The sequence below is a fragment of the Zingiber officinale genome, unplaced genomic scaffold (assembly GCF_018446385.1).
Source record: "Zingiber officinale cultivar Zhangliang unplaced genomic scaffold, Zo_v1.1 ctg30, whole genome shotgun sequence".
Taxonomy (NCBI): domain Eukaryota; kingdom Viridiplantae; phylum Streptophyta; class Magnoliopsida; order Zingiberales; family Zingiberaceae; genus Zingiber; species Zingiber officinale.
The window spans coordinates 1-71,063 of NW_024589931.1; the positions used below are offsets into that span (position 1 = coordinate 1).

The 71,063-nt window shown below is 43.3% G+C and overlaps 5 protein-coding genes and 1 pseudogene across 5 annotated transcripts; 1 reads left to right on the forward strand and 5 right to left on the reverse strand.

Annotated features, from left to right (window-relative positions):
• Positions 1-17: 17 nt before the first annotated feature.
• On the forward strand, positions 18-4,867 carry LOC122037375 (transcription initiation factor TFIID subunit 4b-like; the record flags this gene model as incomplete). Its single annotated transcript, XM_042596826.1, has 9 exons — positions 18-142; positions 224-311; positions 423-558; positions 674-729; positions 803-859; positions 933-1,076; positions 3,574-3,636; positions 3,708-3,963; positions 4,417-4,867. Coding segments are annotated over 9 exons (1,095 nt in total), but the record flags the coding sequence as incomplete, so codon positions are not given.
• Positions 4,868-6,868: 2,001 nt separating this feature from the next.
• LOC122037357 lies at positions 6,869-9,278 on the reverse strand. The gene is made up of 2 exons (XM_042596802.1): positions 7,304-9,278; positions 6,869-7,158 (listed from the first exon to the last, which is right to left on the reverse strand). The coding sequence occupies exons 1-2, from the start codon at positions 9,105-9,107 to the stop codon at positions 7,001-7,003; spliced, it is 1,962 nt and encodes a 653-aa protein (XP_042452736.1). The 5' UTR covers positions 9,108-9,278; the 3' UTR covers positions 6,869-7,000.
• A 6,559-nt stretch (positions 9,279-15,837) lies between these two features.
• On the reverse strand, positions 15,838-17,545 carry LOC122037358 (annotated as a pseudogene).
• A 959-nt stretch (positions 17,546-18,504) lies between these two features.
• On the reverse strand, positions 18,505-26,499 carry LOC122037368 (aspartic proteinase nepenthesin-2-like). Its single transcript, XM_042596815.1, has 12 exons — positions 26,165-26,499; positions 25,864-25,984; positions 23,875-24,302; positions 23,615-23,771; positions 21,505-21,587; positions 21,313-21,409; positions 21,070-21,142; positions 20,742-20,927; positions 20,404-20,528; positions 20,099-20,200; positions 19,927-20,024; positions 18,505-19,075 (listed from the first exon to the last, which is right to left on the reverse strand). Exons 1-12 carry the CDS (start codon positions 26,416-26,418, stop codon positions 18,907-18,909), a joined length of 1,893 nt encoding a protein of 630 aa, XP_042452749.1. The 5' UTR covers positions 26,419-26,499; the 3' UTR covers positions 18,505-18,906.
• Positions 26,500-26,748: 249 nt separating this feature from the next.
• Positions 26,749-29,246, reverse strand: LOC122037379 (indole-3-acetic acid-amido synthetase GH3.8-like). Its single transcript, XM_042596831.1, has 3 exons — positions 28,571-29,246; positions 28,396-28,497; positions 26,749-28,308 (listed from the first exon to the last, which is right to left on the reverse strand). The coding sequence occupies exons 1-3, from the start codon at positions 29,011-29,013 to the stop codon at positions 26,931-26,933; spliced, it is 1,923 nt and encodes a 640-aa protein (XP_042452765.1). The 5' UTR covers positions 29,014-29,246; the 3' UTR covers positions 26,749-26,930.
• A 1,635-nt stretch (positions 29,247-30,881) lies between these two features.
• LOC122037381 lies at positions 30,882-34,244 on the reverse strand. Its single transcript, XM_042596832.1, has 2 exons — positions 33,362-34,244; positions 30,882-31,181 (listed from the first exon to the last, which is right to left on the reverse strand). Exons 1-2 carry the CDS (start codon positions 34,193-34,195, stop codon positions 31,098-31,100), a joined length of 918 nt encoding a protein of 305 aa, XP_042452766.1. The 5' UTR covers positions 34,196-34,244; the 3' UTR covers positions 30,882-31,097.
• Positions 34,245-71,063: the final 36,819 nt, after the last annotated feature.

Sequence of the window (71,063 nt, forward strand, 5' to 3'; positions counted from 1 at the left end):
TGTAAATGTAAATTCACTTGCAACAGGTGACTTCTGCAATTCCACCCCAATCTGGAGCAACCACAAAAACTCCCTTAAAGAAACCATCTGCTGGCCAGAAGAAACCACTTGATGCACTAGGTTCATCTCCACCCATGTCCAGGTTAACCTCGTACTCTTTTAAATGAGACATGGAGCGTGCCTAGAACTATATAAGTTGTAAATTCTTTGATTATGCCCTCAGCAAAAAACAGAAGACTGCTGGTGCTTTTCTTGATCAAAGCATCGAACAGCTAAATGATGTTACTGCTGTTAGTGGAGTTAATTTAAGGGTATGGACCTGGTTTTGTGCTTAATTTATGGATAGATAGTAGCTTTTGAAAAGTTTATAATGATATGATGCCACCAAATTTATATTTAGAGTATTTCTGATTATTCAATAGGAAGAGGAAGAGCAGTTATTATCAGGTCTGAAAGAGGATAGTCGAGCTTCAGAAGCAACTCGAAGGGTTGTACAAGAAGAAGAAGACAGGTTGATATTGCAGAAGGCCCCCCTTCAGAAAAAGCTATCAGATATCAGTTACTACCCTCTTCTACCTGATGAAATAAATGTTTCTTTCCCTTTATTTATTTATTTTTAAACCTTAGGAAGACATTTTGGTCTGACACTTCTAATCTGTGGTGTTTGTTGCAGTGTTGAAATGTGGTTTGAAGACTATTGGTGGTGATGTGGAGCGTTGTCTATCAATGGTAATATATATTTATATCATGTGCTTCATCTTGTCGGTAATTTATTTACTTAATAATCCACAATATTTGTCAGTGTGTCGAGGAGCGTTTGAAAGGTTTGATATCTTATCTGATAAGACTGTCAAAACAGGTTAGTATAATAATGGGCGTGTATGGTTTTATTTACAATTCCCACTACCCTTTGATTGTTATCCCTCTCCCAGAGGGTTGATATTGAAAAATCTAGGCATCAATTTGTCATCACATCGGATGTTCGACGCCAGATTTTTTCAATGAATCAGAAAGCCAAGGAAGAGTGGGACAAGAAGCAGGCTGAAGAGACTGAAAAACATAGGAAAGTAACTGAAGTGAGTATATAAATGGTTCCTCTTTGCTAGTAAATTATCGGTTTGCTTCTCAATTGTTGATACTATGTTATTGGTATATATCACCTCTAATTTAATGTACATGATTTCACTGCTCTGTTAATTCTTGTGTGTAGTGCTTGAAGGCTAAATTAGAATGAAATTTGATATAAGAATCAAGTTCACAACCACATGGTTAAAATGTGAGTTCATATGTAGGTTAGAATAGAACATACCGAAAGGGGTGCCAATTCATGTTTATTAGGCTGATAAAGCTTGTGAGATGTACAATACCAAGATTAGTAAGAGTTTACGAAGTGACTGAAAAGTGAGTGGGCAATTGTGATGAACTTGTGCTAGTGCCTGCTAGTGTCATATATGCTCTTTTTCGGGGGAAATGGCATTTGTGCTCTTTGAATATATCATTATGTATATTTGTCCTTCTTCATCGCATTTTGAAAAATTAAATAAAATAAAACAAGAATTTTCTCCTTCATTACTCATTCAAGACATCAAGGCAATTATATCCATCATTTATCATCGAAAGAAAAAAGACAATAGCACTCCTATTCATGATTTTTCATCCAAATTTTAAAATGTTGAGCTATTCTTCTTATTCAAAGCATCATCCTAAAACTTGAATTAAATAGAATAATATTACAATTTTACATAAAAGATACAAAATTTCAAGATACCTGAAAATGGTGAGTTTGTATGTTGCAAGAAATTGAAATGTCAATTCATAAGTAGTAAGAGTAGAAGATACTTTTATTTATTAGGTGTACCAAGTAATAACAAGCCTAAAGATTATGCCACATGGCATTTTGAGAAAGGAAAAAAAAATCATAAATTGCAAGTTTAGATTAATTTGAAGATGATGAATGGATGGGCGTTTATTTTAGTATATAAAAGGACAATCACTTTCACGTAGATTGAAATGATGATCAGATGGTAATAGTTTGTGATATTCATTATTGTATCTCATCAAATTGTTAAAATGTTAGTAATCTTGAAAACATATTGGTATGCTTATGCACAATATTCACATGAACTTATGTACATATGCTAATCATCATGAAAACATTTGAGTAAATAAATTCAAGCTATTTGGGTTACTTATTCTACTAGTATGCTCATCATAATGGAAACAATTTCTCTATGATTCCTTTAGTTTCTTATATAAGTTATATAAGGCTATGTTTGTCCATCTGTTGTGGTATGAATTTTGTTCATTTGCATTCTTTTTAGTATTGAAATTTGATAATATTCATTTATTAGGATATAGTCCATAGTTGTGAAAAGCACGAGCTTGGCTGCGCCTAGGCGCAAAGGCACAGCCAAGTGTGCCATTTGCGCCTAACCTCAAGCACAATACTTGAATGAAGCACACTTAAGCATGCACCTTTTGAGAGGTTAAGGCACACTTAAGGCACGATTTTCCTCGCTTTATTGAAGTTTTAATTTTTTTTTTAAAAAAAAGTCTAACTCATACCTTTAAATACCTTTTAAATTAATTAGGATGCATTAACTTGCATGCGTGCAACACATTTTTCTTACTAGACTCTTCCTTTCCCCTAGAAAATGAACATCAAGCTCTCTTGCAAACTTATTTCATTGATTTTTTCTTGCATGATTCTTCCTCTCCCCTAAAAAATCAGCATCAACCTCCCCTCCATTCCCTTCTCAAACGTGAACTCTTCTCTCGCCTACAACATGAACATCGGTCTTCTAGATTTGGCTACACTTTCTTGTTTTTCTCCTTTTGTTTCGTCATAACGGTATTTTTTTTTCTCACAGATTGAAGTTCATAAGTTTTTTATCGGTTTTGTTTTTTTTCTGTCACATAATCAAATTGTAAATTAGTTTAGAATTTACATTCTAATGATTTTGTTTTTCCGTTCCTCATAAATTTAAATTGTAAATTAGTTTAAAATTTTCATTCATTTGGATTTTTCTTTAATTTGAAATTTGATTTTGATTATGAAGATAAATTATTTTAATATTTGAATGTTAGTGAATTTTATATTTACATTATTGTTTAATAGTTTGTGAAATATTTGAATTTTGTTATATATGTTTGAATTATTAAAAATTTATTTCCAAAGTGTAAGGCGTGTGTCTCATCTTGCACCTCAGGCCCCACAGCACCTATGTCCTTTTGAGCGCCTCATGCCTAAAAGAACTATGATATAGTCTGATTATTTGACCTAAAATTTATTCGTTAAGCTTTCTTGTATCCTATTAGATAGGGCTATCACATGCAGCCATCTCAGCTATTTACAGGTTGAAATATGTGAATCAAGCACTGCTACATGTATATAGCTATTGGCATCTGACTTTCTTCCTCAATTGTTTGGCCTGAGATGTAAATCTAAAGAGATTTCCTTAATCAATTTTCTGTTTGATTTGTTGAATTATCCGTTTAGCATATTTTGACATGATGCATGACTTGAGATGGAGACTACAAGTGTACAATAATTTCTAATATATGTAACTGCAGATGGATGGAAACACAGAAGCTGATGCAGACAAGGACAAAGGGGATCGTTCTAAAGCCACGAAGGTATCGTCAATCTTTTGTGGAATTATTGTCTTCTTTTCTTTTTCCCTGTAATTACTTTGTTGTATTGGCAGGTTAACAAAGAAGAAGATGATAAAATGAGAACCACAGCTGCAAATGTTGCAGCTCGAGCCGCTGTTGGTGGAGATGATATGCTGTCAAAGTGGCAGCTCATGGCTGAGCGAGCTCGTCAAAAACATGATGGTCCTGATGGGGCTTCTGCTTCCCAGCTAGGTAAAAGTGCAAACAGTAAATCTTCACTGAACTCTGGAAGAGGTCCCAGAGAAAAGCATGAATCAGATAAGAAAGGCTCTTCCTTGTCAACATCTGGTAAGTCTGTTACCAACATATGACGCTTGATATCTCTGTGTGTGTTCAATCCCAAGTATAAAAATGGTATTAGCAAGTGAGTATGATCTTGTTAGGAACAAAAATGGTCACTTCTTATTCAGATGATTTAAATGTTTCATAAGGTGTCACTCTATGTTGCCCTTGGATTATATTTGAGTGAATTTGTCTGATTCGATCTATTATCTGACTTGCGGAGTATTGAGACTTTTCGTGTCTGCTATCAACTAACCATTATAGTGATGCAGTTTACATATTAGATTCAGTCCGATCCTTTGGTACTCTCCTTATCTGCTTTTGATCTAACACATAAAACAAGAATTACTAGTAAAATTCATTGCAGTTCACTGCATCATATGCAAGAGTTAATATTATATTGAAGCCTGAAATAGCATGATTCATCCTGATCCTTTACTTAAAAATCTGATGTTGCAGGTGGTGCGAGGAGATTTGGGAGGAACAATGCCCTGGCCCATCCAAAAGTTGCACGTAACATCTCTGTTAAAGATGTGATAGCGGCCCTTGAGAGGGAGCCACAGATGTCGAAATCATCTTTGATTTACCGCCTGTATGAGAGATCGCCCAGCGATTCTCCGGCAGAATAGTTAAGGGTGAACTTCATCTCTATTAAACATGTGATCAGCCGTCCTTGAGAGGAAACCAGGATACCGAAATCATCGCCTGTACGATAGATCATCCAGTGATTCTGCAACCGAACAGTCTAGGGAGAGCTTGATCTCTGTTCAATGATGTTTTAATGTATTTTCTGAGTACAAAAGTTTCTGCAACAATTAATTGTGGTTATTTAAATTATCGAACTCTGGACGATACACTGACACTGAAGGCCTGTATTTAATGGAAAATGAAGAGCAATTCTGCATTACAAGTGTAGTTAGAATTTGTATTGATGATTAAATTCTGTAATCTGCGGTTTTGTTGTATAGGTGCTCTACCAAACTTCTAGGAAACGTCGTTAATTATTTCAGGGAGTAAATTTAAAAATGAGATATTAAATTTATTACAAAAGTAATTCTTGGATAGCTACTAGGCTCAATTAAAGACATTATTATCTCATAATTTAGTCAAAACAAGGATCCAATCAACAAAACTTAATACTTTACTATCAACAATATAAAATTATAGATTTTGAAGTATGAACCATTGTGGTAAAAAAAGATGAATATGTTCGTCCCCAGTATTTCCATTAATCTATCTCAGGACCAATACGGAGGAGGTAAATCACGGACGGCTACTAGCCTTTGGAATAGTGACTAATACATAAGGGAGGTATTTATCTCAACTTTGTCAAAATTTGAACTCCAGACCTCATTGTGATAACACCATATCTCATGCGCTAGTCACTAGACCCATTCGAGGGGACAATATAAAACTTATTCCTTTACTATCAACGATATAAAATTATAGATTTTGAAGTACGAACCATGAACCATGTTCAAGAACTTATCTTGCCACATCGTGGCTGCAAAGTTCCTTTCCACAATGGCACAAAAGTCCAAAGTGAGCACTACAGGCATGATGAAGAAAAGCTACATTTTCTTATAATTAATGCCTCCATCTAGATTTCTAATCAACAATAAACAAAATAAAAATAATCATACATTCATATAATATTATAACGCCTCCATCTCTAATCAACAAAGGTCAAAAAAAAAAGATTCATACATAAATATAATATAATATATATACATGCCTATGGCCATCCATTTCATATTTAAGAGAAAATTAATGATGGAAGGTACGTGATATATTTTAATTTAATCTTATTACAGTAGAAAAAGAGATGCCTTAAGTTAAGTGGCATTAATACGACAAAATATTACAGGCTTTTCTTTCTGAGCATGAATTCATTTCAGGTGGCCTCTCTTCAAGAAGATCATTTTATACCTTTAAGCATCCAACTGCAATAATATATATGTTAGATTTGAAAAAGATCGATCAAATCTATACTTTCTAATTGAAATTATATATTTTTTTTGTAATGTTGGTTGATTAATTATATTTAGTCTTTTTTCTCTAAAGTTAGGCAGGAGGCTGAAGATTAAATCTTTAGTGCTTAATTTTATCTTTATAGAACACTATATATAATTTTAAATGTATGTAGTGAACCACAATTGATCTCAATAATTGTTCAAACTTTACAACACTTCATAGTACAAAGACACAAATAGTAGGATATTTACATATATATACATGGATACTACAATAAAAAAACAATCATTTTTTTTGTCATTATTACTTATTTTTCGATCCTTTTATGAGTGTCCTTAAAATGGTGCTAAAAGGAGTTATTGAAGTGGCATCATGAATATGTTTTAAGTATTGAGATATAGTTGAAATGTAATAATAGATAGATAATGAATGATAGGACATCATATTTGTCATTAATATCAATGATATTAGATTATGAATAATATCATGTCCTATAATTAATTGAGGCTCTTAGATTATTAAAATATTGATTTCCGCGATTTGTACAATGAGATATGAATGAGATTCAAGTGTGGCAAAATTGAATGAGTAATTCATGGTAAATCTTTTGGAGACAAGCAACAAAGACTCATCTTCTTTCTATTCTTTCATGAGTTCATTAGAATTGAAGATTGGATTTTTTTTTTCTTTCAAAACATAGCCCAATTTCAATACATTTCAACTAAATGTATTCTTAATTTGATGATATTTCAATTGGTGTCATCTAATTTTCCACTGAAATTTTAATTATTTCTAATTAATCTCTAAAACTCTAATCTTGTTAAACTTCTAATCAATTCAACCTATCTAAAAGATATTACAAATCGGTTAAAAATCTATTATTTAATTCAGATCTTCTCTCCACATCTACACTCTAAGAGTCATGAATTCAATCATGAGAAACTCAATAAGACAACCAACTCTTCTTAACTTAATTCTTCATTGACAAGAAGCCATTTGACTGTATGATTAAACCCTAGATGCAAATATTAAGATCAGTTTCATTAATACGCCAAAATGTTACATGCATTCAACTATATATTAATAAGTTGTCAATGCACTCATCTCCTTTACCCTTAATGCTTCCTCTCCTGCCAAGCCATGCTTCCTCTTCAATCGCGAGCAAGCCTCCACAACCTACAAGTTTGTTATTGACATCTGTATATCTGCATATACTTCCCTCTATATCTGTGGAGTCGACACTAAGAAACCGTTAATATAGCGGATCTACATTTTATTATTGCAGCCTTTTAACTAAATTAATTAAATCCAATATATTTCATTGATTAATTAACGTGATTATAGTTGTAAATTAATGGAATTATTATTGTACCTGATGTAGAGGAAGAAGGAGAAGGGCAGTTCATCGTCTTCTTCTTCTTGTTCGTGTCGTCGGCTAATCCAGCAAAGAGACCGGCAGCGTTCATCTGCTTGTTGATCATGCGAGCTGCGTAGTAAGGGATCGTAATGGCGTTGCAGTCGTAATTCGATCTCCATTGCTGTTGTTGTTGTTGTTTTTTCTTCTTCTTCTCCGTCATCAGCACATTGACGAACATGATGGTGTCCAACAAGCTCTCCTTCGCCATGCGCTTCATGTCGTACGCCTGCGCCCTCCGCCATAGGCTCCTCGCGTGCCGGTTCGCCGGCCGAGCGAGCGCCAGCGCCCGAGTGGCGTCGCTGATGGCGGCGTCCGCCTCCCGCATCAGCACCCAGCACTGCGCCCTGTTGCTGTACAGCACCACCCTCTCCTTCCTGCTCCTCACCGGGCACACCTCCAGCGCTTCGCCGTACCGGACGACGGCCGCCTCCACGCTCCCGGAGCGGAATTCCTTGTTGCCTCGGCGCTTCTTCGATGAGCTCAGCAGCGACCGCGCTGCGATCTCTTCTTCCGACATGCGCGATTCTCTGTTTTTCCTCTCCACTTTTAGCTCCCACAGGAACTTGATGGCGCGCTCGGCCGCCGTTTCTCCGGCCATCTTCGTCGCGTCGTAATCCAGAAGCAGCGTCGTCGTTATGGCGTCTCCGATTCGTTTCCTGGCGCCCAAGGTTTCCAGCTCCGCCAAATCGACGAGACAGGGGGCGGCGATCTCCAAGGCCACGCGTCGAGTCTTCCGGTCGTCCAGCAGCAAGAGGAGGCAATCGACGCCCATGTACTGCCAGTCGTCGGAGGATCTCGCGAGGTTGCACAAGCTCTCCATCGCTTCCGCGCTTCGCGCCACCGCCGCCCGCCCCTCTGCACTGCGGCAGAGTATTCTCATCAGCCCGACTCCGGCAGGGGAGTCGCCGTTGGCCAGACCTCCCCACATCCCGCTCAACTCCCTCACGAATCCGGCTTCCCGGCGGAGGATCAAACGCCTGCACGGCGTGTCCCTGTGCGCCAAGCAGCAGAGCAAATAGAGCGACCAGCACTGGAGCTGGCTCGCCCACTCCTCCGCTCGCCGGACCTCCGCCTCCGGCCCCCCGAGCCCCCGCGTCAGCAGATCGCGGTGGTACTCCACCCGGTCCCCAGGCTCCGCCGCCACTAACTCGCTGTGCACCCTCGCGAGGCAGGTGGAGGCGGCGCGCATGGCCAGCTCCACCACCTCCTCGCGGCGGCGCGCCACGGCCGGGAAGGTGACGTCGTAGCTGGCCAGGTGACCGAGTGCCCGGACGGCGACGCGCTGCTCCACCCAGGTGATGCTCCCGCGGAGGAGGTCTAGGAGCGGCTGCACGGCGCCGGCGTCGACGGCGAGGGCAGCGAGCTCAGGGAGGCGGATGGTGTAGGAGCCGAGGACGTGGGCGGCGTAGTAAGGGATGTAGACGTTCTGGTGGCAGCGGAGCCACGCGGGGTCCGCGACCGCCTTGGCGATGAGGAGCGACATGCAGCGGAGGGCCCCGAGGGACGGCAGCTCGGGGTCGTCGGGCCGGGTCATGGCGATGTTCCACAAAGCACTGAGTACAAGAACGTCAGCCTCGTCGTCGCGGCGCGGCATGTTATCGAAGAAGCCGGCGAGAGCCGATCGCCGGCGGCAAGGATTGCGATCTTTCATGGCACAAAAAAAGCAGCAAATCGTACCCGAGACCTCCGCCGTCTCCTCCTCCTCCTCCTCCTTCATCAGCTTGTTGTTACTCCTACTGCTACCTGTCATGATCTCCATGACAATCGATCGATCGAATTATATTGAGAGGGAAGATTAATCGAGATGCGATCGATCGTACTAGATATAGAAATCAATCGACTGCAGGACGGTGAATTATATTGGAACTAGGTCAAGCGGGGCGGCGCATGACAAAGGTGACATGATTAATTAACTCGGTTGCTGCTTTTGATGAGATTAAGCAAAGTTAATTAGTGGCTTCAGCTTTGAAGAGATTAACTCAATTACAGTTATAATTAATTAGTTACTCCGGTCCTTGAACAGATACAATTGCATGTATTAATTAGTTAATTAGTTCGCGTATGTATGTATGCATGGTTAATTGCAGAGTGCAGGAAGAGGAGTCTAAAGTTGCGGCGGGTAATTACCGATGAAAACTGGCGTTAACTCTGAGTTATTAAGCTCCATCTGCATGGATTGTTTGTTTAATTAACGGTCGACATGAAGAGTAATTACTTTTGGTGATCTCATCGGGAATTAATGGCTGGAACAGGTGCAGGAGCTCCCATCACGGCATTAAAGTTGAGGTTTAAGTAGTGATTATCATTAATTATATATTTTTGACTGAAAAAGGCATGAACTAATTATGCCGGCCGGCAAAAAGGAGGTGGTCCTTGCTCCTTCCAGATGCCTATATATGCTCGCTTTGTCTTCCATCATCTATATCGCGCATTGGGTGTTCTAGAGCATATATCCATATTAATTTTTTTTATTTAAAATACATAATTTAAAGTAAAAAAAATATTTTATTAAATTTAAATATCTATTTTCATTATACCACCTATCAATTTTCTATTTATTCTCTCTCGTAGAATGAAATTCATTCCCTAAATTTATAGAAGTGTTATTTATAAATATTGATGCGGTGATAAAGGAGACCCACTAAGTGTGGGTCAAAGGAGGAAGATAACAATCCACGTAGAGGTCAAAGTCAAGGAGGCCAACGCCAGAGGACCGACGAACCCACCAAAAGGTGGTCGAACGGAGCCTTGCATCAGGGGTCAACCGGCATATGTTGCCCGACCGACAAAGAGGTGGGCCATGCGAAGCGTCCGTGCAACCAAGATCACCAGAAGTTCGTCATGGAGCAAAGAAACCTGGAGATAACCGAAACGTTATTCAGGTCGGGTAAGAACGTGCTATCGAAACTCGTCACCATATGAAAGAGCAGCCAAGTCCTTCCAAGCAGAGGAGTATTTGGCCAATCAGAGGAGTACTTAGCCGAACGGCTATCCCACTCGATTGATCAGCAGGAACACTGACATGTTTTTATATATACTTTTGGGAGATAATGTCGCCAACATGAGATATGGTCAACAGGCGAATCATACGACGGACAACTCAGAGGACGTGCCCATGACCAATTGAAGAACGTGTCCATGACCACGTGTTCATGACCAATTAGGGAACGTGTCCGCTGTTGGCACAGCGGGGCCGACAAGAGATGATTGAATCGCTGGAAATACTAAAATACATTTCTCGTTCTTTCAACTCTATTTAAAATACAACAACAATAATAAAATAAAAGTGACAAAAAAATAAGGAAGAGACTCGGGATTTACTTGGTTACAACCTACGTGGTTGTTAATCCAAGACAGTTACAAAGCTTTCTAAGAATCTCCTTCTCTGAAGGCAGAGAAACCTTTTACACATAATGCAAGCTCAAACAGTTGCTAGGAAGTTAATACAAGAGTTGATATTTTATTTCCTACCTTCAGAAACCTTTTTATAGCTCTTGAAAATCCTATCCATAACTTGAGGGCGTCTCTAAGGGAAATGGAGGGTGCCTCCAGCGAGGCAGCAGCGGATAAAGGTTTATCCGTTACTAACAACTACTTTGGCCAGGTTAAGGGCGCCTTCCATAGGCATGAAAGGCACCTCCCTTGATATTATGGCGCCTTCCATGGCCATGGAAGGCGCCCTCCGCTTGAAGGGAGCAGAGGCGCATGGGGCACCTCGGAGGCGTATGGGATGCCTCGAAGGCGCCTTCAGCAGATTCTCCAGCCTCAATATCGTCTTGAGCTACTACGATCGCCTGGGTGATTGCTGCCAACCGAAATAGGGCTCATCTGAATCCAATTTCTGATCTTCTCCTCGAGCAGGCTTCCACTCCGGTGTACTCTTCCGCAATACTTTCGTCCCTCGGATGCACCGAGCCCGTCGGCTCTCTTCCCGTGTCATCCTTCTCGCTGCTGCGTCTTCTGCTCGACTTCTTGTATTCTTAAGCTCCTGCGCACTTAGACACAGAGATCAAACAAAAACAGGACCTAACATAATTTGGTTGATCATATCAAAACAACCACGGAGTTCAATAATCTCCTCCTTTTTGATGTGTATCAACTCAAGTTCAAGTTAGGATAAAACAAACAGATAAAAAAAAATTACAAAACATTAAATTGCAATATAAGAAATTGCAAAAACAAGTATAATGCCATTTGAGTTACAAATATTCAAATTGGAAAAAAAGAATCCTCACTCCCCCTGAACTTGTATCTTTCCTCCCCCTTTGATCACATCAAAAAAATACTAGGAAAAAATTTTAAAATTAAATTTTTGAGGGCACCTTAGTAAAATAAATAAATCTTGCTAGTTAACCAATTTTTAAATCATGAAATTTTCAAATAATTGACAAATATTAAAAGCATTATTTATTTAATTTGACAACCTTATCAGTTTGTCAATTAAATATTTAATTCAGTAATTACCTTCCAGATTGTGGCGAGACACTAGGTCTTCTTGGTCATTAAATCATCAACCACTTCTAAACAAAGTCATTTAAAGAATTTAAATATTAAATTTTTCTAAAAGCCAAAAACAAATGTTTAATCTAAATAAGTTTTTGGAACCCAATATAGGTTCCTTCCTACTGGGTTAATAAAAAATTTAGAGGGTATATAATTTTTTAAAAAATTTTCTAATTTAGCCTTGGTGATGTCTAATATACCAGTTTAACTTGTCATGAATTCTAACTTTGATTTTTTAAAGTTATTTAATTATGAGCATGCACCTTTTTTTTAAACTGTCGATTTGCATTTTCAAGTTATCATTTTTAACCTTTAAATTGTTTAATTGTCCTTTTAAATTATCATTCTCTTTTTCTAATTTTGCCAAATCTTTAGTAAGAATTTTAACAAATTGAAAGGACTACTTGGGGGGATAGAGCACGTACCTCACTCACCTTAAGTTCTGATGCTCCCCCTTCATCATTGCTTTCTTCTGATGATCCTCCCCCTTCATCTATACTCATCTCTCAGCTGGTCTCATCTTCTTCTTGATGGATTGTCGTTAGCGCTAGTCCGGCGTATGCTTCGATTTCAGATTCGGAGGATGACGACTTGTCTCACGTGGCTTTGAGATTATGTTTGGACCGAGCTGGCTTCTTATTCTTTTCCTTGTCTTTGTTCTTCAGTTTCGAGCAGTCATTTTTGATGTGCCCTTCTTCGTTGCAATTATAGCATCGAACGGTCCTTATATTTCGAAGATGCTTTCTCGTCTGTAATTTAAATTTATTATATTTAATAAATTTATTGAACTTTCTTACTATAAGAGTCATTTCGACTTCATCGATGGATGCTTTAGAGTCTTGATCTTCCATCTTTGTTTTTAGGACAACATTGAGATTTGTATTTTCTATTTCCTTAGGATATGCAATTCGAGATTCGTGAAGTTCAAAAGTGAAAAACAAATTCTCTAACGTACTTACCTCAAGATCCTTAGAGATGTAGTATGCATCTACTAAGGACGCTCATTCTGAAGTTCTCGGGAAGACTTTGAGCGCATATTGGATTGAATCTCGATTTGTTACTGATTCTCTGAGATTGTTTAACTGAGTAATCAATTTTTTGATTCGTGCTTGGAGTTGCGCTACCTTTTCTCCATTGTTCATCCTCAGGTTTGTTACCTGGGTTCGGAGAATGTCTCGTCTTGCTAACTTTGCTTCCGAGGTACCTTCGTGAAGTTCTAGAAACTTCTCCCAGAGATCTTTGGCAGAGTCGTAGCTATCGATTCGATTGGCCTCCTGGGGCGGAAGGACACTGAGCAAATGGAACTCTGCTTTACCTTTCGCCACGAAGTCCAATTGCTCCTTTTTCGTCCATTGATATTCTTCTTTCTTGGCTTTGTGCTGATCCGTAGGTGCTACAAAACTATATTTCATTATTAACAGAATTTTGAAATCTATTTTGAAGAATATCTCCATTCAGCGTTTCCATTGTGTGAAGTCTCCGTCGAATTTTGGGGGGTGCATGCTTGCACCAGCCATCGTCTTGATCTTGATACTTCAGTCGACGATTAGTCCTTCTGAGGCAGTTGAGCTCTAATACCACTTGTTGGCACAACGGGACCGGCAAGAGAGGGTTGAATGACCTAAAATACTAAAATACCCTTCTTGTTCATTCAACTCTATTTAAAATGCAACAATAATAATAAAATAAAAGTGACAAAAAAAAATAAGGAAGAGACTCGGGATTTACTTGGTTACAACTTAGGTGGTTGTTAATCTAAGGCAGTTGCAAAGCTTACTAAGAATATCCTTCTCTGAAGATGGAGAAGCCTTTTACATACAATGAAAGCTTAAACAGTTGCTAGAAAGTTAATACAAGAGTTGATATTATATTTCCTACCTCCAGGGACTTTTTTATAACTCTGGAAAATCCTATCCGTAGCTTGAGGGCGTCTCCAAGGGGAATGGAGGGAGTCTCCAGTGAGGCAGCAGCAGATAACGACTTATCCACTACCAACGACTACTTTGGCTAAGTCGAGGGCGCCTTCCATAGGCATGGAAGGTGCCTCCCTTGCTTATGGAGGGTGTCTTCCATGCCCATGGAAGGCGCCCTCCGCTTGAAGGAAGTGGAGATGCATGGGGTGCCTCAGAGACGCCTTCTATTCCTTTAGAAGGCGCCTTCAGTAGATTCTCCAGCCTTCATATGGTCTTGAGCTGTTCCGATCGTTTGGGTGATTGAGGCCTACCGAAATAGGGCTCATCACCCGAACCCAATTTTTGATCTTCTCTTCGAGTAGGCTTTCGCTCTGGCTTCTCATCCCTTGAACGTCGTGTATGTTCTTCTCTTCCACCGGTGTACTCTTTCATAGTACTTTTCCCTCAGATGCACCAAGCCCGTTGGCTCTCTTCCCGTGTCATGCTTCTCGCTAACTGCGTCTTCCGTTCGACTTCCTGCGCTCCTAAGCTCCTGCACACTTAGACACAGAAATCAAACCAAAACAGGACCTAACATAACTTGGTTGATCACATCAAAATAACCATGGAGTTCAACATCCGCAACCAATGGGAGAACTTGCCTATGCCTCAAAAAGTGTGCGCGTCGCCCACCAGGGTATTATATAAATGAGGTCTGTACACCGGCGCAGGTATGTGTAATTCACTTTTTGCGCTTGTGATACTGTTGTTCCACCTTATTCTTCGTGTCGGTGACTGACTTGAGCGTCAGAGAGCCAACACCGGGACCCCTTCCCTGGCTTGGCACTAACGTTTCTTGTGCTTGCATATGGAGCATGATCTACATCCAGTCAACGCAGTAGCCACATCTTCAACTTTTCGTCTCTATGATTTTTGGACAGGATCAAATATAAAATTTAAGGAATGAATAAAGTAGTTGGTGCAAAGATTTTTTAGCTAATCTATCTAAAATTTAAGATAAACATTTTAAATAGTGTAACTGATATGGATACTTTAACAAACACTAAAGGAGTGAAATCAAATTTCTTCGGGACATCTCATAGAATTTTGTTGGAGTTCAATCAAAGTTCCACATTGGAAAGATTTGGTAAAGATCATGAGTTTAAAAGGATGTAGGATATCTCTATTGACATGAGGTCTTTTGGGTAGAGCCCAAGAACAAAGTTGTCTAAAGTGGACTGGAAATTAACTACAGAAAATGAAAGGAAGAACAAACTGATCGCACTGAATTAATATTATTATGGGTAATGTTAAATGACCAGAATCTGGCCAGCTAGAATTCATACATACATGCATGTGCAAGGTATTTTAATACAGTAATTCTTGTTGGCTAGAATCTGGCCAACTAGAAATCTATATCCCCCAATTATAATACATGCATGTAATTAATATACACATCTGATATTACTAAAATGTTCCTGTATATATATGCATGTATGCATTCTAACTGGCCAGATTCTAACCATTTAACACTACACATTTTAATAATATCATATGAATATATTAATTATATGCATATTAACCTATTATTATTACGTCATCTTCTTCGTTCATCTTGCATGCACCATTGCTAGCTCATAGTAAATGATGTGATTGGAAATTGAAGTGATCTATGATTGAAGACAATATAGCTAGGCCTAGCGGTATTAAAGCATTGCATGATCTTCATCGCTTGGATCCCATAATTGTAGGAGTGATGGGAAACATGGTGAATGATCAATGAATGCCACCCTGCCCTACTTCTTGTTGCATGGCGTCTGTCAAGGGGGATCCCACTCCCAAGCCTGGTGAAAGCTTCAGCACACTTGATCTTGTTTCTCCCTAGGAGAACTAACTCAATTACATGTTAATATAAGAAAGGAGAGGAGATCGATCGAATTATGAGCATTTTCATAAATATTGTGATGGAAACAGGAAGCATGCATGATGGTTTGGTATGGAGGAAGAGGACGATCGACGAGGGAAAAGTAAACGGAGAACAAAAGGGATCGTCTCAGCTAGCTAAAAGCTTTAATTGTCTTCTCTGTCTTCTTCCATGGCGTCACCATTAAGCTTGTTCGAAGATTGCAATGCCATTTGTACAATTCTGAAAGCTCTCTGAGAACACTAACAATTGATCCATCTTCGATCGCCGGTGCACTGCTAAACCTCGACCCTCCGGACGATGGCGTCACTTGCGCGTTGGCGTTTATGATCCGATGCCGACAGCTTAGCTCGGTTGCTTGCTCTGCCCCGTTCGCAATGGGGTAGCTCGCGGGTTTCGCTGATGGAGCGGCGTCTTATGTCCGCCGGAGGAATGAAGCAGTCGGCCGATAGGCCGGCGACGTTGAAGGCCACCTCCTCGATGGTCCACGCCTCCTCCATCCGGGTTTTGGTGTGGCTCATCGCCATCTCGCCGAACCTGAAGAGAGTGACCACCGATCGGCCGGAATGGGCGATCATTACGCCTTCCACGGGACGGTAGTCGTCGAGGAAGGAGTCGATGGTGGTCTCCCAGTAGATGGAGTCGCCGGCGGCGTTGGATTGGATGCGCGTCAGGTGGGAATCTTCGATGCGGATCAGGAGTCCTGTTCGCTGGCTGAAGTAGCCGAAGAGGACGTGGCGGATGATCTCGGCGGGACCGTCGCTACGGGCATTTAGAGTCTGTGGATCCGCGCAGAGCTTCAGCACGAAGAGATCTTCCCCGTTGATAGTTCTCTCGCCGATGCAACGTGCGCCGGCGAACATGCTCGCAGTGGTCAGAGGATCGAGGCCCTGGATGGCGCGCCGGAGGGGTCGGACGGGGCCCTTGGCGGCGTGGGTACCGAGCCAAGGGGTGCCGCCAGACGAGCTCGCCGTTCGAGCCGCCGCGGACCTTGCTTCCGCCAACGGCGAGCTCGACGTACCACATTTCGGGGGCCATCTGCCAGAGGATGAAACTGCCGGACTCTGCCGCACGAGCAAAGCCGCCGCGGTTCTTGACCACCTTGGTGACTGTTTCGAACTCCGTCGCCGCCATGCGCACCTTGCCCATGGCGTAAGCGTTCCTGATGGTGCTCTGCAACTTGACGCCGCCGGACGCGGCAGTGTACTGCTGCAGGATGTACTGCGCCGATGATGTTTCCTGAGAGAAATGAAACAATAAATGAGAGTAAAAACGCCATCTTTGAGGGAACCAAAACGTCGATTGCAGCTTTTGCCCAAAAATGGAGGAACAGAGCAACCCGACCGGTGAAATTAACGGCATGGGAGAGAGGTCGAGGACGAGACTCACAATGGGAGTGCCCTTTATGCTTAGATGCGGGCGTAGTGAGTCGCCGGCGTTAACATAAACAGGGGCGAGTGGCGCCGCCATCACTCCGAGAAGTAGGCGAAGGTCGGAGCGGCGGAACGACGTGGCAGCGGCCGAGGACTTAGCAGAAGGCGGCCGGGCGAGCTGGCCCCACACCCAGCGGCCCCGCCCTTCCCTCCTCGAGCCTCCGGTATCCTCCGGCTCGTCGCTCTGAGGACCCTCGGCGAGCGGCGCCAAGACCTCCCTCTGGGGACGAAAGCTCTCGGATTGCGCGATCAGCTGCAACTCCGGCGACTGCTGCTCCATAAGTTGCTGCCGGCCGTGTCCCTTCAACCTCCGAGGGAGGAGTCGCAGAGTGGCTGACGTAGGGCACTGGCTCCTCGCCGACGGACTCTTCGGGCGTGTCCTCGCCGGAGATAGGGCACGAACCACCTCCTCCAGCGCCGATAAGAATCCTTGTTTCTTCTCCATTGTCGACGGCGTTGGTCTTCGTTCCCTGACCACCGAAGCTTTTAACAAGTTACGGTATGCATCGTCGCAAGACGAATAAAAATCCAAAATACAGTCGTTGAGGATGTAACAGTAATTACGAAAATTTTGAAGTTTGGACTGAAAACTCCAACGCTCGAGATAAAAATTAATCCAACAACGTCACCTTCTTCTTATTTTCTTCAATTCCTCCTTTTTTTTTTCCCCCTCATTTTGCATCTTATTGCTTTGAATTCTTTGAAATTACAATTCCATCCTGTACAATTCTAAATCTCTTTAATTAAGTTATTTATATATAATTGTCGGCCCCACCACCTGAAGTCCTACGTGTCATGTGGCTCAGCAATCCATTCAATTCCTTTCGATAATTAGTTTTATGTATATTGTATGCCCCACCACCTGAAGTCCTACGTGTCATGAGGCTCACCAATCCAATTCGTTCCTTTCACTAATTTGTCATGATAAATGCCATGCCTGAGAATGAGATCCATGAGAATCAAGTAGAAAATAATATTACTAATATTTATAATGTTTTACGTTTATTTAATGAATAAAATAAAAATAAAATTTAGGGGAGGTAGACCACCCCTTTCTTTAGATCAGTCTTCTTTCAAAGTTATTACATCTAGTTAAGGAACCGACAATACAAAATCAACGTTATATCTTTTGCCACATTTTCTTCTAGCATGAGAAAGTAAACAAGTCCTCTAAATGTAGCATTGAAAATGATGAGAGCGTACCAAAGGCCTAGATAAATGGCTTTTATCCTTTCTATTTGTCCATGCCATTCTCTAAAAAAGTTAAGTCACAGCTCAAAGATATTCTTCACGAGCAATCAGAGTCTAACATGGTTTAGGTTCCTGCGACATGTGAAAGGATATTGAATGGAACTTCCTGGGCTCAGAATCGGAATCTTAAAACGGACAATGAATGACAGAAAGTTGAGCATTCCAATGAGACCTTTACTGCAAAATGTTTGTTCATGGCAAGCATGATACATAAAATAGTACAACGTGAGTGTTGATTAAACCACGTTGAGTGTAGAGATAACCTGCCTATTAACTCTGTTGTAGTTCACTTTATGCTGAGTCACTGAATGAGCTTACATTTTTTAACAAAAGAAAAAATTAATCAGACAGAAAAATATGATGCCTCCTTATTTATGTACCCCGTCCTGTTAAAACATAAGAAAAACACGGATCATTGATGCCATTGCAGTATCTCTTCATGGCAATCTACCAGCTCTCTTTTGCTACTATATCATGTGAGCTTCTCTGATGACAGTTTGTTTTAGTGTTGGGAATGAAAATGGTACAGTGTTTGGTCGAATCGAGCTGCATGGTTTATAACGGCTGCAATTCTTGTTCAGGAACAGGTGCATCCACGGACCTATATGCATTGAATCCTTTCCTCTGCCTCCAGAAGTGCCATACGAAGAAGGTCGAAAAACTGAGCAAAATCACAAGTGATATTCCGGCAATAACAGCCACCGCATGCTTTCCCCACCATGTTCTGTATAGTGTAGAACCTCGAGTTAGGAATGACAAGTAAAAATCTATCTCCAGTTGATGTTCAAATTTTATAGCCAAATCCAAATTAGTTGGAAAAGAGAGTAAGGGAGAATCCTCCAAAGCACCAACTACTTGCACATGCATAAAACTAGACCTATGAGTGAGCATTTTTTTTGTCAAATACCCCCAGAATAGATTTAACCTTCCAACATGGTGTGTTCAGATAATATTTAAACAAACAACCAAGATCCACTTATGACATGTCAACAATCAACCAACTATAATAGTAGACAGTGTACCTTATTATGGTAATACGATCCAATTTCCTGAACCTACTGGAGGTGATAAGAGAAATGATATATGAAAGTTGATGAACATTGTCAAATCATGCATTGCATGAAAACTGACAAGGGAAATCCTATCCTAATCCTTCAGCTAGAATCATGGAGTGGGGTGGTAAACCTACAAAATTTTACAGACATACCAAATCTTTAATGTATCCTTAATTGGATCGCATGGTATCCTGCACAGCAACATGGTGGCCCAAGTCAAAAGGCCAAAGTTATTCTTTTGCATAACTATTCCTATCACTTTTAAGCATGTATATTGCAGTATTTAACAGTCAAATGTTTTGCCTAGAAAACAACAGGAACCTGGGTAGAAATTATAAGCAAAAAAGTTTTTTAGTTTAAGTTTTCTAGTATAATGGAAAACAAAAGGAAACAGAAACAGAAGAAAAACCAAGTAGAGTTATAAGCAAAAAAAGTTCTTTAGTTTCAGTTTTCTAGTATAATGGACAACAGAAGGAAACAAAAAACAGTAGAAAAACCAACTAAGTAGAAATGTTAGTACCTTCTTGAAGGAGGCTCAACGTTCCATCCAACCAACTGATAACTTCCAAAATTTTCAGGAAGGTGAACTTGATGTTCAGTTAACCGGGATATAATATTCTGCAATTTTGTAGTCCAATTCAGAGGCATCATGACATGTAAAACTCCAAAAAGATTTTAAAGAGAATTGTTACCGTTGCTGCTGAACTAGAAAAGTAATTAGAAGACCCATTTGGAAAAATTTCCCATCTTAGTCGCGTAGTGTTTCCCTCACTCATAATATTTACCAAATGAACCTGTAAAGCAATAAATTACTCCTTCAGCTGATACTTGGAATCAAGTACAATAATATCTAGAAAAATCCAATTCTTGATGTGCAGAAATATCAGGTCTCCAGTCGCCAAAATGTAGTAGCGTAGTCTTTCGTCTGCTAGACTAAATTGCCAACTTGTACAGACAAGTGAGGCCCTTAAGATGTCAATTAAAAGTTCATTCTTACCTGATTTGTATCAATCCCCAACTCATTCGCAATTAGCACTGCTAGTTCCATTGTGTGGGGCAATAGGTCAGCATATGTAATATTCAGAGACATTTCAAAGGCTATAAGCCCAATTTTGAATTGATCTGAGTGAAGCGAAAAATCAAGAGAAACCCATGTTATTTATTTGAAGGATAAATTACTTTGGCCTACAGAATATGCTTAAAGACATTATTCAACTACATAATAAATTTACAACTCTAAAAATGTATTGAGAATATTTGATTTATATAGAAATTTATATAAATCTTCAAGTAATAATCATTGCTGACTAGCCTGCAATCGGATAACTTTCTTACCTGGCAAAACACTAGGAGAAGGAGCAGGTGAATCAAATATGGTGGAATTTGTTGACTGTGAAGGTGCAGGTGATGGGGCTCCACCCACATGTAATCTCTCCCATAATTCAGAACAATTGGTTTTCCAAAATCCAATTCTCTCATTCTGACGATCATAAGTCACCAGTGTATTCCTAACAACAATACCTGAAATAGGAACAAGAAAATACAAGTTTAAAATGAGATATTAATATTAGTATAGAAGTAACATGGTTGAATTTAAAGAGGAATGAAGCTAGCATAAATGGGTGTTATTAAACTAAAGGTCTTAGGAGAACAATTGTTGTACCTCCTAAAAGTGTCGTTTGGTCTCTTCCATTCTGAAAAACTCCTAGGCAATAACCACCGCTAACCTTTGAGTGCTTTAGGATGGCAAAACACAAAACAGATGCAGGGAAAAAAGTTATTTAAAAGAATTTATAACAACATACAAGCAAGCCACACTAAAAAGGCAATGTCCATCTGCTAAATTACTAACTCTGATATATATATATATATATATATATATATATATATATATTGCCATACTTACCCGAAACAAGTAGTTCTCTGGTGAAAGTGTTAGCTTTTCTCCATTACCAAATACCATATCAACCTTTGGGAAGATGTTTGAAAGTTGAGAGACATCACTGGGAACAGTTTCAAGGTCTTGAATATAATGCATAACTAACAGGATCACACATTTGTAAGCAGAATAAATTTCTAAAATGAATGGCTATGATACCTTCCCGCACCAGAAAAGCAAATATCTTTATAATTTGGATCAGGTCCAGGAATTTGCTTAAGAGATTGTAACTTGCTCAGGATCTGTGAGATGTGAGGTAATATTAATCCAAGAATATATCTAAGTTGTGTAGCTTAGCTTCAATTGTAAATATATGCATGAACAAATAGATGACACTCATGAGTAGGTAATTCAGAAAAGTTCAACTTCACTATTCTGTAGCCATATTATATCTGGATCGGATTTTAGTATTACTACTTATGAACCTTCAACAAATGCAATACTTCAGAATGGCATAGAAAAGGTAGAGTTTTTACCAATCTCTAATTAGTAAAAACTTAGCCATTTATTGGGGGTGGATGCATCCACAATCAAAGATCAGCATAATTTTTAAGTATCTGAAAACCAATTGGAATTAACATCCCAGGATAGGTTTCAAGTAGGCACCAAAGATAACCCAATAGAGATAGAGTGCAAATGATGAAAATGAAACAACAAACAATGATATTAAATTTAAATGAAAAACTATAAAGATTTCCAGTCTCCTCTTATTTCTTCTCTAAAATCTCTACTCTTTTTACCTTAAATTTCACTCTCTCTCTCTCCCTTCTTTTGTTTCCTTTACATCAGGTAGATTCAAGATCCACATATAGAAAAGTATACATAATTGAATCATTTACTGCTAGAATTACCTGGGTTTGATTCCCATTAGAAAAAAACAAATGTAATTTTCAACTGGGGTAGCACTGAACCCCAAATTTAGAAGAAAAAAAAATACTTCTCAGTTTGTTTCCTACTCTAAAACTACCAGGAAGCCAAACCTGAATCCGCTAATAAAGCATATAACTGACGTGTACAAATATAGAGGATTCAGGATTCTTTTGACTTCTTAGCCATTACCAAAACAGAAAGTTTAGTTTTGACTGGGATACCACTGAACCCCAAATTAAAATAAAAAAAAAAAATACTTTTCAGTTTGTTCCCTACTCTAGAACAACTAGAAAACCAAACCTGAATCCACTAAATAAAGTATATAACAGATGTGTACAGATATAGAGGATTCAGAAACCTTTTGATTTCTTAGTCATCATTACCAACAACAGAAAGTTTCGTTTTGGTTAACATTTTGTTTAAACTTCTAGCGTATTTTGTTACACGTTTCTTGTTTAAACTAGTACTATAAGTGGTAGAGTCCTTTAGACATTGACATAATCAATTGGTATTGGCCCTACTAACAAGCTAGATAAAAGAAAACATGATTAAATAAGGTAACTGCATTATTCCATTCCAACAGGCCATAAAGCCAGGCTTCTGTTCCATATTAAGAGGGTAGACTTGAATTCCATAACCTAAGAACTACAAGTTTGGCCTACAAGATGGATGAATTCCGAGTTTTTGTATGGGAAACTGAGTCACCAAAACATTACTACCCTGCCCATAGTGCAGTAACATCAAATTAAAAAAATTTCAATTTTATCCTAGCAATGAAATTGGAAATTGGAAAATATTAAAGAATCTTCGTAGCTAATAATACATTCACAAACAATCATCAGCTACTCTAAACGGGAAAGCAGCATTAGCAGTGTGCTTCCAGGTGCCAATTAAAAGTACTATCAAATAAAAGATTAATCAAATTGAATATTAATTGTCAAAATAAGCTAAAAATATTAGAAAAAATTGAGAAGTGAAGAAAGTCATTGTATATTGCATGGGAAGATTTTTATTTATGGGAGTTGAATGGTATAGTCAATATTGTTTTCCCACCATCAAATATTTTCAGCAGTTAGTCCAGCTTTTAAGTTTCGTTGTTGATCCCAACCCCAACTGTTAAATAAGATTTTTCTACCATTAAATCCCCAAGTTCAACATAGTTGCATATGGTAATGTCCACTAAGATATTTCAACTTGCAAACAGAAACATTATTATATAATGAAAATAGATTATTAAACTATGAATGCTCCTATAGGTTCACTGATGCCAACTGTATTTCAAGTATGTTACAGTTGTCATCAGTTGCCGCCACTGATACCAACTGTAACATACTTGAAATACAATACCTGTTACTTGTGCAAATAAAGCATGTTAAAACAGAGGTAAACAGATACTTACAGCGTCTTGAAAAGCTATAAATGCTTCCTCTGGTAGATATGCATATGTGGTTCCGCTATCCAAGACTGTGCCATGCCTGCCATCAAATACTCTTGAATCTATTTGCAGTGGCCTACCATCCACATATATTCCCTTGAGCTCGATATTGTAGTATGCACTGTTGCCATCCGGAGATAAAAAAAAAATCTGGGAGATGCATTAAACGTATATGGAGAGAAAATCTAGTGTTCTTTATTCATATAAATGCAGATATGGCATACCTTCGAACAGGATCTGATCGGGAAAACACCATGTCAGTAGGTGGGGTTATCTCCCCAAGAACCATTGTACCTCCACCAATATCCATCCCTCCATAGCATAAAGAAAATGAATCACCAATAACACCCTTTTCAACAAGCTGGTCCATTAAACTGAGCGGTCCACGGCCCAGACCAATTATGCCATCAGCATGTTGACTAAATAAATCACCAGTTTCAGAATTTTCACACCCAAAAGTAGCACGCTGAGGTTTAAGTTCACTTTCTGTTCCAAATGATATAAGGTCCTCGCCGAGCACACCAGTACTAGAGCTCATTTCAGCATATTGCCTCTCATAAGTACACTGCTTTTGATCCTGGTCACAGGTACAAGCAACATTGCATTTTACAGGTTCATATGTGCTTGATAAATCAGGTTGAAATCTTGGGTCCTGCAGAACAAGATTAAATATAGATGAGAAGAAACATTGACCAAATCTGCTAGGTGTAGGCTAAGATAAAATCATAAAAGGTAATGAATAAAGCCAGGTTAAATAGTATTTACGTCATCTAGTTAATGAGCTAGGAAAATAACACTCCACTGTGTGAAGCAAAGGAAGTGTGCGCTAACTACAGAGTTCCTACTTTACTACAGTACTTTATTGAAGTGTAAATACCACCTGAAATAGAAAAGACTGCACAACGGCTGTATGCGTGCTAAGCGCATGGATAGGAAATCTAACAGCTCAGAATCTCAAAAAAATTGTAACACAAAAGGACGCAGTTCATTTGTTGAAGGAGAATGGAATGCCTAAAAATTAACGGATGTATCATATAAGAGGCTTTTCTGATGAATAGAAGAATTCACTTGATAAAAGAAGAAACGGGAATAAAATAATTACACGTGAGTTTGCTACAGAAAGACCAGAATACTTCAGATTAAGATACATTTCACTAGCGGAACTTCGAAGAATCCAACTTAAAAAGAAAAAATCTAATTTTCAATAAGAAACCATCTCCAAATACTCAAATAGGCTCAAGCATAGCTAAAGTTCCAAACCATTCAAGGATTGAGATGAAAGACCAGAAAATGCAGGCAAGGTTCTATTTGTCTATTCTGGGTAGAGGCCTACTAGACTATCAAACTTATCTAGAATAAACAAATTTTTAAATGGCACCTAGCCACTACCATTTGGCTTATACTGTTGCATGATTTGTGCAATAGAAAATTTTTCTAATGTTTTGCACTCTAAAAGTTGGTTCGTTGTGAAAGAAAAAACATCACAATATAAAAATGGCGAGTTCTTTGTGAAATGTATATTATGACATGAAGTTGGATCCTCCCTAATCTTTAGAAAAGTTTTAACCATTTAGGAAGTTTAGCACGTAAATCCAACTTTCAGTTAGTTTTCACCATGATTATGAACATGTGCATAGTTCATGGTTTGGCAAAATAGTACCCTGGAGCAGGGTTGAGTAGGTTAGTGCAGGGCATAATTGCTACTATAGGACAAGGGTTCGAATCTCAGCAAAACCGAGGAAAAAAAACCCTCCTCTACACTGGCCAACTACAGCTTTCCGATTTACCTTTTCACATATGGTCGTTGGGCCGACCGTGTGGGGCCGCTAGGATGGCGGATTCCACCTTTTGCTACCATGGTCTGGCAAAATAGTAACTTGTTAATTCCACAAGGTAACCTAAATAAAGTGGTGCCACATACTATTATTTGGTAGATGTGATAATTAAAATTGTCTAAGCTGATTCATTAGCCGATGCTAAACTTACAATTCAGTCTACTTGGCAAGAATTCCAAGAAGGAAATAGGTTTTAAATTTTTGGTATATCGTTTTACATTTCTACATCAATTCAGGAATTTAGACACAATAAAGGAAGGGAAGGGAACTTCGAGGAACCATTAACTTGTGAAATAATGTCGGAAAAGCTGTCTCTCGTCGTATTTCATAAAGAAACATAAATGCGATGTAAAGAAGAGATCTAAGACGGAAAAACACCTGATGATTCCCACATTGCTCGCATGTGGAGCAAGGAACATATGTGACCGTACTCCCTGAATCGACAATCAAAGCAAATTTTTGAGGCGGCGAGCCGATAAAGAGCCTCGTAGTGTAATACCTAAACAAGAAAACAAACGGAAAGAAAATAATTATCAAACAGAGGCTCAATTGTGTATTCCCTAACGAGATCTACGATACATTAATCGGAATTATCAGATTTTATTATTATTATTTTTTTAAAAAAACTCAAATGTAAAGCGCAACGGACGAGGAAAGGACGCTGGGGAGAGAGGCGCACCCGTTGGTGAGGAGATCATCGTAGAGCCTCATCCGAGCGTTGGCTGAAAATTGACGGGAAAGAAAGCGCCTCGAACCGGGGGATCGGCGAGTTGAGTTCGCGCGGGAGAGGACTAGCGGCAGGACCAAGTGAGGTGACCCAGCGAGGGAGTGGAGCGGAGTTCCCGGCGCCGGTCCGGCGGCATCCACGGAGATGGAGAGGACGAAGAGGAAGAAGGAGACGGCGGCGGAGGCCCGATCCCTCGCGCGGTCCATCGAAGCGATTGCAAAAACGGGATCCGGCCACGGCGGAGGAGGGAGGGGTTGGTCTTTCTGCGACGGGATCGATTTACGTTGTGCGCCTCCCCGTTGACGACCATCCCCATTGGCTCCTCACCGGCGGGCCCCGGCGAAACTGTCCACGTGGACCGTGAATAGCCGCGAACGGCTACGATCGATTGACTGAGGAATAGCGGACGGGATCTGAGGGAAGCAGATCGGTATGCCTCCCAATCAAGATGTGGTCGTAGGGTTTAGGGTTGGCCCAATAAGGCCCTTTAATAGTCCAAGATCTTGAGGCCCAACAACGACTGAAAGTTCCTCTTCTAATTAATTGTAAACAAACAAAGCAATTAACGCTTAAGACTCATTATATTAATATGATCCCAGCGATGCTAAAACCTTAATCGCTTCCCCGAAAAGTAGAAAAAAAAAATCCAGTGAAAGTCAAAGATTTAGTTGTCCTTCTCTCTCTGGACGACACGTCAGCCGTTGAGCTTCTTCGCTCTTCAGTTGTTGGGGTGCGGCGACCACCGGGGAAGGGCGGGGCTGAAGTGGGCGGAGACGAGGCGGGAATCGAGCAGTTCGAGGATTGGCGGGAAGGTGACGCAGCGCGGCACCTTGAACTGGTTGATTGATGCGCCCCTTGAGATGGCGTAGTCCATGAGCTCCTCGAACGTGCCCCCATGGACCAGCCGTATCTCCAGCGGACCGATGGAGCCGTCGGCCGCGCGGCTCTGCCGGTACACCGAGTTCAGCGCTTCCTCCATCGCCAGGCAGCACCGCTCCATCACCCCTTCGCGCGTCAGCGCCTCCATTAGCGCCTCCGCCGACCTGCCCGCCTTGGTCAGAAGCTCCCAGTAGACGACGTAGTGCCCCGGGATGGACTTGGTGCAGGCGTGGCTCGTGTACTCCACCACGCTGGCGCCGTACGGTCGAAGCAGCGCCGACGCGCTGTCCACCGCCTTCTGCAGCTCCGCCTCGTTGGTCTTGTCGGAGTCGATGCTCAGCAGCACGTTCTTGCGGCGGATGAAGCGGAACTGCGGCGCCGCGTTGTGGAAGCCGGTCACCCGCAGGATGTCGCCCACACGGTACCGGTTCAGGCCGGCGTAGGTGGTGATCACCAGCTCGTACTCCTTCCCGATCTCCACTTGGGCCAAATCGACCAGCTGCTCCGGCGCCGAGTAGCCGTGGGGCAGGAACTCGAAGTATGCCATGTTGGGCATGATGGTGTAGGAGACCTCGGAGGGGTTGCACAAAGGCTTCAGGTTGAGGCCGAAGTAGCATTCGGAGGAAGCATACATGGTGCAGGCCATGGGGAGGCCGCCGCTGTAGTACTCCAGGGTGGGGATGTACTGCGCCATGGCCCCCGTCACGATCACGTCCAGGTACTTGGTGTTGGGCCAGATCCGGGTGATGATCCCCGCCCAATCCCCCTTGGCGCACTCGCCCGTCACGAATCGGGCCAGCTCCGGGTCCGGCAGCGCCAGGAGCTCGCCGACAGCGGCGCGGATCGAAGGGTCGGTGACCTTGGCAGACAGCGCCCCGCTCGCGATGTCGTGGGACAGCTCCGGCCAGTGGAGCTGGAGGAAGCGGATGGCGCGGAGTAGGCCGGAGGCGAAGACCGCGCCCAGGCGGAGCACGTCGAGGCGCTGGAGCAGGCCGCAGAGCATCTGCGCGTACATGCTCTGGAACGCGTCGGTGCAGAGTATCGCTGCGGTCGGGCTGGTGTAGACGTTGTAGGGGTCGTAAGGGCGGCCCTTGAAGTGATCGCTTTTGTAGTAGCTCGTCAGCACCGGACGCGCCGTCAGGCCGCCGGGCGTTTTGGTCTCCGACTTCACGAATAGGAAATAGAGCCCCTTCCCTTTGTCCAGCCCCGGCATGTAACTGCCATCAAATGGAGGAGGATTAATTAAGAGGTGGTTTTCAAGCTTAATTATCCCTTTAAATAAATTTTTTAAAAAAAACACTCACAGGTTCATCACCGGCATGAGAAGGCTGTAAAGGAGCTGCCTCCGATCGAGCTCCTCTTTGATGGTGGGCATCAGCTTCCGTTCTCCGGCAGACGTCCCCGAGCTTAAAGATTTTGGTTCCAATAATCGATAACAACGTGCTCCTTGAACGAGTTAAGAAGAGAATTTGGATGTACCTGGTGAGGAACTCGGATATGGGATGGGCGGAGAGGATGGCGGAGCGGTCGCCATTGGCAATCCTCTGAATCTCCGGCTGCAGGTCGTCGTAGGTGACCACGGGGACCTTGGCCTTGAAGGTGTCGCGGTCGGTGGCGCCGCCGAGCCCGTACCTCCGGAGGTACTCTGTCTCAGCGTTGCGCGTCAGTATCTTGGCGAGCACCTTCTCCTGCACCGCGTCGGCGTCGGCGGTCATTTCCTCGATGAACCTCAGCTTCTCGGCGTGTTTCTCGTTGGCCGCTGACCCAAGCTTACCCCCGTTCGCGATCGCAGTAGGCACCACGGTCTCCACCGCCATTGTCGAACACTCTAATTCACTTCGATTCCGGCGAGAGCAGAAGAAATGGAGAAAGCGAGAGAAAACCCCGGGAAGCTCCGGAAAGAGGAGGATGATGGACGCCATGGCCACCGCGAGCCTTTTATAGGCGAACCCCGGGATGCCAGGTCGGCCGACGTCCACCAGAAAGGGAGGGCGGTGGAGCCACGCCAGGGCGTGTGACTCCAAGCCGCGACACTGTGGTCCCCGCGGTCTCGTGGGCTTCCCGACATCTACCCGACAGGCGGACCCCCGCCAGCGCTCGCCAGGTCAGCATCCGTCAGAATCATATCCACGAATCCCGTCTCGACTGGCCTATCGAAGCCTACCGCTGTTACCCTGCCGGCGGCGGCTGCTGCTACTGCTTCGATACCGAGAGTTTGCGTCTCAAAATCTCGGTTGTTTCATTTGCTATCCAAATGATTCTCAACTCACGTCTGCTATCGAATTTAGATTCTGCTCGCAGAATACTGATTTCTGGTAGTAAACTGTGTTTTCTTTGAATCTCTGTACGGGTAATACCTCTGAGATTCTGCAGAGGAAACAATTACCATGAACTCCTGCCGATCGCGAGACTTGCAGAGAAGGTTCATACATATTATCAATTGAAGAAACTCCATGCTTCTGGGCACAACTCTAGGGAATGCTTACAAGGCCGAAGAATATATGTGCAGACTGATATCTTTCTTCTCGATCTGCAGTTCCAAACCAGAACGAATTCATTTCTAAATCTTGTTTTCTCTAGAGGTGCAACAGCTCGACTGATGTACTTCTCTGTGTCCAAACCCTGAGCCTAATGCTCCATGTCGTCGGAGAGAGTGCATCCTGGTAGGAATTGAAACAATATCCCCCCATACCATGCCTGTCATGGCCGTTGGTAGATCATACATGCTCGACCTCAAATTCATATACAATTAGTTGTAATTGTTTGATCATTCTCATTTCTTTCTCGTCTACACTACAGTTTACGACATGTTGCAGTGGCTGCCTCCGGAAAGGGGGCTCAAAATGAGAGCCGCGCACGGGGAACCATGCGAGGCTGCTTTTGTACGCTTCTAGCTATACACTTTCAGGTTTATCATTGAAGACCTTTTTTTGTCTCATCAGGAGTCTTTTCTTGCCGGAGGTCGCTAATCGTGATAATCAATCCCCATGAACCAATAAATATAAAAATTGATGAGGTGCGTGGATCGACAAGCCATGCAAAGTGAACGAGCGAACCTGGTCTCATTATTTTATCAGCACATGTGAGAATCGACTAATGAATGAGTCCGAATAAGTATACGGATATTGAGGAGAAAATAATGAGCGGAAACATGGAAATTTTCCGATGAGGTGATTGATAGATAGGGAATTCATTATGGGAGTCGATGGAAAATTAATGGTGGAGTCCGGTAAAAGTCATCTCAGAAAAGTGGTTTTGTGTTGGAGGAGTGGAGCTGTGTCTCCCCACGTGTCGAGTGGGGAAGGGAATGTGGGAGAGAATGAACTCCATGTGCGAGGGAGAGACAAAACCAAAGAGCAGGAACGAACTGCTGTGAATGGTGTGAGTGCGTGAGTTCCTCTGCTGCTACAGTAGGATAAGCACTAGCAAGCATCAGTGGTAGTATCTGATGCTTTGGGTTTCCAGGACAACACCAACACTGGCAATTGGATTAGGATGGACTTTAATCAGAAAAGGTGACGATCGAGATGAAGGAGGTGTCGGTGAACATGTCAATTTCATTTGCTTTTGCTGTTGCTGCAACTGCTGCTGATACTGCTACAGGATGATCGTGTGGAATGACAGGAGGTAGTTATCAGCGAATTAAAGAATAGCATCATAGTTGCTCTGCTTCGCTTCACTTGTTTTTTCCACCATCAGTCGCTACAATTCTGTTTATTGCAGTCACACGTGTTGAATTTGACATGCTCCTATAAATCCTCACCTTGTAGTTGGTGTATATCTGCTGCAATGAATACAAAATGACATTGTTTTTTAGCATAAATTTATTTACAACCACCAAGAAATGTGCGCAATTAATTTCTTGTCTATCGGAAATGTCTTTAACAAATGTAGAGGAAAGAAAACAACTACGTGGTGAGGGCAAATGATGAAATCCCATTGGGAGGCTCAGTTTGGACGCCCGAGGAGAGAACAGAAACGTAGTCAGGCACATAAGAATATATTTTCAGGTGTTCCTCAGAACAGAGACTTCATGGGCATTTATAATACGGCTCATCAATGCAATCTGATTCAGCAAATCTCGTATCCTCTGTAATATGAAAAAGATGGATTAGCATGGTCTTTTGGCACCAAAGAGATGAAATGAACATCATTTATACATCAAACATAATCCTTCTAGAGAACTCTGTATATATTGTTGTTAGTAGTGGTAAAATAGCACAACTATACAAATTAAAAGAGTGAAAGAAAGAGTTCATCATGCCAGAATGAAAAGAAACAGGAAATCATCAATGAGTTCCAATGTTAAAATGCTTCCTCATCATGCAAGCGAATTTTATTAGAAATACTAACAAGGTAGAGTGATTGCAGTAGATTTATATAGTTACTAAGTCAGTAGACAACTAGGTAATTCATGATTTCAAATTTTTTTTTTTGAAGCATTCCCGTGTAATTATATCACAAACTGTTTCATATCCTAATATGCTTAAACATTTGCTATGCTCATGTTATTAAAAGTTAAAACCAAACTTATGCAAACTCACTCAAATAATTACATTAGAAGTGCCTTGCCATTTTGCTAAACCCAGAGTGAGGAGAAATTCATTTATTCTATACCAAATTGCTATAACATATTACATAAGGATATTTTCAGATAACTGAAATGAATTAGCTATTTTAAGAGAGCAAATACAAAGAATATAAATGTCACAAAATCAACAATGAAATATAAGTTCATGAAAAAGAGATTAAGCTTTAATGGCAAGGTTGGAAATATTTGTTCCCAGCCTGACAGGGATAACTAAATCTATATACTCCATAACAAACCTTCAGACTTCTGACAGGTGATAGATTGAACAATTTAACTCAAGCTAACCAGCATTTTCCATGATTTTTCAGCAGACAATTGCTAATATGATTAAAGTATCACTCCATCAGTTGATTTCTCACGTGATGGCACTAGTACCTTGATTTGATTTATTTTCTCCCCTGATGGTTCTGGGATAACAAATTAAGCCATCACATGTTATTTTCATTTCATAACTTTAATGTCTATGCTAATGAGGCATTTTGGTCTTTGACATAATATTATAAATCACTTCTAGCGCAATTCTTCTTAGCCAAATGACGAATCCCTATTCTTTAATAATTCTCATTTTAGATTAAACAATTGAATTACTCATTATTTTATTTCTCATCTATCCCAATCCCCTCAAGAACATTAATAGATAGTGAATAGGTGTCCAATTATTTGATTATATACCTTTTTTAATCAACAAAAGTGTATGGATATGTTTTGTTTCTCATCTCCACCACCATATAAGGCAAGAAGAGGAAAAGATTTCAAAGTCCAAACCCTTTTCCTTTCTCGTGCCCCCATTGCCATGGGCTTCGCCGGCATGAAATCCTACCATCAACCCCTCATTCTCTTCCTCCTCAAATGAGTAGGGCCAGGGAGTCATTGTCAACGTACCCCACCACCACCCTTCTCCTCCTCTTTTAATTCCTTATCATAATTGTCAATTATAGTTACTTAAGTAGCATCTTCCACCTCTTTCACTCAACCTCCCCACCGCCCCCCGCCCCCCGCCCCCCGCCCCCCGCCCCCTCGATTTTGAGGTTCTGTTGCTTCTCGGCGTCAGTGAATAAGAACCTCAAGTGAATTTTCCATCTAGAACATGGCTGTGCAGCTTATTGTACTTGAAAAATGGCATGATAGAGGATGAGAGAAAAGAAGGAAAAGAGGTAGTGGTAGATGGATTGAATGAGGGAAAAGAGGAGCTGGGTGACAAGGTAGCTGGATTGAAGCTGGCAGAGAAACCACAAGTCGTGTAGGTGAAGGAGAAGTCTTGGATGGATAAGGTGTCAAAGGTGAATGAGCTGGTGGAAGAATTCCAATAAATATTTGGTTGTTTATTTCAGCCCAAGAAAAGCGAAAGAAAATGATTCCTAGGTATTCTAATCCCTCTCTGGAAATGCATAATTGATTCTTTCCGATGAAACTTTTTCACAATAAAATCAAAGAAGAAGGTAAACTTTTAAGGCCTTTATCTTCAGTCCCAACTAAACAGATACAATTTATTCTTCAAGGCATAGCGAAACAGAGGTTCTGAGAAATCCCGAAACAATGCAGGAAACCATATCCTCAATCAGAGAAAACCAAAATGTAGCAACATCACGTATGGATTGACTTGAGCGAAAATTGACATCAAGGTAAATTATCAGGGAGCAAAGATTTGTTTAATTGTATAAAGGAGAAGACAAACTCACCTGATCTTTCTCTTGATACAAGAGGAAGAGCAGCTCCTTCTCTCGTCTGTGCCCCCGTCTCATAAAAATCAGAGCACCGACGAGTCCAGCCACAACTGCAAACGACCAAACTCCGACGGACAAACAACCTGACCCACCTCCTTCGTTTTCCCTGAAAAGAGTAATTCTTGCATGTATCGCCTCGAGACCCGACCTAATCAACCGCCACGCGGATTCCGAGAGCGGCCCCCATCGAGCAGGAACGATCTGACTGACCACCTCGTCCCCCGCGGAATCAGATGGCGACTCCTCGACAACGCAATCCTGGTCTTGGACAGGAGGGGAAGGGGCTAGGGTCGGAAGGGGGGCAGGGAGGAAGTGGAGTCCCTCATGGAGGATCGGGGGGAAGACGGAGCTGGGGCCCTCCGCCACCGTATCCCACCCTCTTGGGTGCTCCACGAATCGGGAATGCGCAACCGACTCCAAACTGTCAGCCTCTCCAGCAGGGCCGAGGGTCTCGTTGAAGGGTAAAAGCGTCGCCTCAGTCGAGGCGTCCATCGCGACCGCGGCCGGTGTGGTTTGGCCAAGGCAGGCAGGATGACAATCCTGGTCTTGGACAGGAGGTGAAGGGACTAGGGTTGGAAGGGGGTCAGGGAGGAAGCGGAGTCCCTCATGGAGGCTCGGGGGGAAAATGGAGCGATCGCCGTCCGAAGAGGGGCCGGTCGCCACCATCTCCCACCCTTTCCGGTGCTCCACGAATCGGGAATGCGCGACAGGCTCCCAGCCGTCGGCCTCTCCGGCACGGCCGCGGGTCTCGTCGAAGGGGAAAGGCGTCGCCTCAGTCAAGGCGTCCATCGCTGCTGCGGCCTATGTGGTTTAGCTTGGGCAGGATGAATCGCTACATTAGATTCAACCAAAAATTTATTCGAAAATAAATTATTTGATTTATATATTTATTCAATTTCTACCAAAGCAAATACGCCGAACATGTCATCACATGGAAAGGGTATTTCCGAATGGACCAATCCATTTCTACACACAGGAAATAATACCTTAATCCCTTTATTTTCAATATAAATAGTATTTTACTCCTATGATCCTGTTTAAAAATTTAAAAAAAAAAGACTAATTGAAGATATGACTTCTCAGTTGATCATGTGAATACTCTCTTTTGATCTTCAATATAAGAAATATCAGTGTAAGAAATATCAGTGTTAGAATAAGGAAAGAGTCTCAGCGTTAGTTCTCCCACGTTTAAATCAGTCATCGAAATAGTAGAAGAAGGCGGAGTAACGTAATAACAGCGATAGCCCAAGCGTGAATAATGAATAGCACATGTTTTTGTCGGTACATAGTGTTGCTGTAACATCCCTCAGGTCAAGGTTGACCTGGTTGACCAAGCTTGAGTCTTGGTTTGAGTTTCGATGTTTGACAATGCAAGGTTGATTGAAGAAGAGTCAAGTAGGTCAAGGATGACCGGATACTTGACTGGGAAGTTCTAACTGGGATGTTAGGCAGAAGGAAAATCCTAGTGAGTGAAGCCAGGTGAAAATCCTAGTGAGTGAAGCTAGGTGAAAGTCCTGGTGAGTGAAGTCAGGCAGAAGAAAATCCTGGTGAGTGAAGCCAGGTGAAAATCCTAGTGAGTGAAGCTAGGTGAAAGTCCTGGTGAGTGAAGTCAGGCAGAAGAAAATCCTGGTGAGTGAAGCCAGGTGAAAATCCTAGTGAGTGAAGCTAGGTGAAAGTCCTGGTGAGTGAAGTCAGGCAGAAGAAAATCCTGGTGAGTGAAGCCAGGTGAAAATCCTAGTGAGTGAAGCTAGGTGAAAGACCTGGTGAGTGAAGCCAGACAGAAGAGAAGTCCTAGTGAGTGAAGCTAGGCAGATTGGAAGTCTTAGTGAGTGAAGCCAGGCACGGGGAAATCCAGATGGGTCAAGATTGACCAGACATCTGGTGAAAGTCCAAGTAGGTCAAGGGAGTGACCGGATACTTGGCATGATGAAGGAAAGTCCAAGTAGGTCAAAGGATTTGATAGGATACTTGATAAGAGGAGAAAAGTCCAAGTGGATCAAAGGGATTGACCGGACACTTGGTGAGGGAGTCCTAGCAGGTCAAGGGAGTGACCAGATGCTAGGCATGATGTACCAACAGGTCAAGGTTGACCGAATGTTGGTTTGAGAGGTTTGGGACTTGGTTTTGGGCAAAAACCAAGAGCTGGATCGATCAGTGGATCGATCCAGGGGCTGGATCGATCAGTGGATCGATCCAGGGGCTGGATCGATCAGTGGATCGATCCAGGGGCTGGATCGATCAGTGGATCGATCCAGGGGCTGGATCGATCAGTGGATCGATCCAGGCCTTTCCCAGCGAACAGAGAGCCTCTGGATCGATCAGTGGATCGATCCAGAGGTCCCAATTGATCAGCCGATCGATTGGGACGCTGCTGGTTCGCACGATAAGCGCTGGATCGATCCGTGGATCGGTCCAGGCATTTTCCCAGAGCACAGAGGCGCTCTGGATCGATCCGTGGATCGATCCAAAGCCTCCCCGATCGATTGGGAGCTTTCGAATCGATCGGGATCCGACCGTTGCGTCGTATTTGAGCTGCAGGCGTGCGATGGCTGCATAAGAACTTCACGATTTCATCTCAGATCAACACAGCGGCTTCTCCATACTTCTCTCAAGCTCAGATCGCCAGTTCTTGAAGGTTCCTGGAGGTTTCTCAAGTCAAGAGGCGGATCAAAAGCAAGAAGAAGAAGTTAGGGTTAGGGTTTTTATTGCACATCTTGTAAGCTTTTGCTTATCTTGTATTTCCCTTTCTTCTTCTTGTATTGAGAGTGTTGTAGGGCTTCTCCGCCTTTGGTAGTTACCATAAAGGAGTGTTATTCATAGTGGAGGGTGCGTGAGTAGGTGTGGATCCTTGGACTAGTCACCTCTTGTGAGGTGGATACCAAGTAAACTATCCTTGTTAGTGTTGTATGTTTTTGTTTCTTATATTTCCACTGCATATCTCTGAAGAAACGAGCAACGCCGACGACGAGTACGCGAAGAGCTATTCACCCCCCTCTAGCTACTTTTCGGTCCCAACAAGTGGTATCAGAGCGAGGTCGCTCTTCATCGGAATCATTGCCGGAAGGGGCAAACAAAACAAGCAAAGCTAGAGGGTGAAGAAGTTGGAGCAAAATTCTACAAGTCGAAGACTTCATCAAGATGCTCAACTTCAAATGGAATTCCGAGATGGACTCGGATTCGACACGAGGGTGCCTCCACCATACACATCTACAAGCTTCGATCTTTGGAAATCAAGGATAGAAAACTTCTTAATGGTGGAGATAGAGCAATGGTTTGTTCTCATGGAAGGTTTTGAAGCTCCCACAAATTCCAAGGGCAAAGTACTCAAGAGGAGCAAGTGGAGCCAAGACCAAATCCAAAGATGTGAGGCCAATGACAAAGTGACCAAGCTTTTGGTCAATTTATTGCCAAGCAACATCCTGGAGCAAATTGGAGAGTTTGAAGATGCCAAGGAACTTTGGAGTAAATTGGCAAGGATTCATGAGATACCCTCCACTGTACCAAATCAAGGAGAATCCAAAGAGGGCGACTCAATGGATCAAAACCAAGAAGAGGAGGACTCCGAGGTTGAGAGATGCTCAACCTCCGAAGAGGAGGTCCAAGAAGCTTCATCCTCAAAGGAGAGCAATCAAAAGAGCAAGGAAGGAGTATATTCCTTGTTTCATGTACAAGAGGATGAAGATGAAGAAGAAGGTGAAGTCTCCACCTCTAGGATTGAGGGGGAGCAATCTTCATTGACACCGGAACAAGAGCAAGAAGAATCCTCCACATCCGGGTCAAGAGAAAAAGAGGATGAAGAAGCTTCCATCTCCACAAGTCAAGCAAAATCAAATGGAGGAATATCATCTTCGGATTAAGAGGAAGCTTCTACCTCCGGATCCAAAGGAGAAAGTGTCATCCCTACACAAAAAGGTATAAACATTTCAATTAATAATAAAAATCATATTATATGCTTTGAATGTAGGGAGCATGGGCATTACAAGAGCAAATGCCCTAAATTGGCCAATAAGAAGGGCCAAGTGGCATTAAAGGGCAAGGAGAAGCCCAAGGAGACCATCCCCGAAACAAAGAAGAGCAAGGAGCACATTGTGTGCTTCTCTTGTAATCAAAAGGGGCATTACCGAAGTCAATGCCCTAATGGGAAGAAGGTGGTCAAGGCTCATGGAGGAAGCTCAACTTAAGGGGGAGCCTCCAAGGTAAAAAAGAAGGTATCTTTTATTGAGCCTATTTCCTTGCAAAATGGTAAAAAGCATGCTAGGTCAAATTTATATCATTTTAATGCTATTTACCATGAAAATAGGAAGCATGATAGCGTTAAGGAAAATCATGTAGCTTATCATGCCAAAACTTCTCAATCTAGAGTTAGAAAGGTAGATAGAAACTTAGGTAAGAACCCTAAGGATTCTAGGTATGTACCTAAGAAGAAGAAAAATCATGATTTTAGTGAAAAATCTATGGTTGAGGGATTATGGAAGGAAAATCAAGTCTTGAGGTCAAGACTTGATAAATTAGAGAAGACCCTTAGAAAAATCACAAATATGACACAAGGGTCTAAGGGTAAAAATCTAGGTCTAGGAGTATCAAAGTCATCCAATGACCATAGAGGTTTGGGATACAAACCTAAGGCTAAGAAGGATAAAATTTCGTACCATAGGGTTCCATATAGTTATGGAACTAATCCTAGGTCTAGTGGTCAAGTCAAGAATACTAGGGAAGTCATCCCTAAGAGTATTTTTGCAATAAATGTGACTAAGACTTCTAAGAAGTCTAAGAAAGTCACAAACAAGGTCACAAGGGAGACTATCCCTAGAGTTGACCTAGAAAATGTGACCAAGGTTTCCAAGAAGCCAAACAAGGTCACTAGGAAGGTATATAGGGAAGTTATCCCTAGTAAATACCTAGAGCATCCAAGGAGCACCAATAGGTGTTGGGTTCCTAGAAGCATTTTCTCTACCCCATAGATGGGTTAGAGAGTGTCAACTCTAAGAAGAAGGGTAGTTAACCCAACTTTGAAGAAATTGACACTCAAGAAGCATTTTCAAGATTATTATTAACCTTTGAAAATGAAAAGGATTATTGTTTACTCTTCGAAAAGAGTAAAATGTGCCAAATTTGAGAAGTCTTGATCTTATTTTAAAATGGCACTGTTTAGGAAAGACATAAGAAATACCAAGTTGAGATTTTGGTATTTGCTTAGTAATTTAAGGCAAATCTAAGCCTTAATTTAAAATGGTACTCTTGTGAAATATGACAACATTTGAGGAATAAGCTCGATTTCAATTGGCATAAGTTAATCAAGAGAATTAGAAATGTCAATTTATGTTTTGGCATTTTCTTGAAGCATTTAGGGTGATCTAGGTTTAATTTTTAAGTTTAGCTAAGGTTTAAAGATACTTAGATAGGTAATCTAGGTATACTTTATTTATGCTAAATCTTGCCATGATTGTTTGCGCATGATATGCCATGACATCATATTTAGGTTTGTATTTTGCATTCATTCTTTTATTATGAAAAATATAAAAATACCATGTCATGTCATACATACATCATGTAGTTATAGGAATCTTTCTTTTGAAAGCTATTTCTTTTTGATGTATGTCATAACATTATCATGCATTATTTTATTTTCTTTAAATTAAGAACAAATGGCATTAGTTCAACAAGTGGCATTTGTTTAACAAGTGGAATAAACAAGTGGCAGTTGTTTAACAAGTGAATCAACAAATAACATCCTTGGTGGATGTTTACCACTCAAAATGCCCAGATAGATATGCATGATCCCTAGATTAGGGCAAAACCAAATTTTACATCTCACAAAGACACATAAAATGACTTGTATATGTTTTAGTGCATGTTAGATACAAGTGAGATGTTAGGAAGATGAATAAAACTCAAGATGTTGATTTAGTGCATTCTTTTGAGTTTTAGGTTCATAAAAACACATAGTTATGTGTTTTCCCATCATTGGGAAAGCTAATGTACAAGTCATGTGCATTAAGCCCAAGGAATGTGATGGGATATTGGTTTTGAAAATTATTTAAAAGGCTTTTGGAAAACCTTGGTGAAGGCTATCTTTTGATAGTAATCACCATTGAATAGTTAGACACAAACTTGAAGAAAACGCTAAAGTCTTAGCAAGTTTTCAAGCTTGTGTCAATATTTGAAAATATGATGTATTTTCATAGAAAACTATTTTTCCATGATAAAGAATACCCTAAATAATGTCTACACAAATTTTTACGATTTTTAGAATTTTGTAGAATTTTCTAGGGGTTTCTGAAATTGGCTGAAATTGAATTTCAGCAATTTCAGGCCTTTAATCGATCCGTGGATCGATTGGAGTGCCTCAATCGATCAACCGATCGATTGAGAAGGCATTTCTCGCGAGCAGAAGCTCGCTGGATCGATCAGCCGATCGATCCAAGAAGACTGAATCGATCAGTGGATCGATTCAGCAGGGTTCAATCGATTGGAACCCAACTCCAATCGATCGAAGATGCTGATTTTGGCTGGGAAGGTCTGATTTCAGCATCTTTGAACCTATTTTAGTCTAGGTAACCATTTCAAACCCCTGAAAATACATTTGTATACATAAAAAGGGTGTTTTCGTGTGGAAAACAAGGATGAATTGGTTAAGGAAGGCTAAGTTGAAGTTTAGGTTGAGGTTTGTTTCAAATTTTGAATATTTGAACCTCAAAACTTCTAAAATTGGGTTTCCTAAAGTTTTAGGGATTCCAAGTCATTGTTGGTGCAATGACAGAAGTTACCACCATGTCTTTAGGGGGAGGGACTCTTTAAAGACATGAAAATTATTTTTCATGAACCTTGGAAGGTGGTTAACCATCCGTTAAGAACATGCTCAAGGTTGAGCGTTTGAACTTTAATGGGGAGTGGATATCCTCTTTGTTCAAGTGGTTTCAAATGGATAATGCTCAAGGATGGGCATTTGCCTACATTGGGGGAGAATGTAGGGTTAAGGATAATGAAGGGTATGAGATCTTCATTATCGTGTTGATCACAAAGAGTGAAGGTGTGAACAACGATGAGCAACTCTTCAGGGAGAGAGTTTTCAACAAGTGAATTTGTTGATGTGTGCCCAAATATGGGACATGGTTTGATGTGTGCCAATAGGGGGAGAATGAAAGGGAGTAAGTTAGGATTTCATTACCTAGAGGGAGTTTGCCCTCTTAGGGGGAGAATGAAGGGCTTAACTTATGTATTCATTACCTAGTGGTATGAAGCAGGTTTAGGCTATGGGATTAGCCTAACTTACATGTGGTATTGTAAGTGATAGTGTTGGTATTGTCAAACATCAAAAAGGGGGAGATTGTTGGTGCAACATCCCTCAGGTCAAGGTTGACCTGGTTGACTAAGCTTGAGTCTTGGTTTGGGTTTCGATGTTTGACAATGCAAGGTTGATTGAAGAAGAGTCAAGTAGGTCAAGGATGACCGGATACTTGACTGGGAAGTCCTAATTGAGATGTTAGGCGGAAGGAAAATCCTGACGAGTGAAGCCAGGTGAAAATCCTAGTGAGTGAAGCTAGGTGAAAGTCCTGGTGAGTGAAGGTAGGCAGAAGAAAATCCTGGTGAGTGAAGCCAGGTGAAAATCCTAGTGAGTGAAGCTAGGTGAAAGTCCTGGTGAGTGAAGCCAGGCAGAAGAAAATCCTGGTGAGTGAAGCCAGGTGAAAATCCTAGTGAGTGAAACTAGGTAAAAGTCCTGGTGAGTGAAGTCAGGCAGAAGAAAATCCTGATGAGTGAAGCTAGGTGAAAGACCTGGTGAGTGAAGCCAGGCAGAAGAGAAGTCCTAGTGAGTGAAGCTAGGCAGATTGAAAGTCCTGGTGAGTGAAGCCAGGCACGGGGAAATCCAAATGGGTCAAGATTGACCAGACATCTGGTGAAAGTCCAAGTAGGTCAAGGGAGTGACCGGATACTTGGCATGATGAAGGAAAGTCCAAATAGGTCAAAGGATTTGACAGGATACTTAGCAAGAGGAGAAAAGTCCAAGTGGATCAAAGGGATTGACCGGACACTTGGTGAGGGAGTCCTAGCAGGTCAAGGGAGTGACCAGATGCTAGGCATGATGTACCAACAGGTCAAGGTTGACCGAATGTTGGTTTGAGAGGCTTGGGACTTGGTTTTGGGCAAAAACCAAAAGCTGGATCGATCAGTGGATCGATCCAAGCTTTTCCCCAGCAAACAGAAAGCCTCTGGATCGATCAGTGGATCGATCCAGGCCTTTCCCAGCGAACAGAGTGTTGGTTGCTACTCGGAAAACCTAGAGATTCCACTGTACAAAAATTTTGTACAAAGGTCTGAACCTTTTCCTAGCTACCATGTGTTCTTTTAAATTAAATTTTGGATCGCCTGCGGAACTTAACACTTTTGATTCAAAACTTAATCTATATGTTCTTTTAGGTTTAGACTTGGATCTCCTGCGGAACTTAACACGTTCGACCCAAATCACCTTAAGTTATTAATTCCATTAAATATTAATTTCCATAATTGGTTCCCAGTACTGACGTGGCGAGGCACATGGCCTTCTTGGATATGGGAGCAACCACCACCGACTAGACAAAACCTTTTATGGAAAGCTAATATTTAATTTCCTAAAATAACTTTAGGTTAACCGAAAAGAACAATCAAATCACAAGGAAAAGAAAAACAAAAGAACACTATATCGAAAACAAATTCGAAACACTAGAATCGTAAGCCTCTTGTATTTGGTATTATTTTCAAAAATAACTAGTATGATGCGGAAAGAAAAAATACTAGTTATACCTTCTAGAAAGACCTCTTGATCTTCTACCGTATTCCTCTTCTAACCTCGGACGTTGTGTGGGCAACGATCTTCCGAGATGAGAACCACCAAGCACCTTCTTCTTTCTTCTAGGTTTCGGCCACCAAAATTCTCCAAGAGAAGTAGAGGTCCGACCACCACCACCAAGCTCCAAGGGATGCAAGAAACAAAACCTCCTTTCTCTCTTTCTTCTCCTAGCTAGAACCGGCCACCATCAAGAGCTCCAAGAGGGATTGCCACCGGCCACAAGAAGAAGAGAAGAGAAAGAAGCTAGGGCCGGCCACCAAGGAGGAAAAGAGAGGAAGAATAGAATAGAGTTGTTCACCAAGAAGCCTTCTCTACCCCCTCTTTTATAATCCTTGGTCTTGGCAAATAAGGAAATTTAATTAAAAACTTCCTTAATTATTTTTCCATGAAAAAGAAAATTTTATTTAATTAAAAATAATTTCCTTTTTACAAATACAATGGCCGGCCACACCATTCCACAAATCAAGGAAATTTTAATTCACACAAGAATTAAAACTTCCTAATTTGCTTTCGGAAATTTATAAAAATTTCTCAAATAATTTTTCCCTTCATGGTGGTTAATAAAAAGGAAATTTTATAAATTAAAATTCTTCTTTTAAACATGTGGATAATTTTCAAAAGGAAAGTTATCTCTAAAAATTAAAATCTCTTTTCAATCTACAAATAAGGAAAGATATCAAATCTTTTCTTAATCTTTTGTAGAAACTAATAAAAGAGAATATTTAATTTTTAAACTTCTCTTTTAAATTATTATCATGGTTAAAAAGGAAAGTTTTTCTTAAAAATAAAATCTCCTTTCAATCTACAAATAAGGAAAGATTTCAAATCTTTTCTTAATCTTTTGTAGAAAGCTTTTAAAAGGAAAGATTTAATTTTTAAACTCTCTTTTAAAACTATGATATCCACATAAGAAATAATTTTAATAAAAAATTCTTTTTAATATGATGTGGCCGGCCACCTAAGCTTGGGCTCCAAGCTATTGGCCGGCCAGGCCAACTTTTAGGCTTAGCGCCCTAAGCTTGAGCTTCAAGCTTAGCTTGGCCGGCCCCTATTGGTTGGGTAAGAAGGTGGGTATGTGGTGGGTATAAATCTCTATATACAAGAGGCTACGATAGGGACCGAGAGGAGGAATTGGTTTTGGTCTCCGATAAAATTAAGCATCCCGTGCTCGCCCCAACACACAACTTAATTTTATCAATAATAATTCATTCCACTAGAGAACTATTATTGAACTATCGCACCAATCCCAAATTACATTTTGGGCTCCTTCTTATCATGAGTGTGTTAGTCTCCCGTGTTTAAGATATCGAATGCCCACTAATTAAGTGAGTTACCGACAACTCATTTAATTAATATCTTAGTCCAAGAGTAGTACCACTCAACCTTATCATCATGTCGGACTAGGTCCACCTGCAGGTTTAACATGACAATCCTTATGAGCTCCTCTTGAGGACATTATCAACCTAGTATCTCTAGGACACGCTTCCTTCTATAATCAACAACACACACTATAAGTGATACCATTTCCCAACTTATCGGGCTTATTGATTCATCGAACTAAATCTCACCCATTGATAAATTAAAGAAATAAATATCAAATATATGTGCTTGTTATTATATTAGGATTAAGAGCACACACTTCCATAATAACCGAGGTCTTTGTTTCTTTATAAAATCAGTATAAAAGAAACGACCTCAAATGGTCCTACTCAATACACTCTAAGTGTACTAGTGTAATTATACAGTCAAGATAAACTGATACCTAATTACACTACGACCTTCTAATGGTTTGTTCCTTTCCATTTTGGTCGTGAGCTACTGTTTATAATTTATAAGGTACTGATAACATGATCTTTTGTGTGTGACACCACACACCATGTTATCTACAATATAAATTAATTGAACAACTACATTTATCATAAATGTAGTCATTTGACCAATGTGATTCTTATTTCTAGATAAATGTTTATACCAAAAGCTAGGCTTTTAGTATACACTCTAACACAGAGAGCCTCTGGATCGATCAGTGGATCGATCCAGAGGTCCCAATCGATCAGCCGATCGATTGGGATGCTGCTGGTTCGCGCGATAAGCGCTGGATCGATCCGTGGATCGGTCCAGGCATTTTCCCAGAGTACAGAGGCGCTCTGGATCGATCCGTGGATCGATCCAAAACCTCCCCGATCGATTGGGAGCTTTCGAATCGATCGGGATCCGACCGTTGCGTCGTATTTGAGCTGCAGGCGTGCGATGGCTGCATAAGAACTTCACGATTTCATCTCAGATCAACACAGCGACTTCTCCATACTTCTCTCAAGCTCAGATCGCCAGTTCTTGAAGGTTCTTGGAGGTTTCCCAAGTCAAGAGGCGGATCAAAAGCAAGAAGAAGAAGTTAGGGTTAGGGTTTTTATTGCACATCTTGTAAGCTTTTGCTTATCTTGTATTTCCCTTTCTTCTTCTTGTATTGAGAGTGTTGTAGGGCTTCTCCGCCTTTGGTAGTTACCATAAAGAAGTGTTATTCATAGTGGAGGGTGCGTGAGTAGGTGTGGATCCTTGGACTAGTCACCTCTTGTGAGGTGGATACCAAGTAAACCATCCTTGTTAGCGTTGTATGCTTTTGTTTCTTATATTTCCGCTGCATATCTCTAAAGAAACAAGCAACGCCGACGACGAGTACGCGAAGAGCTATTCACCCCCCCTCTAGCTACTTTTCGGTCCCAACACATAGACCCCCCTTTATATAGAGCTATAGTAGACAACGTGCACACTCCCCAAGGCATGGAAAAACTTTCTTAACGTCCTATGAAAAGACATGTCGGGAAAATATTTCTGACACTATATCTTAACAGGATATGTAAATCCCTAACAAGACAGTAGAAGATTCTGTCGTATGATTTACCTGTTGGTCATGCCTTGCTGTCAGGGGCATTACCTCCCAGAGAGATATTAAGAGATATGGGAGGGGTCCCACTATTTGGAAGGGCGGGGTAGCCGCTCAGCCTGGATTCCCCACCCGATCGACCTCGGCTGCTTTTCTTCGTAATGACGTGGTTCAACAGATTGTTTCTGGTCTGACCGGGCATGAGCTCCGATCGGCCTGACACTCGCTTAGTCAATTGCGAGCATTTCATGTTCTAGCTATACTGATCCCATTTAGACGAACAATCTGTCCCAATGAACCTGCAGGCCGATTGAACACTTCTAGACCGATCGACAGTTGGCGTCGAATATTGCTCGGCCCACTTTTGGTGAACCTATTGGTCCTCTGGCTTTGACTTTCCTAACTTTGACCTCGATTGTTGTCTTCGCCCTTGACTCATGCTTAGTGGCGTCCTTTATCATTGCATCATAAGTTTTCCCCTCAAGTCTAGTCAAAGGAGACTGTAAGTCTGACTGACTGGATGAACAGTCTTCAATGACGTCCCTGTGACCGGACATTCTCTGTTATAGGGTTGTTGATCTGCTGACACCATCTTCATAGTAGATATTCTACTTTACCTTGTTGACTTGAGTTTAGAGCCGCCGCTTGACTTTCAATTACTAACCTGAGTTTAGAGTCACCGCTCAGCTTTCAATTATTGATATAGGTTTAGAGCCGACACTCGGCTCCATAAGTGTGTCGGGCTTCCCATCGTATAGTCTTGTAATCCTCGTAGAAATATTTTAAGTGTGAATAGTTGTGATTTCGCTCTTTTATGTAACTAGTCGCTAAGATGTTCGACCGACCATTTCAGCGTAGGTCGAACGACCTCTTTGCCTTTCCAATTTAAAATCTTATCTGTCAATTGATAGTAAAACTGGGATTTATCGTCATCGCTCAATTGTCCAATAACTTTCTTCTTATGTTTATACTTGTCGCTTGGCTATTGTCGTTGACTCTCGGATTTATAGTCGTCGCTTGGCTTTCTAACATACTCTCAGGTTTATAGCCGTCGCTCGGCTATTGATTTCGTCAACTCTTGGGTTTATAGTCGCCGCTCAACTATAGTTGGCGTAGATTCTCGAGGTTATAACTGCCCTCGGCTGTTGATTTTCTTTCACTCAAGGGTTTATAGTCGCTGCTCAATTGTTGATTCAGGATTTATAGTCATCGTTCGACTGTGAATTTCGTCAACTCTTGGGTTTATTGTCGTTACTCGACTGCTGGTCTGAGGTTTATAGTCGTCGCTCGACTGTTGATTCATCGACTCCCGAGTTTATAGTCGTCGCTCGATTTTTATTTGCGTAGACTCTTGGGTTTATAGCAGCCACTCGACTGTTGAACTTTTCTTCAATAATTTCATATCAAGGGTTTATAGTCGTTGCTCAACTTTTAACTTGGCCGGTCGGCGCAAGAGTCTGGGACACTTGAAATTTTCATTCATCGTTCCCTTGCAATTATAAAATAGATTTTGTTTTTTTTTACAATTGTAGTAGTATTCGATTACGCACCTATCACCAGTCCAAGGTCGCTCAAGATCTCTCCTGTTATCATCTTGTAAATAATAAGCTCCCGAGTGGAGCTTTCAAATAACTTTATAGGGTCCTCCCCATGGGGCTTCTAATTTAGTGACATCGCCAACCAGCTTAACTCTTTTCCATACCAAATTGCTGACCTGGAATAATCTTGGGATCACCCTTCAATTGTAGCTCTGTTTCATGCGCTGCCGATATGTCATAAGTCGGATGGCTACCTTATCTCGTACTTCATCTACCAAGTCAAGTTTCATGAGCCTCCAATCGGCGTTTCCTTCATCGTAGAGCTGCACCCGGTCGGACTCTACTCCAACATCAACCAGAACAACTACTTCACCCCCGTACACCAGATGAAACGGGGTTATGTCGGTCGACACTCGGGGTGTGGTGCGATAAGCCCACAATATGCTCGGGAGTTCGTCGACTCAGCTGCCCCCGGCCTGATCGAGTCGAACTCATAACCCTCTAAGGAACTCCCTGTTAGTGACTTCTGCATGATCATTACTTTGGGGGTAGGCCATTGAGGTGAAGGCCTGCAATATGACATAGCCCTCACGCCACTCCTTGAGCTTCCGTCCTACGAACTGCCTTCCATTGTCCGAGATAAATCAGTGAAGGATGCTGAACCAACATAGGATGTTTTACCATATGAACTTGACAACCATATGCTCAGTTATCTTGGCGAGCGGCTCGACCTCCACCCATTTTAAGAAATAATCTACCGCAACGAGTAGAAATCTTCTTTGCCCTGTCTTAATAGGAAATGGTCCAACAATGTCCATGCACCACTGGTCGAACGGACAAGACATGGTGGATGCTTTTGTTGGGACCCATTGGCCGGCTAGAAGGAGGGTTGAATAGCACTGCACAAAATCAAAGAAAAATGAACCCTTCTCGGACTTAAAAGAATACTTGCATAAAAATAATTGAATAAACAAAAAGACAGAGGCTCAAAGGATTTACTTAGTTACAACTGGGGAGATTGTTAATCCGAGGAATAGAGTAGCACTAATTTCTCCTTCAGGCGGAGAAGCCTCTTTACAGCAGTGTAAAAAAACCTCTTTACAGCAGTGTAAGCATAGAAAATGAGAAGTTAAATGAAAACTAAGGTCTGTACAAGTGTTGATACAAGAATGCTTGTTATTTTTTAGCTTCCGAACCAAGGCTATATTTATAGTCTTGGTTGGGGTGCTTGGAAGGATTTCAGGCGCCTGTAGTGGGATAGAATTCTATCCCCGACAAGTCAGTCAACGTCCACGTCGAACATGATAAAAATCAGGTTTCGAGCCCTTTGCTCTGGTTCTGCTTACCTCGGTCCGGGTCTTCCGCTCCGGCTTCTCGTCCCTCGGAAATGTTGTGCGCCTCCTTCTTATCCGCTCGCGTACTCTTCCACAGCACCTCATCCCTCAGACGCATCGAACCCGTTGGCTCTCTCCCGTGTTGTCCTTCTCGCTAGCTGCGTCTTTTGTTCGACTTCTTGTGCTCCTAAGCTCTTGCACACTTAGACACAAGGTTAAACACAGCAGGACCTAACTTAACTTGTTTGATCACATCAAAACAACCTTGGGTACCAACAATCTCCCCCTTTTTGATGTGAGCAATGCAAGTTAAATTAGGGTAAACCAACATAAAGTACTATAAAGTAAAAAATAATAAATTTTACAATAATGTGCAAGAAGTTAAAAAATTTAAGTCACCTCCCCCTAGACTTAATTTTCTCTTCTGCCCCTTTGATCACATAAAAAATGGGATACCATAAAATCTAAGGGTAATTTTGAGTTTGAAATAATTTTGAAAAAACTTATAAAAAAAATTTTAAGTAAGAAAATTTTAAACAGAAAATTTTTCTAAAATTAAAAACAAGTTTGTGCAACGTATAAAATTTTGATAAAGTAAAGTTTATAAAATAACTTAAAAACTTTAAATTAAACAGATTAAAAAAATGAGAAATTTTTCTAAGTTAAATAAATTTTTCAAAACCTAATTTTGTAGAAATTTATCAAAACTAAAGCTGATACTTAAAAAAACCCTTAAGCCTTTTTTTTATTTATAAGTAAAAATTTTCTAAGAAGAAAAAAATTTCTAAATTAAGGATACTGTAAAATATTTAATTAACTATTAGAGCATTATCGAATTTTAATTTTAATACTCTATCAGTTAGTCAATTAAATATTTTATTTCAATATTTGCCTTCTAGGTTGTAGCGAGGCACTAGACCTTAAAAAATTCAAACGTTTAATTTTTTCACTAAAAGTGCTAAGTCTAATTAAAGTTCAGGTTAAACAAGACTTTAAAACCCAATATAGGTTCCAGCCAACTGGGTTAATTAGGAATTTCTTAGGGACATATTTCTTTGAAATGTTTCTAATTTATCTTTTATGATATTTAAAATATCAGTTCAAATTATATCTTTTTGTACTATATGTACATGTATGACTTTTCAAGTTTTTTATTTCTTTTTGTAAATTGTCATTTTCTAGCTTTAATTTATCAAACTCTTCTAATGGGACAAGATTTGGCTAGAATTACTTTTAATTTTTTAATTTTTTTTAAATTTACAACAATCTTTAGTAACAATTTAACAAACTTAAACAACTTGTCAGGTGGGAAAGATCGTACCTGACTTATCTTATCGATCTCGTTGTCCGTAGCTCCCCCTGAACTGTTGCTTTCTTCCGATATAGCTCCCCCTTCATCGATGCTCTCGATGCTCATTTAGGACGAGCTTGCGTCGTGTTCATCTTCTTGATGACTTGCCATTAATGCAAGTCCGGAGAAAGCTTCAACTTCCGATTCGGACAACGTTTCATCCTACGTCGCTTTTAAAGTCTTGTACTTGTTCGTTTAGATAGACTTCTTTCCTTTATCCTTGTTCCTTAGCTTAGAACAGCTGTCCTTAACGCACTCTTCTTCATTACAGTGGTAGCATCTGATTGTCCTTTTCTTTCTACCCTACAGATAGTTATTTTTTCTTAATTTAAATAACTTTTTAAAACACCTTACCATCATTACCATTTTTTCGTCATCAAGAGAAAATTCTGACTCATGTTTGTTTCTCATTGCCTTGAAGGCGATGTTGTGCTTCGACTTCTTCGTACCTGCACATCTCGATTCATGCACTTTAAAAGTTGAAAATAATTTTTCTAAAGTAATAGATTCTAAGTCCTTAGAGATATGGAAGGCATCTACTAGTGATGTCCATTTTATATTTCTAGAAAATGCATTAAGAGCGTACCTTAGTGAATCTCGGTTGCTTACCTTTTCTCTGAGATTCAAAAGTCCAATGATGAGCTCCTTTATCCTCGAGTGAAGGTGTGCAATCGTTTCGTCTTCTTTAAATCGTAGGTTGGTGAGCTGGTTGCAAAGTAAGTCCTGTTTCGTGAGCTTGGCTTCAGACGTCCCTTCGTGTAGCTCAAGGAACTTCTCCCAAAGCTCCTTTGCTGAGTTGTAGGTGCCGATCCGGTTGACTTCTTGTCACAGAAGGACGCTCAACAGATGGAATTCTGCTTTACTGATTGCCACGTAGTCAACCTACTCCTTCTTCATCAACTGGTATTCTTCCTTACCCTCAGGTGCTACAAAACCGAACTTCATTATTAAAAGTACTTTAAAGTCGATTTTAAAGAATACATGCATTCGTTTTTTCCAACTAGCGAACTTCCCCTGAATTTCGATGGGTATATAGTCGGTCCGGACATTGATTCGGTGCTTCGATCGACGATGAGTCCTCTAAAAGCGTCCTGGCTCTGATACCACTTGTTGGGATCCGTTAGCCGGCTAGAAGGGGGGTTGAATAGCCCTGCATAAAATCAAACAAAAATGAACCCTTCTCGGACTTAAAAGAACACTTGCATAAAAATAATTGAATAAACAAAAAGACAGAAGCTTAGAGGATTTACTTGGTTACAATCGGGGAGGTTGTTAATCCAAGGAATAGAGTAGCACTAATTTCTCCTTCAGGCGGAGAAGTCTCTTTACAGCAATGTAAGCACAGAAAATGAGAAGCTAAATGAAAACTAAGGTGTGTACAAGTGTTGATACAAGAATGCTTGTTATTTTTTAGCTTCTAAACCAATGCTGTATTTATAGTTGACTTTTTCGGTCTAGACCCTTTGCTCCAGTTCTGCTCGGCTAGGTCTGGGTCTTCAGCTCCGGCTCCGCTCGCTTGGGTGATTTCAGCCATTCAGAATAGGGCTCACCCGAACTCAACTTCCAGCCTTCTCGAGTAACCTTCCGCTTTGGCTTCTCGTCCCTCGGAAATGCCGTGCACCTCCTTCTTGTCCGCCCGTGTACTCTTTCGTAACACCTTGTCCCTCAGACGCACCGAGCCCGTCGGCTCTCTCCCGTGTCGTACTTCTCGCTAGCTGCGTCTTTTTCTCGACTTCTTATGCTCCTAAGCTCCTTCACACTTACACACAAGGTTAAATACAACAGGACTTAACTTAACTTGTTTGATCGTATCAAAACAATCTTGGGATACCAATAGCTTTCAACTCTTCAGTAGGTCAGTGCGGGATATTTTGGTACTTTTGGCAGGACAAATAAGTGACAACCGTCCGAGCGGCGTCTTCCTGTAATGTTGGCTAGAAATATTCGGCCAACAAGATCTTGAGGGCCAGTGATCTACCGTCCGGATGACTACAGTAGGAGTTTTGATGAACCTCCTGCAAGATGTATTCAAGGTCCTCTGATCCGACACACTTGATGTAACGCCCTGGATTTTTTTTTATCCATAACTTTTAAGAAAATACATAAACTGCGGACGTCACTTGCTCATACTTCCATAGCAGGTTTTCAGTTCAAATAAAATTACATACACGGCTCGAAGAAAATAAACATAACTAAATGCGGAAATTAAATTGGAAGGTCTTCGGGTTGTACTGTCATTGTTCTGAGCTGGCTCACTGGTCAATGCCACCTGCCTGAAAAAAAAAGGTTAAAGTATGGGAGTCGAGAGACTCAGCAAGTTCAAAACTATGTTATGCAATAATTAGCATCTATGACCTAGTATACTAAGGAAAAACATATGCTAGGTAACTTAGGACTTGATCATTGGCATATTCTAGATGTGAACACAAACATATGGGTCGATATAAGCATAAGAACATATAATAAACATAGACCTGAGCATGTACATAGGCATAGACATAAGTATAAATATGAACATAAACATAAACGTAAACATAATAAGAAACATGAGCATAAATATAAGCATGGAAATGGATCTATGCATAATGATAGACTTTGATCATGAGCATGTACATAGGCATAGGTGTAAACATAAGCATAAACATAAACATAAATATTAGTGTAAACATAAACATAACTTGAACATATCTGCATGCGTACTTATAAACGTATCGTGGTGGTGGCTTGGTTGTGTTGGTGCAATACCCCCTGGTTCGGGTTGACCAGGTTGACAAAGCTTGAGTTGACTCAAACTTGAGTTTTGATGTTTGGGTTTCGATGTTTGGCAATACATGAAGATTATAGATGCAATCATCCGATTGGAAAGATTGTTGATATAATTCTCTTTTGGTCAAGGACTGACCAGTTTGATGTGAAGAAAAGTCAAGTAGGTCAGATTGACCGGATACTTGACTGGGAAAGTCCTAACTAGAAGTTAGGCAATAGAAAATCCTGGTGAGTGAAGCCAGGTGAAAGACCTAGTGAGTGAAGCTACGCAGTTGGAAAATCCTGGTGAGTAAATCCAGGTGAAAGATCTAGTGAGTGAAGCTAGGCAGGTGAAAGTCCCAGTGAGTGAAGTCGAGCAATGAGAAAATCCTGGTGAGTGAAGTCAGGTGAAAATCCTAGTGAGTAAGCTAGGTAAAAGTCCTGATGAGTGAAGCCAAATAGATGGAAATTCTTAGTCAGTGAAGTTAGGCAGAAGGAAAGTCCTAGTGAGTAAAGCTAGGCAGATGAAAAGACCTGGTGAGTGAAGCCAGACATGCGGAAATCTAGGTGGATCAAGGTTGACAGGACACTTGGTGTTGGGAAGTCCAAGTGGGTCAAAGGATTGATCGGATACTTGGCATGAGGTAATTGGACATCTGGTGGAAGTCCAAGTGGGTCATGGAGGACCAGACACTTGGCACGAGATGGTAAGTCGAAGTGGATCAAGGTTGATCAGACACTTGGCACGAGGTGAAAAGTTCAAGTGGGTCAAAGAATTGACCGGGCACTTGGCGAAAAAGTCTCGACAAGTCAAGGTTGACCGAATGCTAGGCATGAGGAGTTACAACAGATCACGGTTGACCGGTTGTTAGAATTGAAGACCCTAGACTTGAGTTAAGCAAGTTAAAGGAAAGTCAATTGATCAACCGATTGATTGAACTGTGGTTCAATCGATCAGCCGATCGATCGAAGGTGTGCTGTGAAGAAGGCTGGTCCAATCGATCGGCCGATCGATTGGGAAGTGAAATCGCGAACACATAATGCTCCCCAATCGATCGACCTATCAATTGGGCTCCCTAATCGATTGGTCAATATATTGAGGCAAGTTTTCTCGCGCAGACACAAGAGCACAGAATAAGGCTGAATCGATCACTTCATAATCACTTCATTCCATAAATATAGACATAAGCATAAGCACAATCATAATCATGATCACTACATAGGCATGAATATAAGTATGTACATAAACCTAAACATAATCCTTACATAGGCATGCATATAAATATATACATAAACATGATCACTACATAAGCATGGAATGCAAATATTAACAGGTGCATCATCGTAAGTGGCTTAATTTCCTAAGCATTTAAGGTTATCATAATGAAAAGCAAGAAGCAACATGAACTTACCTAATCTAAAGGTCTGAAATCTAGATGTAGCATATATATATATAGTCAACATGATAAGTAGAACATAACTAAAAATCGAAACCTCATTGCATGTATGAACCTCAAGAACTAAAATAAAACAATAATAGTTAAACCTCTAAAATAGAATTTAACCCAAACTTTAAAGAATCCAAAACTTGGAAGTCCTACTCTATAAATCGAACATGCAAAGATCTTTAACTTTTAAGGGTAAACAAGTAGTAAAACATGAAGAAACTTGTAGTACAACATCATAATAATTAACCTTTAAAAATAGAATTTAAACATACCTTTATAAATCTGAAATTTACTAGTTTGCAAGTTGAATTAAGCATGGAAAAGTTTCCTATCTTCTAAAGGAAACAACTAAAAGCATGGAGCTAAAAAGGTAGTGAAACATCCATATACATACCTCTTAAAAACAAGACTTAAACCTACTTTTATCATGTCCAAAACTTGCAAGGTTTATAACTTATGTTGACCATGCATAATTTCCTAGTTCCCAAGAGTATACAAATAGAAAGTATGTGGAACTACTTGTAGAGAAAGATCATGATGACTATGGTTCTACACAGAATTTAAAACTCACCACAAATAAATCGAAACATGGGAATCCTACTCTATAATTTGATCATGCAAGGTACTCCACCTTCTAGCGTAAACACATGGAAAACATGGAGCCATTGTGGAGGTATCTTTAGGACGAACTATCCCCTAAAATCAGTGACTAAATTTAAATCTTTAGAATATGAAATCCACACTAGCTAGAGCTTGAATCAAGGTAGGGAACTTGCACCATTTATTTGGGCGAAACATGAAATCCTTAGCAAGGAAAACAAGCCAAACTTACTGTTGGAACCCCAAGATTATTTTGGTGTGATCAACTAGTTAAATTAGATCCTGTGTATTTTTAACCTGGTGTCTAAGTATGCAGGAGCTTAGGAGCACAGGTAGTCGAGCGGAAGACGTAGTTAGCAAGAAAGACGACACACGGTGCGTCCGAGGGACGAGGTGTTGCGGAAGAGTACGCCGGCGGACGAGAAGGAAGTGTGCGGTGGTTCCGAGGGACGAGAAGTCGGAGCGGAAGACTGCTCTGTTGGATCGAAAATGCTAGAGGGGGGTGAATAACGCTTGTGGCTATTTTGCTCGTTTCGGATTCGTAAAACAATCGAGAGTTAAAGCAGAGGAAACAAAAAGACAATCACACAAGAACTCGAGGAGTTACTTGGTTCGGAGCCTGTGACGACTCCTACTCCAAGACCCGCGATCGTTGATCGCTTCCGGTGGGTAACAACTATAAGCTCGTTAATGTGTTTACAAGATGAAGTACAATGATTAAAAGAAGCGACTAAATAATACCAACGGCAGTAGGAAAAACTGAAGATTCAGAGCTCTGGGTCGTCGGTGTCAATTCGCAGCACGTCTAGGTCGTCTCGTTGGCAGTACGTTGAAGAAAGGAAGCTTAGAACTTGATTGTTTGAGTTCTGCCTTGAGACCATCTTTTATACTGTGCTGAAGGCGCCTCCAAACCTGTCTAAGGCGCCTCCAGGCCGCCGAGTCGCACGCGTGGATCAGCACAGAACTAGTCACCCCTTATCTGGTTTAAGATGCCTTCAAGCCTCTTCAAGACGCCTTCAAGCCTTGGTCCAAGGCGCCTCCAGCTACGTCCGAGGCACCTCCAGCTTCTCTGGACAGCTGGCTTCGGCTTGCACCCGATGCGCCTCCAAGCTCCATGGAAGCGTCTCGGACACTGTTCATCCGAGGCTTAACTTTGGTTTTTTGTACCTGCAAGATGTGTTAGCTCCAAAACAATAACCTACCCCTGCAAGACAAATATTAGCACACATAAAATATAGTAAAGACAGTAAATGACAGTCTCCGAACTATCCGGGTCTGACTTCAGATTTCCGACAGGAAACCCTAGGTCGACCCGACGCCTACTGTTCCCTCTACGAGGAACGCGTCCTCACCTACTCCACTCGGGAGAGTTACCTGATGCCAGTCCGGTCTTCCAGACCGACTGGTCTCTCTGCGTAGGGTTACCACCCCCTAGGACCTAGGGTTACCGCCCCCTAGGACCTAAGGTTACCTCCCCTTAGGATTTTCACCACCCAGGATTACCACCCCATAAGACCTAAGGTTACCGCCCCTTAGGATTTTCCTTCACCTAGGGTTACCACCCCCTAGGGTTTTCACCTTGCCTAATTGCAACTAGGACTTTTGTCTAAGAACACTTAGGACTTTCCTGCAAGCTCAATCAAGCACATTAGATAACAATTAATCTTAACTTTGAATCCCTTTGCCATTATCAAAACTAAGGTTCGATCGTCGGATGCTTCCCGCACCAACATGCTCGAGGAGTAAGAGACGCAACTAGCGAGAAGGTCGGCACAGGGTGCGACCGAGGGACGAAGACTGCGGATGAGTACGCTGGCGGACGAGAAGGAAGTATGCGGCGATTCCGAGGGGAAAGAAATCGAAGCGGAAGCCTGCTCGAGAAGACCGGAAGTTGGGTTCGGGCGAGCCCTATTTCGAATGGCAAAGATCACCCAAGCGAGCGGAAGACTCAGGCTGAGGCGAACGGAGCCGGAGCAGAAGACCCGGGCTGAAAAAAGTCAACGGGTTGACTTTTCTAGCCGGGCGCCCGGAGCAGTCCGGGGCGCCCGGAGCAGTCTGGGGCGCCCGGAGCAGTCTGGGGCGCCTAGACCCCTCCGAGGCGCCCGGAACCCTTCCGGGCACCCGGAGTTGACTTTTTCACAGGATCGAGTTTTGACTCGATCTGAACGTTGGGGGATAAAGTTTATCTCCCCCAAGACGCCCGGAACCCTTAGGGCGCCCCGACCAAGACTATAAATATAACCTTGGTCCAGAAACTTTTCAATAATCAGAACTCAAGCAATTCTTTCAACATTTGTACTCCGTCTGTAGTTTAGCTTCTTTTATGCGCTTCATTGTTGTAAGAGGCTTCTCCGCCTGAAGGAGATAGTAGTGCGATCATCTTCCTTGGATTAACAACCTCCCCGGTTGTAACCAAGTCAAATCTGGTGTACCTCGTCTTTTCTGATTTACTTTATGCTTTCATTATTTTACAAGTGTTAGTTTAAGAGTTCGAGAAGGGTTGTGTTTTATTTTTCAGGCTATTCAACCCTCCTTCTAGTCGCCCGTCGCGGTTCAACACTTACAAGCTATAAAATTCCCAAACTTCACAAGATTATAGAAACTAAACTAGAGCACTAACATAATTGAAATCATGCACAATTCATATGGTTCGCAACATGATATCATAGCAAGAAAACAAACCAAAGCCTTATGAGCCACAAAAGTCCGAAACTACACAAGACATAGAGGCTAATTAAAATAATAACATGGTTGAAGACATGCCTTAAGTATTTAGCTATTACTCCTTGGATTCCCTTGAAACTCTAGTACCGGTGGAGAAAACCAAGAGTGGGGGAAACCTCCTTAGGCTGGCGGCAAAAAAGGACAATGTGAAGTTGAGGGTTTAAATAAAAGAGGAAACTTATGACTTAGTCTCAAATTCTATTTCTATATCTATTCACATATAAATTAGTAACTTATATAAATGCTAAGTCATTTATTTTATTTTATTATTATTTATAAAACTTAATACCAAGTATAGATAGAAACCCATGTTTATATAATTCCGTATATATTTTATACGGCCATATAAATTTATTTATAATATATATAATTTATAATACTATAATTTCTTAATTAGTTTATATACACTATATATTTTTTTACACGTTCTATATCTCATATTTTTCTTATTTAAATTTTATTTATGATTTATAACTTATATTATACATTTTATATTATATATTATATAATATATTATTTATATAAAATTTTACACGTTATATATCTTATATTTTTTTTATTTTTTTTTATGCTTTATAATTTATATTATATATCAATATAATTTATATTATACATATTATATTATATAATATATTATTTATATTTTATTTCTATATTAATTAGATGAATTACCTATAAAAATTTATATCCCTTTATAAATATTAAGTCCTATAATTCTTATTGATCCTGTCGGGAAGCGGAGAAAACGGACCTGCCGGCGTGACGTCTCTGGAAAGTTGACCGCATCCCCATGACCCAGATGGTGAGCTGTCTTCTGCGTTGACCAAGCTATCAGAAGTCCTCTGGTCAACAACACCTGCAGCTAGCGACCGGGTTACCTCGATTCCTGGTACCTCGATGCTCGAGGTGGGTCCCGTGAACATATGAGCAGCCAGATAATAATAGAAAAATAAATGCACGAATAAGGAGTACGAGAACGTACCTGGGCCCCGGGGGCGCCCTTAGATGGATGGGTGAGCTGGTCGGGATACTGACCGAGTCGTCGTGACCCTGAATGGTATATAAATATCCATCAGGTGAGTAGCTGGCTCCGGTGGCTCGGAGCCGGACGCGATATGGATTCGCAGGACGTCGCCCTGTCCGACTACAACCTCGGCTCGTAGGTTGGAATACGACAGCGACACGAAGGTCGAACACTCCATCGGCTCGCAGGCCGGGATACAATAATGGCACGAAGGCTAAACACACTCTCGGCTCGCAGGCCGACACACGGCATGCAGGCGGGATAATATTAATAACAAACAATGACGGTGCAAATAACGTAACATAACGGCTTGATGGTCGAAACTACATCGGCTCGCCAGCCGAACGCCATCTCGACTTGAAAGCCGGCGTAGACAAATAGTACGAGCGGCGTCAGCCGCTGGAGGGGGCTGCCCGCTGCTCAACCGGCGGAGGCTGCGACAACGCATGCTGGAGGAAGCATCAGGGGCGTCAAGAGGGTCGGAGGCGGCGGGGCAGCAGAGGTATGCGTCGGCGAGAAGGGGAGAGTAACGGCTAGAGTCCTCGGGAGGATGGCATCAGCACGCCTGGTAGAGGTGTCGGCTGGAGGCATCTGCCGGGAGGAGATCTCCCATCTGCGAGGCTGGCGGCGACCAAAAGACGCCCCTCCCTTCCTTGTGGCGACCCTAGAGTGATGAGGCTAAAGGGAAGAAGGTAGAGGCGAAGGGGGAGGAAGCGTCGGCCGCCTCGTCGTCGCCGACTCAGGGCGTCAAAAGGAGGAAAGTCCTCCTTGGCTGGCGGCAGAGAAAAAACCTCCTCCTCCTCCCGTGCACAGTGCCCCCTTTTAAAACCAAAGCCCTAGAAACTTGAAATGACGCCAATGCCCTCCCTTCTACTGCCCTTATCTCATCACCACATCACAAGCCTCTCCTTCAAGTCTAGTCGAAGGAGGCGTTAGTCCGACTGACTGGATAGTCTATTACCAAAACTGAATCACTCGATATCCAAATCCAATCGCTGAATCCCTCGTATAATGTTACACAAGCAATCGTTGTATAGTGCCTCATGAGGGATGGAAACAATGCCGAGCAGACTGCGAGAATGTCAAGTAAGCGATCAGTAAAATGATTGTCGACCGAGCGACAAGAGAGGTGCCGAGAAGATCGGGCGTACAGGTGATGTCGAGCGGACTACGAGAAATAGTACTAAGCCGATAATCGGACAAATGTCGTGCGAGATACCGGGCAAATGTCGAAGAAGCAATGAAAACATCTTTGTGAGCGATGACTATGCCGAGTGCACGACGATAATAATGTCGAATGAGTGATGAATAAAATGATAGTACCCCGAGCGGCACGTGGGATAACCAGCAGGCCAAGCGAACGAGCGGTGTCGAGCGCGTGACCACGAAGGTGCTAACTGAAGGATCGAGAGGATGCCGACTGAGCGAACGAGCGATCGATGCCGAACGGACGACCGAGAAAATGTTGACCAATAGATCGTAAAATACCGACCTGGCGACCACCAGGATGTCGAGCAAAATAAGTGCGTGGCTAAGCGGATGATCGGGCGTAGGATCGGGCGACTACCCAAGCGTCGATCAAGCGATGAAAAATAGGGTCGAGCGGCTACTAAGCGAGCAATCGGGCAAATGCCTGGGGAGCGCTCGGACAAATACTGAGCGAGAGACGAAGCAGCGTTGGACCGAAGTGGAGCCCGAAAACCAGACGGGAGCATAGCCCACGAAATTGAATGCGCGAAAACCGTGAGCCGAACGGGAGCATCGCACGTGAACCAAACTGTAGCCCATGTGAGTCGAAGGCGCATGGAAGTGAAGGTTGTGAGCTGAACGGGGAAATAGATGCTCGTGAAGACTGTGTGACCCCGAACAGGGGAGTTAAATGCTCGTGAAGACTGTACGACCCTAAACGAGAGGGATAGAATATCTGAAACTGGTCCGAGATCAGTGACGAACGCTCGAACCCGAACGGGGGAGATAAAATATCTGAAACTGGTTCGGGACCAGTGAAGACACTCGACCCCGAACAGGGGAGTTAGAAGATCCGATAAGCTGGTTCGAGACCAGTGAAGACACTCGACCTCGAACGGGGAAGTTAGAAGATCCGATAAACTGGTCCGAGACGAGTGAAGACACTCGACCCCGAATGGGGGAGTTAGAAGATCCGATAAGCTGGTCCGTGAAGACGGTCTTCAGGCCGGGTGGTTTATAGTCGCCGGTTCGACTCTAGAGTTTAACGTCGCCGCTCGACGACCTTCAGGTCGGGGGATTTATAGTCGCCAGTTCGACTCTAGAGTTTAACGTCGCCGCTCGACGGTCTTCAGGCTGGGGGGTTTATAGTCACCGGTTTGACTCTAGAGTTTAACATCGCCGCTCGACAGTCTTCAGGCCGGGGGGTTTATAGTCGCCGGTTCGACTCTAGAGTTTAACGCCACCGCTCGACGGTCTTCAGGCCGGGGGGTTTATAGTCGCCGGTTCGACTCTAGAGTTTAACGTCGCTGCTCGACGGTCTTCTAGCATAACTCAAACCCGGCCAATTGGCACGGGGTCTTCAACCTCGAGCCCGTGGCTCGGATAATATATGCCATTACGCCCGCCCGATCGACACGGGGTCTTCGACCTCGAGCCCGTGGCTCGGATAATATACGCCCGGCCGATCGGCATGGGGTCTTCGACCTCGAGCCCGTGGCTAGGATAATATACGCTCGATCGATCGACACGGGATCTTCGACCTCAAGACCGTGGCTCGGATAATATACGCCCGGCCGATCAGCACGAGGTCTTCGACCTCGAGCCCATGGCTTGGATAATATACGCCCGGTCGATCGGCACGGGGTCTTCGACTTCGAGCCCGTGGCTCGGATAATATACTCCCAGCCGATCGGCACGGAAGTCTTCGACCTCGAGCCCGTGGCTTGGATAATATACGCCCGCCCGATCGACACGGGGTCTTCGATCTCGAGCCCGTGGCTCGGATAATATACGCTCGGCCGATCGACACAGGGTCTTCGACCTCGAGACCGTGTCTCGGATAATATACGCCCGGCCGATCGACACGGGATCTTCGACCTCAAGCCTGTGGCTCGGATAATATACGCCCGACCGATTGGCACGGGGTCTTCGACCTTGAGCCCGTGGCTCGGATAATATACGCCCGGCCGATCGGCACGGGGTCTTCGACCTCGAGCCCGTGGCTCGGATAATATACGCCCGGCCGATAGGCACGGGAGTCCTTGCTCGAGAAATTATGATACACTCTATGACCGAAAGAGAACCTAACTGAAAGACTGACCTGCCGACCAGTGGAGGATCTGACTCAATTTCTCGACTCCCGAATACCCGTGGAGTGAGGAGGATACGATATACCCGTCGAAACCCACCAAGGTCATGAGGCTGGCGAAATTTTTCGGGTCGTCCGTCTTCACGTTCCAGATCAGGTGCGTTCCCACAGACGACGCCAATTTGATCCTGTCGGGAAGTAGAGAAGACGAACCTGCCGACGTGATGTCTTTGGAAGGTTGACCGCATCCCCATGACCCGGATGGTGAGCTGTCTTCTGTGTTGACCAGGCTATCAGAAGTCCTCTGGTCAACAACACCTGCAGCCAGCGATCGGGTTGCCCTAATCCCTGGTACCTCGATGCTCGAGGTGGGTCCCGTGAACATATGAGCAACCAGATAATAATAGAGAAATAAATGCACAAATAAGGAGTACGAGAATGTACCCTGGCCCCGGGGGGGGAGGGCGGCCTCAGATGGATGGGTGAGCTGGTCGGGATACTGACCGAGTCGTCGTGACCCTGAATGGTAGATAAATGTCCATCAGGTGAGTAGCTGGCTCCAGTGGCTCGGAGTCGGACGCGATATGGATCCGCAGGACGTCGCCCTATCTGACTACAACCTCGGCTCACAAGCTGGAATACGACAGCGACACGAAGGTCGAACACTCCATCGGCTCGCAAGCCGGGATGCAATAACGGCACGAAGGTCGAACACACTCTCGGCTCGCAGGCCGGCACACGACACACGGACCGGATAATATTAATAACAAACATAATGACGGTGCAATTAACGCAACATAACGGCTTGATGGCCGAAACTACATCGGCTCGCCAGCCGAACACCATCTCAGCTCGAAAGCCGACGTAGACAAATAGTACGAGCGGCGTCAGCCGCTGGAGGGGGATGCCCACTGCTGGAGGCAGCGGCTCACTGTCGGAGGCAGCGGCTCACTGTCGGAGGCAGCGGCAGTGGCTGCAAGAGGCGGAGGCGACGCCCACTAGGGGTGGCAACACTCGCTGGAGGGGGCATTAGCGACCCCTGGGGGCGATGGTGCGTGCTGGCGGCGAAGCCCACTAGTCGTAGTGCGTAGGGGCGACTGCGGCGCGTGGAGGCGGCGGCAACCGATGGAGGCTACGACGACTCATGCTGGAGGAAGCATCTGGGGCGTCAAGAGGGCGGAGGCGGCGGGGCAGCAGAGGTATGCGTCGACGAGAAGTGGGAGAGTGATGGCTAGAGTCCCCGGGAGGATGGCATCGGCACGCCTGGTGGTGTCGGCTGGAGGCATCTGCTAGGAGGAGATCTCCCGCTTGCGAGGCTAGCGGCGACCAAAAGACGCCCCTCCCTTCCTTGGGGCGATCCTGGAGTGATGAGGCTAAAGGGAAGAGGGTACAGGCGAAGGGGGAGGAAGCGTCGGCCGCCTCGTCGTCACTAGCTCAGGGCGTCAAAAGGAGGAAAGTCCTCCTTGGCTGGCGGCAGAGGAAAAACCTCCTCCTCCTCCCGTGCACAGTGCCCCCTTTTAAAACCAAAGCCCTAGAAATTTGAAATGACACCAATGCCCTCCCTTCTACTGCCCTTATCTCATCACCACATCACTTATATACTAAGTTTTATCCATTCATAAATTCTAAATAGTATAATTTTTATATACTAAGTCATTAATTTGATATTTAATTAAATTTTCTATATATATATATATATATATATATATATGATCCTGTCCGAACGATGAATCAACGGACGCTGGGCACGTGGTGCTCTCCAAACTGCTGATGTAGATCTTCGACCGGTCGTGCGGACCTCCGGCGAACCTGCAAGGAAATCGGACCGGGAAGGGGTTCCCGGCGACGATCCTCCAACGCTCAAGTCAGGCAAGTGGACAACAAAGAGGTGGCTTCGAATCTCAAAGAACGCGTACCTCAGGCGAAGTGTGAGGCCCTTTATATAGAGCTGTGAAGAGGCTCACGCACACATACCGAGGTGAATACGTGTCCTCTGTCCATACCTCAGTATGGGCTTGTCAGAAGAGCTTACCTGACACCATACTGCTACAGTCTGAGCACCTCCTTGATGGGACAGAAGAGCCTTCCATTGTACGATTCTGCGTATGGCCTGGTTGTTGAACATGCATGTTGTCAGAGAATGTTCCTTTGTCCTTTTGTCTCTTCTCTCCCCACACCGAGCGTCCAGCCGCTCGGCAGTCCCATCACGTCCGACCGGACACAGGTACTGGTCCGCTCGGGATATTCCTGTTCGTGTGCTCGGCTGAGACTATTCCTTCACATTGCTGCTTTATGTCTCGGCCGAGCGGACCACCCGCTCGGCCTAGCGACCTTGTTCACCATGAGCGTCGGAAACCCGCCTCCTCATCGGGTTATCTTTGATTCCGCTCGGACCCGTTCGGCCGGCTGACCCGGCCCTTCTGACTCTTGACTCCTACGTGTCGTTGACCCTTTGCCTATGAGGGCCCCATGGCCTTATCGCCGGATCACTTGCCTCCCGTTCAAGTCTAGTCGAAGGAGGTGATAAGTCCGACTGACTGGACCCCCGGTCTGACAGAGTAACGACGCTCGGACGGTCCGTGGAATGCTTATCCGTTCGGCTTACATTCTTCATCACGCCCGTTCGGTGCTGTCAACGGATGGACGGTCAAAACCGGCGCCTTTGGGATCCCCTCGGAATGCGTGTCACATCCGCCCCATTAAGGCCAAGCATGCGCGCTGCCAGCAGTAATGGTGCTCATTAAATGCGCCCCATGCGGTATCGCCATGTGGCATCTCTGATGCCGTCAACGTACGGTGGTGACGTTACCTCCGATGGGACAGCCGCTGTTTGAAATGGATGGTTAGATATGGACATTGATCCTCGTGACCTGCATCCAATGGCTGAGGCCACTTGGGCCAATCCTTATAAAGTCCTCTCCTCCTCCGCCGCGTTCCTGATTTCGCGTGTTCCACAACTATCCCTCCGGTGACCTTGTTTCTCTGCGTCCAGGCGATCTCCAGCGCCCTTGCAACCCATTTTTCCGATCGTCTTCATCCTTGTAAGCTCAGTTCTCCTGTTATTCCATCATTCCTTTGCATCGTTCTTTAGCTGTTCCTCCTTCTGCCGTCTGTTTTCTCGCTTCTTTCCGTCTTTTATCGCGTTTACTCTTCCGACCATGTCGAGCACTTCACAACCGTCAGCCTCCGCTCCTGGTATTTGGTATACAGCCACGGAGAGCCGGTTTGATGAAGAAGACGCACTATGCCTCGTGCGTACTTATGAATTCCCCACTGACCTTGAAATAATATTAGCCACTCCTTCCGATCGGCCCAATAATCCACCGTCCGGCACTGTTTGCTTTTTCTGGGATCAATTTTTGGCCGGCCTGCGGTTTCCCCTACATCGCTTCATTTTGCAAGTATGTAATTACTTCCGCCTCCCGCTCGGCCAACTCGTCCCAAACTCCATTAGGCTACTGTGCGGGGTGGTGATTCTGTTTAAGCTGAACGATATCCCTCTGGACCCCAAAATCTTTCATTACTTCTACTATCCAAAACAGTCTGAGTGGGGCACCTTCATTTTCCAAACTAGGATTGGTTTTGTTCTTTTTAGCAATATGTCGAGCTCCAACAAGCACTGGAAGGAATACTTTTTCTATGTGCGCTTCCCCGAGCTGCCGACTTTCCGAACAAAGTGGCAGACCGCGGTGCCGACCCAACCAGAGCTCGGCAAATACAAGAGCAATCCGGCCTACCTCCATGCAGCCAACCGCCAACGATACAACATTGATAAGTTGCTACTTAAGGGAGTGATGTACTTGTTCGGCTTATCTGCCGTTCGGGCTGGCATTCCCTGCAACATGGGTAAGGATTACTCTTTACCTTTCTCCTTTGCTCTAACTGATTTATTTTTCTTTTCCGCAGCGGAGATCATGTGGCGTGCTAAAGCCACCGAGCGCCTGAAGTTGAGAGCCGTTGAGATTGAGGCGGCTACGACAAAGGAGGTCGCTGCGCGGGGGCTCGTCCCCGCCAACTCGGGGGCTGAAGGGATACAGTCCGCCGTTGAAGTATCAATCGCTAGGGCCTCCGTGCACGAAGCCGTGGGTGACGCTACTTCATCTGCCTCGGTCGAGGCGGAGGTTCTCCTTATTGACGACGTTCCACTGAGGACCCGGGAGAAACGCCGGACGGACCCACCTCCACCCTCGGTTCGTTCTGGTGAACAGCTTTCGGAGCGGAGTGGTATTCCTCCCGAGCGGGAAGAAGGGGCTCCGGTGTCCGTTGAGGCGCTCTCTTCGGAGCGAACACTTTCCCAGCTTGGCTTGCCCGCGGCGCTCCCCGAAGTGGAACCAACTGATTCCCTCCCCCGCACCCGCCGTCGCCTTAGGCGCTTGGGTGAACTTTCTACTATTGGGGGGCCTTCCGATCAGGCAGCTGAGACCCAGGATGATCCGAGCGGCCTTCGGGTGATCAAGACCGTTCTGCGCTTTCCCTCAGAGGAATATCTTTTGGCGGCCGATCGGCCGGCTAGCCCCGAGCAACAAATTACCCTAACAGGACCTCTTGCCAAAGTTTGGGAGGATGCCCGGATTCGCGTCGCGCTCATGACTCCCAGTCAATTGGGAGACAGCAATCTACAGCAGGCCACCGGGGTATGTTCTTTCTCCTTTGGTGTTCCTTTTCAACCAACCTTTGCCATCTCTTTTTTTGCGCAGACCTGGGTGGAACAGATTGCAATTAGCAATCGCCTGGCTGAGCTGGAAAACGAGCTGAAAAAGCTCAAACTCTTGGGGGAAAGTCAGGGGCAGTCATCCGCCGAGCTGGAGAAGACTAAAAAGTTTTTGGAATCCGAGCGGCAGAAGTCTTCTGAGCTGACGGCGGAGGTAGCTCAGCTTGAAGCTGTGGTTAAGAAGCGTGACCATGACATAAAGCTTGCGACAAACCGAAAGCTTAAGGCCATCTCAGACTTGGATATTATGAAGGTGGAGAACCGGGGGTTGGATCAACGTGTCAAGGAGTTGGGCACCCTCTTGTCCACCGAACGGGAGGGCCGCTCGGCCGATCAGGCTAAATTTGAAGGGGATTTGAAAGATCTCCAGGCTCCCTTGACGCTTCACGAGCCACGCTCAAAGAATATCAAGACCGGGAGCCTGGCCGGTCGGCTGAAGTGCAGAAAGCTTTCGTCCGCTCGGACGAGTTCGGTGAAAAGTTCAGCGACAAGCTGTCTCTAACTTTTGAAGAGGCTATCAAGGTGGCAGTTGATTATTTGAAGACTAAGGGCCATCTACCCGCCGAGCTGTCTGTCCCCCCAGAAGATCTGGCTGTCATGATGGGCTCTATCCCCGACGCCCTTTTTAATTTCGATGAATGAGGAGTATTTGATCCGTTTTTTGTATGTCGTCGTTCGGTGCAAATACTCTTGCTATTACTTCTTTTGTCTGTCCGTCGTTCGGCGTAAATGAACTTTGTTTTTTGTTTGTTATTTGATTGCTCGACCAGTATTCATCCTTAACCTTTGTTTCGGCTAGAATTTTCTCACGCTAAGTATTCTTTATAAGGGAGCAGTTCGGTCGTAATATTCTCGCCTTAATAGCAGGACCTGTTACTGGTCGGCGCTTACAACCGGGTCGTACCATACGAAAAGCTATCCGTCCGGATGGTTTATAGACGCCGGTTCGTCTCTCGATTTTTAACGTCGGAGCTCGACGGTCTTCCGGCCGGAGGGTTTATAGACGCCGGTTCGTCTCTCGATTTTTAACGTCGGAGCTCGACGGTCTTCCGGCCGGAGGGTTTATAGACGCCGGTTCGTCTCTCGATTTTTAACGTCGGAACTCGACGGTCTTCCGCTCGGGGGGTTTATAGTCACCGACTCGACTCTCGATTTTTAATGTCGGAGCTCGACGGTCTTCCGCTCGGGGGGTTTATAGTCGCCGGCTCGACTCTCGATTTTTAACGTCGGAGCTCGACGGTCTTCCGGCCGGAGGGTTTATAGACGCCGGTTCGTCTCTCGATTTTTAACGTCGGAGCTCGACGGTCTTCCGGCCGGAGGGTTTATAGACGCCGGTTCGTCTCTCGATTTTTAACGTCGGAGCTCGACGGTCTTCCGGCCGGAGGGTTTATAGACGCCGGTTATTCTCTCGATTTTAACGCGTCGGAGCTCGTCTTCCGTAGGAGGGTTTATAGACGCCAGTTCGTCTCTCGATTTTTAACGTCGGAGCTCGACGGTCTTCCGCTCGGAGGGTTTATAGTCGCCGGCTCGACTCTCGATTTTTAACGTCGGAGCTCGACGGTCTTCCGCTCGGGGGGTTTATAGTCGCCGGCTCGACTCTTGATTTTTAATGTCGGAGCTCGACGGTCTTCCGCTCGAGGGGTTTATAGTCGCCGGCTTGACTCTCGATTTTTAACGTTGGAGCTCGACGGTCTTCCGCTCGGGGGGTTTATAGTCGCCGGCTCGACTCTCGATTTTTAACATTGGAGCTCGAAGGCCTTTAAGGCTAATTTTAACACTGCCGTTCGACGGAGATATTTGCCATCTTATATCATTTTGCTTCCTGCATTACAAGGATATAGGCGACCAAAACATATATAAAATTACATCAGCGCACCTCTCACCCAGCTCGGTACGGCTGGAGATGATTCGCGCTCCATGGTCGATCTAGCCGCCGTCCATTTTCATCTTCCAAATAATAAGCACCCGAGCGGAGCTTCTCGATGACTTTGAAGGGGCCCACCCAAGGAGCCTCCAGCTTGCCAACGTCTCCGACCGGCTTTACTTTCTTCCAGACAAGGTCGCCAACCTGGAATGCTCTGGGGATTACGCGCCGGTTGTAGTTTTGCTTCATCCGTTGCCGGTACGCCATCAGCCGGACGGACGCCTTGGCTCGCTCTTCGTCGACCAAATCCAGCTCCATGTTCCTCCGCTCGGCGTTATCATCATCATAATTCTAGATCCGGACAGACTCGACGCCGACTTCGACCGGAACAACCGCTTCGCCGCCATACACCAAATGGAAAGGCGTGACGCCCGTTCCTTCCTTTGGGGTCGTGCGGATGACCCATAAGACGCCTGGCAGCTCGTCCACCCAGCTTCCTCCCATGTGGTCCAGTCGGGCTCGAAGAATTCTAAGGATTTCTTGTTGGTTACTTCCGCTTGGCCGTTGCTTTATGGATACGCCACGGAAGTGAAGTGTTGTTCAATGTCATAACTTTTGCACCAGTCTTCGAGCTGCTTCCCCGTAAACTGTCGTCCGTTATCAGATACGAGCCGACGAGGGATGCCGAAACGACAAATTATATGCTGCCAGATAAACTTCTTGACCATCTGCTCGGTGATCTTGGCCAGTGGCTCGGCCTCCACCCATTTGGAAAAATAGTCAACAGCCACCAGTAGAAACTTCCGCTGACCGGTCGCCATAGGAAATGGACCCACAATATCCATTCCCCACTGGTCGAACGGACAGGATACGGTAGCTGCTTTCATTTCCTCCGCCGGTCGGTGGGAGAAGTTGTGATACTTCTGGCAGGAAAGGCACGTCGCGAAGGTCCGAGCGGCGTCTGCTTGTAAAGTTGGCCAGAAGTATCCAGCCAACAGGATCTTCTTAGCCAACGATCATCCACCCGGATGCCCTCCGCATGATCCTTGATGCACTTCTTGGAGGATGTATGCCGCGTCTTCCGAGCTCACACATTTCAACAGCGGACGGGAGAAAGTCTTCTTGTAGAGTTGGTCTCCAATGAGCGTGAACTGACCAGCTCTCCTCCTTAATTGCTGGGCTGCTTCCCGATCGGATGGTGTTGCCCCCGACCGAAGAAATTCTATGATGGCTGTCCTCCAATCGCTCGGAAACTCGAGTCCCTCCATCCGGTTGACGTGTGCCACCAAAGATACTTGTTCAATTGGCTGCTGGATGACGACCGACGTTATTGAACTTGCTAGTTTGGCCAACTCATCTGCCGCCTGGTTTTCCGCTGGGGGTATCTTCTGGATAATGACTTCTCTGAAGTTGGCCTTGAGCTTTTTGAAAGCTTCAGCGTAGAGTTTGAGCTGAGCGTTGTTAATCTCAAAAGTGCCAGAGAGTTGCTGAGCGGCCAACTGAGAATCTGAATGCTGTTAGGTTCTTCGGGCCGCGAAAACCGCTTTTTCGCGTCGCGGAAACCCCGAGTCACCCAAAGCCGTAGATCCGTGCAAAGATTCGTAAACAAAACTTTTCGAAAAACCTTTTCTTGTACGAGTTTGTAAAACCTTTAGATCTACACTAGATAAGGGTTATACCTTCGAAGCGTGCCTTTCGCTTATCCCGCTCGTCCAAGGAGTTGCCGGATCTCTAGACCGTCAAGCGCCGGTCCTCTAGAAGTATCCACACGGACACGTAGGTGGAGAAAACCTCACACAAAGGTGTGCTAGCACCTTGGTGAGATTCGGCCAAGCAAGGAGGAGAGGGAGAGGGAGAGCTTGAGAGGAAGAAGGAGGAAGATTCACCACACTTGAATGAAAAAATGAATTCACATTCATTCACAAAGTGGCCGGCCACTTTCTTCTAGTGTAACTCCCCATTAAATACAATTAATGTGAAGTTAATAAGAAAATGGCTTTGTAACTTCCATGAGGTGGCATCCATGATGATGTGGAATATCATCATTGGTCCACCTAATGCCAACTCACCAATGAGGTGGCAAAAGGTCAAGTCAAAATTGACCTTTGGTCTTCCTTCTCTAGTCAAGTCAAACTTGACTCAATCTCTACCATGGTTGATCTAATCCAACCATTTGATTCGAGCTAATTTAATATAATGAATCTAATTCATTAAATTAAATTGATTTAATAAGTCATAATCTAAATTAGACTCATTAAATACATGAATCAACTTGAGTCGAACTCAAGTTAGCCCAATTAGGATTACTCTTAATCCAATTTGATTCATCAAATGAATCTAATCCTCTTGGTTCATCATATGAACCTAATCTCCATCTAATTGTCCTAAGTGTGTGCCCCTATAGGTTCTTGTAACGTTGGCAATGCCCTAAACCCATTTAGGAGCATAAGTAATGAGCGGTATCTAGCAACACATCATTACTACCCAAGTTACAAGAATGTCGAGATCCGACATCACCTTGTGACTACCAATTGTGACTACTCAAAAAATAATGACAAGTGTCCTTCTATCCTAGACATCTAGATTGATCAATATGAGGCATAGACCGTGTCATCCTCTAATCAATCTAAATCTTGAACTCCAAGTAGACTCACTCGATCAAATGAGCTCAACATCTAATGTTGACTCATTTGGGCATGGCCATGCACTTAGTGGTCTCACTCTATCAAGAATATTGATGTCGCTCCCGTCATATGGGAGGGATAGATCCCATCTACATCACTCACATCCCTCTACATAATTTGTTACATACCCAGTAATCGCCTTTATAGTCCACCCTGTTACGGGTGACGTTTGACGAAACCAAAGTACATAACTCCTTATGTAGGGATCCATGGTGACTTCAGGTCTAAGGACTAATAGTCATACTAATAGCCACATGAGAAAGTATATGACACTCATATAACGATCCATGATACTTTCTCATGGCGGGTCATTCAGTATACATTCTCTAATGCATACCCATGTGTCAGCTTGATATCTCTATATCCATGACTTGTGAGATCAAGTCATCGAGCTGACCTACATGCTAGTCTTATTGTATTAACATTGTCCCTGAATGCTAATACTCGACTAGGAATGATTTAGAGTAGTGTTCCCTATATCATCTCACTATCGATTCAACTAATCGATTGATATAGGTATGAACCTTCTACTCAAGGACGCTATTATACTTAGTCTATTTGGCACTAATATAAATAAGTATAATAACCAAACAAATGCCTTTATTAATATACAAGAATATGATATACATGAGTCCATACAATTATCAAATGA

Excerpts from the sequence above, each read along its gene's own strand:
- LOC122037379 (XM_042596831.1), bottom strand. The coding sequence starts at position 29,013 with ATGGCGTCCATCATCCTCCTCTTTCCGGAGCTTCCCGGGGTTTTCTCT. Across the intron at positions 28,498-28,570 it reads ATATCCGAGTTCCTCACCAG|CTCGGGGACGTCTGCCGGAG; the intron begins GTACATCCAAAT and ends AAAATCTTTAAG. Across the intron at positions 28,309-28,395 it reads CTCATGCCGGTGATGAACCT|TTACATGCCGGGGCTGGACA; the intron begins GTGAGTGTTTTT and ends ATTTGATGGCAG.
- LOC122037381 (XM_042596832.1), bottom strand. The coding sequence starts at position 34,195 with ATGGACGCCTTGACTGAGGCGACGCCTTTCCCCTTCGACGAGACCCGC. Across the intron at positions 31,182-33,361 it reads TGTATCAAGAGAAAGATCAG|AGGATACGAGATTTGCTGAA; the intron begins GTGAGTTTGTCT and ends TTCATATTACAG.
- LOC122037357 (XM_042596802.1), bottom strand. The coding sequence starts at position 9,107 with ATGGAGATCATGACAGGTAGCAGTAGGAGTAACAACAAGCTGATGAAG. Across the intron at positions 7,159-7,303 it reads TCCTTCTTCCTCTACATCAG|ATATAGAGGGAAGTATATGC; the intron begins GTACAATAATAA and ends TCGACTCCACAG.
- LOC122037368 (XM_042596815.1), bottom strand. The coding sequence starts at position 26,418 with ATGGACCGCGCGAGGGATCGGGCCTCCGCCGCCGTCTCCTTCTTCCTC. Across the intron at positions 24,303-25,863 it reads AGCAATGTGGGAATCATCAG|GACCCAAGATTTCAACCTGA; the intron begins GTGTTTTTCCGT and ends CTTGTTCTGCAG. Across the intron at positions 21,588-23,614 it reads TTATAGCTTTTCAAGACGCT|ATCCTGAGCAAGTTACAATC; the intron begins GTAAGTATCTGT and ends CACATCTCACAG.